The following is a 72,089-nucleotide window of genomic DNA, read 5'->3' as shown; positions in this document are numbered from 1 at the left end:
CTTGGTTGTGGTCTGCTTGCAAATGAAACCATCCTCACAGACCAGTGTAAGGCATTGCAAACTGCAATTGCAGAGATTTTTCCCAAGGGCTCGCCATCGTCTTTGTTTGTCACTTGTCATGCAAAGCATTCTCGAGAATTCGGGGCAACTACGGGAATCTGAAGAATTCCAGACCGTATTGGGTAGAATTGTTCACAACTCTGTCAAAGTAGATGAATTTGAAATAGCTTGGGAGGATATGATCCAGCGTTTTGGAATTAAGGATCACAATTGGCTTCAAACTTTATATGAAGATTGAGAGCGATGGGCTCCAGTTTACTCGAAAGAGGCAGTTTTCGCAGGAATGTTTGCTTCCCAACCAGGTGCGTTGACGAACCTATTTTTTGATGGGTATGTTCATAAAGAAACCTCTTTGAAAGAATTTTTTGACATTTATGAATTAGTTCTGCAAAAAAAGTATCAGAAGGAATCTCTAGATGATTTTGAGTCAAAAGAGTCGATCCCCATGTTAAAAACAAGATGCCCATTTGAATCACAGCTCTCAAAAGTGTATACAAAATAATTGTTCTTAAAGTTCCAAGAGGAAGTGGATATGATGGCTTCTTGTTTAAGCGTAACACAAATTCATGCCAATGGGCCGATCATCACGTACATGGTCAAAGAAAGGGAGGAAGATGGTAATCTAAGAGGGATAAAAAATTTCAAAGTTATGTATGATAAAGAGGGATTAGAAGTTTGCTGCAATTGTAGTTGCTTCAATTTCGAAGGTTATCTATGCCAGCATGCATTGTGTGTTCTTACTTACAATGGTGTCGAGGAAATCCCAGTACAGCACATTCTGCCACGATAGAGAACAGCAATGCTAGGTATCATGAAAAGTCTTTCATGAAAATGATCATGAAAGATTTGTGACCTTTGAGTTACACTTAGAATAAAGCACTACACAGTAATCAATCTATTATAAGGGTCACAAATCTTTCATGATCATTTTCATGAAAAAATTTTCATGATCCCTAACATTTCTCCGATGGAGAAAGGATGTGGAGCGCTTGTATGTACTTGATCTTCGATCCAATAGCATCAATATAAGTAATCCGGTTCAGTGGTATGATCACTTGTGTAAAAAAGCAGTACAAGTTGTTGAGGAAGGGATGAGATCTCAAGATCATTACATGGCTGCTTGGCAAGCATTCAAGGAGTCCTTGAATAAGGTTCGTCTAGTGGCAGATAAGCATGTGTAATTATAAGTTTCAGGTTCAAAATCTTTGTTCCTATGCCTTCAATTTTGTTCATATGTCTAGTGGCAGATAAGCAGAGTGACTGCTCAGCCTAAGGCAATGACATCAATTTTGGTTTTATGTATTTGTTTATTTTTGTTTAATTTCTATCCAGCCCTCATGGGGTTTTCTTACAATAATTCTATAGAACGAACCAACTACAAAACCTGTTAGAGAAAATATAGCTAGAGTAATATGAGTAAAGCGATCTTCAGGACTCTCCATCTAACGTGTATGGCATTTAATGACTAAAATATATATATATTTTTTTCAGTCAATTGTTTTTAACCAAAATAAATAATTAGTTTAGATTGAAAACAAATTAATAATTTAGAGTTTAAATTAATAAAATTTAATTTAGAATTTATAAAAAAATTTGGTTCACACATGATGGAATCTGAAAGATGTTACTAGTTTTTTTTTTTTTTTTTTGCAAAGAAAACGAGTATCAACTTGGGATATAGATTTTTTTTTTTTTTGGTTAAAAATAGAATGTTAGTATGTTAGGTTACAACTTAAAGAGGCCGTTACTGATTCATTAACTCGAACTCCAGACCTTCTACTCATTGTACCTTAAGGCACGATTATATGTCACTCGATCACAAGAATCTCGGTTAGAATATAGATTCATTAGGAATTTTTTATCATAAAATATTCAATGGGGAAGTTGAGAAGTTGATGAGAAATATGAGTAATTCTTACAAGAAACAAAACATTAATTAAATTAAATCCCAAACTAACACTAAATTTCTAATTATTTATTCTAAATCCATGATATATACATTATATATATATATACACACATATGCACATCATATATATATACATAAACAAAGCAAATCCATCCCAAACTAACACTAATTTTTTAATTATTTATTATAAATCCACGATATACACACTGTATATACATATGCATATCAAATATATAAACAGAGCAAATCCTGCTGATGCATTTCTTTTGTTTTGGTAAGAGATGGAATGAATTCCAAAGTCTTGCATTGAAATATCTTTGAGAACCGCAATTGTGGTTAGAAATTGAGTTTGAAACTGAAAAGGCAATAGTGACGGTGGTCAAGAAGGAAAGAAGGGTGGGCGGGGGTAGTTGGAGGCTGACGGCGGTGGTTGGAGAAGGAAGAATGGACTACAGCAGAGCCTGGAGAGGGAGATAGGTTGGCTGGAGGATGTGGAGAGAGCTTAGGTGTTAAGGTCATGGTTAGGATTTGGGTTGGTTAAGATGGAGATAGTTGGAGAAGGTGTGGGTAAAAATGTCTTTTTAATTTTCATTTTAGTTTAATTTTTTCTTTAAACACAAGCCCACTCTCAATTTTGGCCTTTTTAGTGCACATTTCGTCAATTTGGATACAAAACATAATCGTTGTATTTTAGTCTAAAATTGTATGGAAAATTTATGTCTATATTTAATCTATAAATACGTAAATTGCTCCAAACTTAATTCATAAGAGGATAAATTGAATTTTACCTTTTTACTTTATATCAGTGTTTGTATCCTAGATGGCAACAATTGATTGGGCCACATGGGATGGAATGAGAAAAAAGAAAGAAGAATTACACGCAGGTGGAAGAAAGAAAAAAAAAAAAAAAAAATCACCAACACATGGAGATGCAAGTGACACTTGCACCCCATATGCTTGTAATTTTTTTCTATCTTCTCTCTCTATATATAATTCCTCCGAGAAAGAACCAACTCGAGGGAGTTGGAGATAGAGCAGCCATCGAGATATTTAAAGGGAAACTATATGTAGGGAGGAGAAAAGAAAAAAATTACCAATACATGGGAGATGCAAGTGTATTTGTCGTGGGGTGGAAATGAAAGGCTATGAGGTGCAAGTGTCACTTGAACCTGCCATATGTTATTTTTTTTTTCTTCTCCAACCTACATGTAATTCTCCCATGTTTAAATGTCTATAAAAAGAATATTTTTATAATTTGTATGTAATATATAACATTTAAAAATTAAAGTTTGTTTTTATAATAGTAAAAAAAAAAAAGAACTCTTAAGTATATTTTATATTTTTAATAATTGTAAAAATACTTTATATTTTTAAAGTTTTTAAAAATAAACGCAATATAATTGTTTAGTTTTCAGTGAACTTTTTTTTTAATCTTTTCAAAAAATTTTAGATTTCAGATCCAACTTGACTAGACGAACCAAAAAATTCAAAAAAAAAAAATTTCAAAAAAAGACAAAAATAAGCAAAAAATAGTAGACCTTTTTTTTTTTTTAATACTTTTTGGGTTTTTCAAATTTTTTCATTTTTTTTTCACAATCTATCAAAAAAATTACTTTACACAAAAAGGACAGGAAAATAAAAAAAAATGACAAAATTTAATAAAAAAATCACTAAAAATAAAAAAAAAATTCAAAAAAAAATCACACCTTAAAAAATATAAATCAGTGAGAAATTTTATAAATATTAATAATTAAAATTATAAATTTTTTCATATATATATATATATATTTTTCCTGACTTTTTCTCGGGTGTAATTACCCCTAAAAAAGGGATTAATATTAAGAGTTTGGCAAGTGTTTGGGCTTGGTAGACCCGTTTTAATATATTTGAATCAAATTTATATTACAAAAAATAGATAATTATTCTTAAAATTATATTTATTGTTCATTTTTTAAAAATAAATATGATTCAAACAATAGTTGCCAATATTCAATTATTTTTATTTTTTTACATAAATATTTAAATAAACGAGTCTTAAAAAGTTGACAGTTTAAATCACCAAAATCGATCTCAAAATAAATTTACAAAATTCAAATACATTTTCAAATTGAAATGACAATTTGTATTTTTAAATTGAAATAATAATTTAAAAAAAGTCACCTAAATATCATAAGGGGCGGAGAGAGAAAGTCGACGGATATGAAGAAAGTCGGCAAAGAGAAAGAGTCAATGCTAGAGAGTTTCCCACGTTCTCAATTACCATGAGCACACGAGTCGGGGGGGGGGGGGGGGATTGGAAATTCTAATGCCAAAGTTAGAGAGATGAAATAAAGTAGTGATCGGAGGGAGAAAGATTTAATATTATAAATAGACGGAAAATGCACTGATGTAATGTATATTGTATATAATTTTATCATAAAATTGTATAAATTTTTATAAATTTATTTAAGTGATCTCATAAAAATATGTAAATTAAATATAAATTTACATAAATTCTTATGAATTTACGTAAATTTGTATTCAACTTATTTATTTTTATGAGATCATTTATGTAAATTTATAAAAATATATATAATTTTATGGTTGAATTACATACGGTGTGCATTGCACACTAGATAATTTTCCGAAGGAAAAGTAGACAAGTGAGCAGAGAGAAAATTCCAAAACTAAGTGAAAGAGATGTTTATATCTCAATTATGTGTATCTAAAAAATAAAAAATATATATTTGAAATATTAAAAAAATTCAATAAAAATAAAAAACACAAAAAATAAAAATAAAAAACTCAATTTTTTTGTGTAAGTTAAATAAAAAAAGATGATTGTTATTTCTCTTAAAATGACATGAACAAAATATCTGTATTATTTTAATATTTTATATGTATAAAGGTTAAGGGACAAATATGTTATTTTAATCTGAAAGGGTAAGTATAATTTTTCAAATGCAAATAGAGATCTGTATTAAATAGAAACCTCAGCAAATGTCAGTGTAATTTATCCAAAATAATATTAAAAAAAGAAATATATATATATATATATATATATATAATTGGTGTTACAACTCCTGATTTTACCTGTCTCAATTCCACTCTAATAACGTGGCTCATCCTTACGTGAAGTGAACATATTCTTACTCGTTGTCTCTCTTATTTTTAACCTCTCTGATTTTACATAATTGTGATAGAACTGAGGGAGCAAAATTGAGGATAAATCATTAGGTCCTATAAAGTACACAAGTGAGAGGAGAGAGAAAAAGTATTAAGGAGATGAAGTAAAATAGGACAAATTACGGCGGTAGTCTTTGTAGTTTAACTATTTTATCATTTTGGTCATTGTTGTTTTAATTTGATTAATTTTGCTCCTGAATTTTACAGATTGTGTCATATTAGTTCAATAAATAATGGCGGTTAATTTTGATGGACGAAAAATCAAATGATATGTTAATTTGCTCATTGTAGTTTACAAGATGTGTCAATTTAGTCCCTATTGTTTTGACATTCCTATAAACTATAGCGACCAAATTGACACATCCTGTAAATTAGAAGGACCAAATTGACACATCATTTGATTTTTTATCTATCAAACTTAACTGCCATTATTTATTGGACTAATATGACACAATCTGTAAAATTCAAGGGCAAAATTGATCAAATTGAAACGACGGGGACCAAAATGATAAAATGAGTAAATTATAGAGACCATTTGTATAATTTACCTTATAATAAATTATAGGGATCAAATTGAGCAGAGCTTCTCATATTCAGAGACTTTTTGAGGGAGAATTAATTGAGTTGTATTTTATCTTAAAAAAAAAAAAAAAGACCCCACAAAGAGGAGTTTCACTTGGATATGTCTCTTTCCCCCCAAAAAAAGACCCCAAAAATATCTTTATTTTTCTCACTTGGATATGTCTCTTTCTTTTGCCTTGATGACTTTCTTTCATCTCTCTCACTTACGTATTGTAATATATTTAAATGGGATAAAAACTACAAAGAGGGTTCAACCAACAAAATAGGAGAGTTCAAATACATATAATTGACTTGAACACATTAGCAAAATAATTCTATAAATAGTGGTGAGGACTCGAAATCCACACATGAGAAGTGAGAAAGTTCCTACGAGTAGAGGCAACAACAACTCCGATCGCCGACGGCTTGAACACCACACCGTTGGCTGAGATCTCGGTATCCTCTCCACTGTTGTCATCTGCTACTACTTCTGAGGATGAAGAAAGTGTTCTTCCCTCCAACAACGCAACGTCCGACCCCAATTCTTCTCCACCGCCACTGGCCATAGAGAACTCAGGAGGAGGAGGAGGAGGAGAAAGAGGCAACTTCAACATTGATGAAGCAGCTCAACCTCCTGAACCAAACATAAACATAAGAGTTCTGATAGGCTCCATGGTGGCACAAGCCACTTCAATAGCAGTAGCAGCAGCAGCATCAATTAATAAATATGGGTCCATTTGGAGATACTGTGAAGAAGGTTATAGTGAATATGGTTGTCAAACCATCTGTGAGCAACATAGGATCTGAAATAATCGATCACTTGTTTGTGCAACGCCAGAATTTCAATCGCAGAGTTGCCATTATGCTCTTCTTCTTTATGTTGCTCCTGCTTCTTCAATGTAAGATCATACATTAATCCCTTTTATTTTATTTTTTTTTCTGTATGGTATTTCCAATCCCTTTTTGTACGGGAAAGAAATAAACCTTCTCATATAATCCTGTTGATCAAGTCCACGCTCCTCCAAACGTCGTTGCTTTACTCCTTGAAAACACAAACGTGAGTTAGCCGGTGGGTGTGTGCCGGATACCTCTCCAATGCCTAAGTCAGCAAAATAGACAAATAGACAAAAAGCTCTGCGTATTTGGAAATCAAAGTTGTGTTACCTCTCCATAGGTGATGTTATGAGCTTTTATAGGTTCCGTGTGGCACAATCCTAGTATGACTCTTACTCCTCCATGTAGAATCCTTCTAGGAATCACATTCTTGAAAAATAATGCTTATCCCTCAACACCCCTCTCACTGCTTAAACCAAGTGAGATGGTTCTACCACGGTTGGATGTCCATACGACCGAGATAACATGGCCACGCTAAAGCCGCAGACTAGACCGAGCTCCAAATAGCTCAGTTCTTCCTTTTACTGCGCGTGTACCTCAGCTGACATTCCAACTGGGTTGTCCGAAACCGTACTATCCACAATGAGCTTGGACCGAGCTAACTAGTAGCAAGGTTCTAAGGAAAGCTCAACATACTTCGGCCCAACATAGTATGACCGAGCTAACTGCAATATGCCACGACCGAGCTAACTCTGCGTGTGGTGACCGAGCTACCTGTAAAGCTCTCATGGACCGAGCTTAACTCCGAAGCTCTCTCTGGACTGGGCTATCTCCAAGCCCTTTTTACTATGCCCACAACGGCACATTACCCAGCTCAGCCTAATTTACCTATAAATTATCCTCTCAATTGCACCTTAATTCCATCTGCGCAGCATGATAGGGATTACCCGTTTATCAGCCGAGCTAAAAAACTTGAGCCTTCCAACCGGGCTAAATAATAAAAAAACTTTAGCCTTCCAATCGGGCTAAAAAAACTTTTAGCCTTCCAACCGAGCTAAATTCATACTGAGCTCTGTCTGTCCGGTCAAAACGTCTCTTCAGTCGCTGTAACTGAATCGATTCTTATCCGATGGACACATGGCGAACTGTTATTGGCCCAATGCAGCTGTCAGCCGTCTTTGTACTCCGTAATTTTTGAACAGTCCCGCCTTTTTCCTTCCTTTTCACAAAACAAAACCTTTTGTTTTGAAACCCTTCATTTGCACTATTCATCCTCTCTCTCTCTCTTGCTTGAGCTTCTGCAACCCCATTTCTATACTGCACAAGCTCGTGTTCTTGTTGCCGTTGCTCTCATCTTCAGCCTCTTCAACTTGAACGGGTAAGTGGTTCGAATCCTCTTCGTTTTCGTTGTTTGCGGACTTGTTTTGCAACACATAACATGTTTTATTTGTATGTTTTTTCAAAGCATACTCCACTTTTGCTACAATATTTTTGGGAAAAACCATGTAGTAGAACCTCTGGTACTCCATGAATAACCTGAGAAACACTGATTTTGATCCAACATCATACTCCAACCGCACTAGGAAGTTATTTGTATTAGGTGCTATCCTAGCCATACCCAATAACTGAACTGAAACTTCACGTCACATTTGTAGTTTCCACAAGTTAGGGACCCTCCGCTTCTTTTAACCGGGCTATCGAACCGCACTGAGTTTACGCAATACCATGGTAGAAAACCTCAATCGCTGCCCAGGCTAAAACTTTGGGCTAAACCAACTCCCTTAGTTCAGACCGAGCTAAGATTGCTCCCCAATAGCTCTAACCACCGACCGAGCTAAAACTTGGGGCTGAACCAGCTCCTTTAGTTCAAACCGCACTAAGGGTGCTGCCCCAAAAACTTAACCGGGCTAAAAAGCCCCTTGCACAAACCAAGCTAAAAACTGATAGCGTTTTACGTAGCCGAGCTAGGACTTTAATTATCTTGCCCATGTTTTTTGTAGCACGGTCCAGCGATCTGTGCTTAACACCTTTATTTTTCACTTTGCAGACTTAGGTTGCCCAGGCACTCCTTTGAGCGCTCAACCGAGCTACTCAGCATCATACTTCGACCGAGCTAATATTGCTTAACTTATTTATAACTTAAACCACAAATGGGATAATATAGATTCTTAGTCAACTCACCAGGTGCCATGGTCGAATTCTGAGAGGATTATAACATCCCTGATGATGTCCATCTCATCTTAGCCAACCTGGACATCATACCATGGGGAAAACATGGCTTCGTTCCCTTTACCCTTCTGTCCATAGTAGAAACCGAACTAAGATTCCCTGTACAGCCTCTTCTCTGTGAATTCCTTAGGCAGACCAACCTTTGCCCAACCCAACTTTCCACCAATTCTTACCGTATAATAAATGGTATTGCCGAGCTAAACCGCCGGGCTGGCCTTAATCTCTGTTTAGCCGAGCTCTTCCATCAATATTCTATAGGCTCCACCGAAGATGGATGGGTCTATTATTTAAGAATAAGACGCCGGCGTGAAAAGATAATAAAGGATACCCCGGATAAAGACGTAAACGATGATGACTTCCTCTGGGTATCTGGAAATTTTGAGGACCAACAGGCCCAGATCCCTGGTGACAGAATAAATTGGAACAAGGATGTAGCCGGTAGAGTTACCTCGGCTTCATACTATGCCTTTCTTTACTTCGGTTTTCTCATCTTAAACCGCATTAACTGTTGTTTTCTTTTATGCAGATTTGAACTTCCTCAAGTCCCAATACACCTACCCAAACTTGAATATACTTCGCGCCGCCCTGCGATATCCAAACCGAAGTTGGACCGAGCTATTGGACTTTCAGCCGACCTACCGATATAGTGGCAAACAGAAGGCCAAGGTAACTGACTTCTTATTGGAAGCCTCTCCTGAACCGGACCCAAACTTGCCCCAAATCAAATTGATCCCTCTAACCGCTGAGCAAGAGATGGCCAAGAAACGAGCTGTGAGGGCCTTCCTGACCGAAACAAACCAGCTCGAGGTACCACCAGCCGGTCAGACTCAGGAGACCGTGATGGCACTTCCATTCCATCAACCCTCATCATCCTGTCCCAATAAGCGTGCTCGGACTTCCACAACCGAGCCACGCCTTGTTGATAAAGAAGAACCCATCCTTCCGCCAAGCCTTCCACCAAACCCTCAGCAGGAGCGTTCCGCCTTGTTGATGAAGAAGGCCCTTCGCTCGTCCACAAAATCCATGGTGCTGGTAAGTAGCTCACTTGCTTATCTTTCAAATTCTTATAACTTTCTGCTCGGTCGTACTTAAAAAGTTTCTTTCCATCCTTTTGTAGGCCATACAGAAGAACCATATTGCTCACAAGCGAGTGTTAGAACTTCGGAAAACAACAAGGCAGGCTATGGCCGAAGTAACTGAAAAAACCGCTGAGCTAGAAGAGGCCAGGAAGCAGCTAGCCGAGCTACGAACCGAGAATGGTCGTCTGACCGGTCTTGTTAGCTCGACTGAGGCGGACAAACAAAAGGCTGCAGCCGTGATAAAAGACAAATATTTACACGAGTTGGCCAAGCTTGAAGGGAAAAAGAATGTCGAAATAACCAAGCTTGAGAAGAAGCTGGAGGATGCGGAGAACCTCGGTTTCAAAGAGGGCGAAGCTTTGTACATCAAACAGTGCGAGGCTACGAAGGATCTATTCTTCAAATACGGGTGGAGGGGGGGTGTGGCGTAGCTCGGTCATGGACCTGAGACCGAGGTCTTCAATCCTCTTCCATATTTCATACCGAGCTCACTGGCGGAGTATGCTGCTACAGTCCAACAACAATTTCTGGAAGAGGAGGATGAGGATGAGGCTCCAGAAGACAACACTTAGCCCAGTAGCCAGTCTACCTCCCCCACTCTAGAGGTCTCCATCCCACCTTTGCCTGCTGATACGGTGCCTTCAACCGAGCCTAACCAAGGGGTGCTTGCCACAACCGAGCTACCCCTGGGTGAAGACCGGATTGTGCTTGATGTTGACTTAGATGATCTTTTTTCTTGATTCTGTACTTTTCTTCTTTTTTGCTTTTGGACAAAGAGTTGTAACCGGGCTGAGGCCCCTCTTATGTACTTGGTTTGAATTTTCAATGAAAGCTTCTTTTGTTTTTCAACTGTTATTTCGGTTTATTCTTATGTTTGCCTTTACTTTTCAAAAGTATTCTGAATGTAGTATGACATTTTCCAGCCGAGGTAAATATCTCGGTTTTAGCTTTGCAATCTGACTAGCAATACCTGCCAACCTCTTTAGCCTTGATCCTTATCTTGGCTAAAGAACAATAAATGTTGATTTTTCCAGCCAACCTCTTCAGCCTAGATTCTTATCTCGGCTGAAGAACAATAAGTGTTGGTTTTTTCAGCCAACCTCTTCAGCTTAGATCCTTATCTCGGCTGAAGAATAATAAGTGTTGGTTTTTTCAGCCAAGTTCTAAGTTGGTTATTCCTGCCAACCTAGAGTAAAGTGTTTGGTTATTCCAACCAAACGTCCTGCAGCCTAGATCCTTATCTTGGGCTTAGGAGGGGTGTTGATTTTTCCAGCCAACCTCTAAGTTAGTTTTTTCTGCCAACCTAGAGTAAAGTGTTTGGTTATTCCGACCAAATGTCCTGCAGCCTGGATCTTTATCCTGGGCTTAGGAGGGGTGTTGGTTTTTCCTGCCAACCTAGAGTAAAGTGTTTGGTTTATTCCGACCAAACGTCCTATAGCCTGGATCCTTATCTTGGGCTTAGGAGGGGTGTTTGGTTTTTCCGGCCAACTATGCTTTCAATGCCCCTAGCTCCCTAAAGCAAAATCTTTTACAAAGTGAAACAACTATGCTGAAAAGAAGCTACTTGTTTTATTGAGAAAGAAAAAAGAAAATTACAAATACTTAGGGAATGGCTTTGCTGTCCTTATCTTCCAAGTGGTATGCCCATTTTCCTGCTAATCCGACCACTTTGTAAGGTCCTTCCCAATTGGGCTCCAACTTGCCATCTCCGAGTACCACGATGTTTCCCATTACTTTGCGTAGTACCCAATCTCCAATCTTGAATTGCCTTGGGTGCACTGTCTTGTTATACTTTCTGGACAACTCTTGCTGGTATGAAGCAATGTGAACCAGTGCCCTTTCTCTTCGTTCTTCTACAAGGTCGAGCTCTAATGCTATGGCTTCTCTATTTAAGTCTGGATCAAAATTTTCGCTTCTGATGGTGGGGAGGCCAACTTCCAGTGGTATTACTGCTTCCATGCCATAGGCCAAGGAAAATGGTGTTTCGCCAGTTGACCGCCGTGGTGTGGTGCGGTAAGCCCATAAAACATGGGGGAGCTCCTCTGCCCACTTGCCTTTTGCTTTTTCTAACCTTTTTAGTCCATCCAAGACGACTTTGTTTGATGCTTCCGCCTGGCCATTCGCTTGGGGGTATGCTGGTGTAGAATTGTAGAACTCTATCTTGTACTCTTCACAAAAGCCTCTGAAAATTTTGCCGTCGAATTGAGTGCCGTTGTCATATATCAAAGCTTTCGGTATGCCAAACCGAGTGATGATATTTTGCCAGATGAACTTTTTTACATCTTTCTCTTTTATTGATGCTAGTGCTTCTGCCTCCACCCACTTTGTGAAGTAGTTTGTTGCTGCGAGAAAGAACTTTCTGTTGCCGGGTGCTGTTGGAAGTGGTCCGACTATGTCCAAGCCCCACATTACAAAGGGCCATGGACTAGTTAAAGGTAGGAGCTCTCTGGCTGGTTAATGTATTTGGTGTGTGAACTTCTGGCATTTCTCGCACTTCTTGACATACTTCTCTGAATCTGCTTACATGTATGGCCACTAATATCCTTGCGAAATGGCTCTGTAAGCTAATGATCTTCCTCCTTGGTGGCTTCCGCATACACCTTTGTGTATCTCGAACAAGAACGCTTCAACTTTGCTGGGATGGACACACTTTAGATAAGGTCCTGTAAAGGATTTCTTGTATAAGGCCATTGTTGGGGAGAGCCAAAATTGCTGCGACTTTGCTCTTATTTTGTTGGCCTCTTTCTTCTCTTCCGGTAGGACGCCGTCTTTTAAGAATGCTATGATGGGATCCATCCATGAAGGGCCTAGTTCGGCGCAACATACTTCTTCTACTTCAGGTTCTTCAATGCTTGGTCTTGGTAAGTAGTCAATCAGTAACGGATGTGGGACGGATGTATCTGCCATTGAAACAAAGCCTGCTAGTTCGTCCGCTCTACTGTTTTCTTCCTTTCCAATCTGTTCTATTCGCACTACTTCAAATTTTTTGATCTCTTTTCTGACTAATACTTGGTACTTAGCCATCCTGTCGTCCTTTGCCTCGTAGTCACCTAAAATTTGGTTTACCACCAGCTGTGAGTCACTGTAAACCATTAGCCCGATGGCCTTTATGTAGGATGCTGATTTTAGTCCTGCTAAAAATGCTTCATATTTTGCCTCGTTGTTTGATGTTGGGAAGCCAAGGTTGACTGCTTGTTCCACTACTAGGCCATCTGGTGAGATGAGGGCTATGCCGAGTCCTGCTTCGTGCCTGTTGGATGCTCCATCCACAAAGAGCTTCCACATCTCTCCTACGAATAACTTCCAGCAGGTAGAGGGATCGGATGATGCCTTGGGGTCCTGAGTGTTGCTGGTGTTTTTTGCAAAGTCCATACTTGCCTTTTGCCCCTCGCTATCTGATTGTACCAAGTCTTTATTTGTTGGTGAGTCTTGGCTTGGCATAGCATGGTTTGCTTCTTCCTCCCTTACTTTACTCTGGTCTGCCTTAAGGTCTGGTTGGGTATCCTGCACCAGGGGTTGCGTTATTCTGGCGTCAACTTCCAACCCTAGTTCGAATGTATCAGTCAGGTCAACTGGGCAGATATGATGACTTCCTGGGGTGAATTCTGCGACAAAGTCTGCCAAGACTTGGGTTTTTATCACGGTTCGGGGTTGGAACTTGATGTCGAACTATCCTAACTCGACTGCCCACTTCAAGACTCGTCCAGAAAAGTTCGCCCTCTCAAACAAAGCTTTTAATGGAAAAGCTGTGATGACGATTATTGTGTGGGCATGAAAGTAGTGCGACAATTTTCTTGAGGCCATCATCAAGGCTAAGGCCAATTTTTCCAATGGTAAGTACCTGGTTTCTGCGCCCAGCAATGTCTTGCTGACATAAAAGATGGGCAGATGTTGGATTCCTTCCTCTCGGACCAACACTGCGCTAATTGCGTGCTGTGAGACTGCCAAGTATAAAAATAGTTCTTCTCCAGGTATTGGGGTCACTAGCAGCAGTGGAGAAGACATGTATTCTTTCAAACTTTCTAGGGCACAGCCGCATTCTTCATCCCACTGAAACTTGGCCTTTAATGCTTGAAAGAATGGTCGACATCTGTCTGATGACCGACTTATGAACCGGTTTAGCGCGGCTGCCATACCGGTGAGATACTATACTTCTTTTACTAAGTTAGGCCTCTCTAGATCCTGGATTGCTTTGATTTGAGAAGGGTCTGCCTCTATGCCACGGTTGGTTACCAGGAAGCCTAGGAATTTGCCAGATCCTACGCCGAACGCACACTTAGATGCATTAAGGCGTAACTTGTGTTTCTTCAGGATCTGAAACATCTCACCTAGGTCCTTGAGATGGTCACTCTTGGCCTTGCTCTTGACCACCATGTCGTCGATGTAAGCCTCCATTGTTCTACCTAACAATGGTTCAAACATCTTGGTGACCATCCGTTGGAATGTTGCCCCTGCGTTCTTTAGGCCAAAGGGCATGACCTTGTAGCAGTACAGTCCTCTTGGCGTTGTAAAGGATGTGACCTCCTGGTCTGGTTCATACATAGCGATCTGATGGTAGCCTCTGTACGCATCGAGGAAACTAAGACGGTTGTGTCTTGCCGTCAGACCTACCAGTTGGTCTATCCGTGGAAGAGGAAAGCTATCTTTTGGGCACGCCTTGTTGACCGTTTTGTAGTCCACACAGACACGCCATTTTCCATTCTTCTTAGGCACTACCACTGTATTGGAGATCCATCTAGGGTAGTGCCCCTCTCTGATAACTCCTGCTTCTAGCAGGTTTTCTACTTTCTCTGCCATTATCTCGACATGGTGGAGTGCCGATCTGCGAGTGCGCTATATGATTGGTCTGGCAGTTGGGTGGACATTCAATTGGTGACAGATGAAGCTTGGGTCAATGCCAGGCATGTCATACGGCGTTCAGGCAAACACTTCAATGTTAGAGGTTAAAAACTCCATGGCCTCTATTCTTTCAATGCTGGACATAGATGAGCCAAGCAAAAAGAACTTATCCGAGTTCTTTTCATCTATTCTTACCTGTACCAAGTCTTCCACTGCCTTCTGTTTAGCGACTTTGCCAACATCCGCAAACAATTCATTATTTTCGGGCTCTTCTACCATCTGAACAAACCCCTTGGCAGCTCGACTGCCATTTACTGTGACAAAGCATTGTTTGGACATAATTTGGTCTCCATAGACCTCTTCAATTACTCCGGCTTCGTTGGGGAACCGCATGACTTGATGGTATGTTGACGCTACCGCTCTTATGGCGTGCAGCCATGTCCTTCCCAAGATTATGTTATAAGTGGAGGGCATTTTTAATACCCAGAATTCCACTTGTTTAGTCATGCTTCCAGCTCTAACTGGGAGGATTATCTTGCCGACTGGCCATTCTGGCATTGAGTTGAACCCGATTATGGGAGATACGGCGGGTGCCAAGTCTTTGTCCTTCAATTTCAACTGTTTGAAAGTTTCGTAGTACATTATCTCACATGAGCTTCCTTGGTCAATCAAAATTCGCCTGACGTCGTAATCCTTGATGCGGAGAGTGACGACCAGTGCATCGTTGTGAGGGCAATATATCATTTCCAAGTCCTTGTCTGAAAAAGACATGATGTTCGTGGCCTCTGTTTTCCCCTTTTTAATGGTAGGCTATGCACTTAATACCTCCCTTAAGTGCTCAGCCTTCTTTATCATGCCCCTGAGCTCACATACTCGCTCAGGCTCGAATACTCCATGTATTACGTTTATCACGCCTTGAGGTGGGGTGTCGTTCGGTGTTCTGTCTGGGTGGTCGTGGTTTTGGGGGACTGGCTGCGTCCCTTCTTCTATATACCAGTCCAGGTGATCAGCTACCACTAATTCCTTCAGATGTTGTCTCAACGATGTGCAGTTTTCAGTGCGGTGTCCTTTTTCCTTATGGAAGGTGCACCGAGATCTTTCATCGTAGTCCTTCTGTGCTTCTCCCAATTTAGTTGGCCATTTGACGAAAGGTTCATTGCCTATCTCACTGAGAATCCGGTAGATTGATTTCTTGAATACCGTGGTAATGGCAGTGCGGACTCTCAACCATTTTTTATCTCGGTCCTCTTCGTTGTCTCGCCTGCCTTGTCCATTCTTGTTTTGACGTTCTACCGTATTGACCTTCACTGTAGTCTTCTTGTCCGGTGTTGCTGTTGCACCAGATTTTGCCTTGGCACGGGCGCCATCTTCCTCCACCTGAATATGTTGGTGCACCCTCTCCATCAAGGCTTCCATTGTGAGGGGCGGAGTCATAGTAATCGAATCGCTTAATCTATTTCCGACTGGAAGTCCTCTTTTGTATTGTGCGATGCGCGAGATTGGTAGGGCAGTCCCCTATCTGGTTGAACGTCTCCTAGTAGCGACTATTGTAGGATCTCAATGTTTCTTTGTCGCCCATGTCAATGGAGAGTAGCTGATCAATTTCCACTGGCGTCTTGGTGTTCACTCTAAATCTTGTTACGAACGCCTCCGCTAATTGCGCCCAGGAGACTATGCTGCCTTTTGGTAGCCTTTCGAACCAGGTTAAACCTAGGTCTCCAAGGCTGGATTTGAACAGGATACACATCAAAGCTTCGTTCCGCCGGTATACTGCCATGACCTGGCGAAAGTGGCGTAGGTGCATGTAAGGGTCTGTCTTCCCTTCGTACGTGGTAAATTTAGGCTGGATGAAGCCTGAGGGTAATGGTGTGTTCTCAATCGCCGGAATGAACGGCGAGCTATCTAGTTTTGCCAATGCTTTATCTGTTGGTTTGTAGGCAAGGTGCGGTATTGGCATTCCAATCTCGACGCTTCCATGCGTCCGAGGAGCCAACCGCTGAAGGGCTGAAACTCTGTGCGGGTCGCGTGCCCTAACATCCTCCTTCTGTCGTGCCTTTTCTTCAAGCACTGTCTGTAAGTCGGACAATCTAGGCAACTCCGTTTTCCTGGATGATGTCTTGTGTGTATGTGAGGGCAGATAAGTACTTCCCTCAGTGTAAGATCTCAATGATTTCGTTCTCTCAGACCTGGAGTAACTAGTTCTGGAAGTCCTTGATTGAGTGTCGCCTGTCCTGAGGCTTTTACTCTCTGCTTGCGATGGCATCGTATGTCTACTACGATCTTCTGAGTGACGAGGAGGCGTATTGCCTTTGCGCCCCTCTCTTGTCGCCACCCATTTTCCCTTGATCTGGCGCTTCATGGCCTCCATGTCTGCCGCCATCTTCCTTATTAGTTCATCTTGCTCTTTTACGCGATCCTCCAGAGCTTGAGGGTCGATTCTTTGCCTTTGCCTTTCAGGACTTTGTGAGCGAGAGCGACGGGGGCTGTTGTTCCGCCTCCCCCTTGCATCCCTCCGGGGATTCTGTCGCTGGGGCTCTAAGTCCGCCATGGGAGGGATAGAGGGCAATCCTTCGCACCTCCCACCCCCCTCTGGGGTTTGTCCGTTGATGGCGGACTACAACAAATCTTCGTTGTGCGCCATTCAATTAGCGAGGGAAACTTGATCAAGAGGTTTTGTTCTTTGTCTGATATTCCCATAGACGACGCCAATTGTATGGGAAAGAAATAAACCTTCTCGTATAATCCTGTTGATCAAATCCACGCTCCTCCAAACATCGTCGCTTTACTCACTGAAAACACAAACGTGAGCTAGCCGGCGAGTGTGTGCCGGATACCTCTCCGATGCCTAAGTCAGCAAAATAGACAAATAGGCAAAAAGCTCTGCGTATTCGGGAATCAAAGTTGTGTTACCTCTCCATAGGTGATGTTATGAGCCTTTATAGGTTCCGTGTGGCACAATCCTAGTAGGACTCTTACTCCTCCATGTAGAATCCTCCTAGGAATCACATTCTTGAAAGATAATGCTTATCCCTCAACACCCCCCTCACTGCTTAAACCAAGTGAGATGGTTCTACCACGGTTGGATGTCCATACGACCGAGATAACATGGCCACACTAAAGCCGCAAACTAGACTGAGCTCCAAATAGCTCGGTTCTTTCTTTCACTGCGCATGTACCTCGGCTGACATTCCAATTGGGTTGTCCGAAACCGTGCTATCCACAATGAGCTTGGACTGAGCTAACCAGTAGCAAGGTTCTAAGGAAAGCTCAACATACTTCGCCCCAACATAGTATGACCGAGCTAACTGCAATATGCCACGACCGAGCTAACTCTGCGTGTGGTGACCGAGCTACCTGTAAAGCTCTCATGGACCGAGCTTAACTCCGAAGCTCTCTCTGGACCGGACTATCTCCAAGACCTTTTTACTGTGGCCCACAACGGCCCATTACCCAGCTCGACCTATTTTACCTATAAATTACCCTCTCACTTTATATATATATATATATATATTTTTTATTCACGATAATTAATATTCTAACTTTCATGCTATTTCAGGATTCTTATCAGCACCTTGAATGACTCTATTGGTTGTGATGGTAGGTATGTCATTCTGTTGGATGTAATTGTATTTGGTAGTGTAAAATTATGCAATGGTATTGAATCAAATACACCTACAGTATTTTAATTTAATTTTTATTAATTTAAATGGTAAGATGTATCGCTTTATGTTTAGACAATTAAACAAATGTGAATATAAATAGTGTGGAACAGTATTGTAAAATCATCAAATAACTTCTCATATTGATTAATGGTTATTTGATACTACTCATCTTATATGACATCGATTATGTCATTTCTTAAAAAATAGCAATAAATTGAAGAATCTCACTATTCAAAAAAAAAAAAAATTGAAAATCTTTGAAAGACAATCCTTAAATTCAAGCTAATGATGTGATAAGAAATTACATTTTAAATAAAAAAATAAATTTTAGACAACATATTTACTTTGCTCCTGTAACACTAAATAATAATTTCCCCTCTGGTATGTTCAAATTTTGGGTATTTTGTATTGGTCTGGGCTCCCCTCTAGTCCGTGATCGAATTAGAGGGTACTATTGGACCCTTGAGGGCTCACTACGAGTCCTGTTTCAATAATCCGAATCGTTCAATGTGTAGAACTCGTTCGAGTACTATATGCTTGTAAAAAATCACATTGATCGGATATCGATAACTATCTCATCAGAATAGATTTTTGTTAACCGTTTATTTTTTTACTGTCCATTTGTTTTTATACAAAACTAATTTGATCACATAGCTATCTATATCCGATTAATGTGATTTTGTACAGACATATAGTACTCAACGAGTTCAACACATTGAACGGTTCAGATTATCGAAACGGGGCCGATGGCCCCACATGCCCAATTGTACCCTCTAGTCCGATCATGGACCAGAAAGAAACCAGCTCCTTTTGTATTTTGAAATTACTAGTGGTAAAGACGTGTTATGTACGGGATGCGAAAAAATTAATAACATATTTTTATATAAAATAATATAGACAGGTTCGTATGCAAATTATTAAAACAAAAAATATTGAAATATACAATTTAAGTTTCATAATTTTACCACAATTTATGTATCAATTTTTAATTTGTCGAAAATTTAATCATGTAACTTTCAACCCTCTCACTAGAGTTGCAAATTAAGGTGAGTTCAACCCAAACAACTCGAGTCAAGCATGAAAATTTTCAAAGATTGGGCAACATAATTTTTAATTCGATAAAAATCTATATAGAAATTTAAAAAGTCAAAATAAATTTGAGTAGACTTGAGCAGAGATATCAAAAAACCTAAGAAACTGAAACAAAATTGTATATATAAATATATAAAATTATTTGCTAATTTATTTTTTAAATAATAAATAAAAAAATAAAAAATATTAATATTAATGAACAAACACAAAAATAATATGCTTAAGTTTTTCTAATAGAATATTTTTTTGAAAATGTTTAAAAAATAAACTTTTTAGAATGGAATCATCGAATAAGTTGATATTAAAAAAATTAATTTTTATAACGGCATAAATAATTTAGATATGATTTTTTAATTTAAAATTTACAATGAAATATTTAAATATAATAAAAATAATTTTTTTACAAATAAAAGTATCTAAATAAAAAAAAAAGAAAAAGAAAAGAAAGGGTAAGAAGAAAATTTAGAATAGTATTCTCATTTGATTTGAAAAAATTCAAGACGAACAATAAATTATCACTTATAACTATCATTTTTTTAATAAAAAAAGAAATTTCACGAACCATCACTTTTAATAGAAAATTAGCGTTTCTTTTTCTTCTTCTTTTTATTTTTTATTTTTTTTATCATAGGAAAAGTTACTTTTTAGCAATTTGGGCCAAAAATATTTTCATTTTCATTTTTTTAATTTTAATTTGTTTAATTGACAATTGAGATTTAAAAAAATAAAAATAAATAACAAGATCCACCATGTTTGGCAAGTCCTAAAAAAGTCATTTACTTTCTCAATATTTTTGTCTTTTGTTAAAAAAATTAAAAATTTTGTATTTAAAAAATTTATTATTCAAGTCCTTGTAATTAAAAAGGATATAAAGAATCTTATAAAATTTAAAACCAGAAAATAAAAAAAATAAAAATAAAAATAAAAATTTTAATAGCAATTAATGATTTGTAAATTATAAAAACTGCACTTACAGTAAAACATAAATACGTTATGTTATTATTGTTTTGCAATTATAACTTGTATTATGTTAGAGTTTAACCAATGATATATCAAATCATGTGTGTGAATTAACTTTTGGGAAAATCGGTCTAGGGTCCCTCTCCCACTTTTCGTAATAGAAGAGATCCACAAAATTATTTTTTGATGTCTAAGGTCCCTAAACATATATTAGAGAAATTTCAGTCCTTTATACTATCTTCATCATCTGACCCACCGCCACCCCAACAACCTGACTTTGAGTCCTCATCTCCCAACACTTCCCAAAGCTTTATCCAGTGGAGATTCCCACTCCCAAACTCACCCATCTCACACCACTCTCACCCACCACCACCACCATCGCCGCCGGAATCTGACCCATCACCACCCCAAACCCACCGCCATTCTTACCCACAACCACCGCCTCCAGAACTCTTCCACCTCGCCGAGCTCCAACTCACGTCAGACTCTGATTCTGACGGACTCAACGCCCTCCACATGCTTGAACGCTGGCTCGTTCCGAATCCTCCCACAGCTGCCGCGACCGTGGACAGAGGCGATGAGGTGGCCTGTCCATGTCATGCTCGACACCCACTATTTCCATGTCATCGAATATCTCTAGAAATAGATTAATCAGAGCAATGTTGTTGCAGAAGATCAGATGTGCTTTTGACCATTACTGTTGATGATGGATTGTTGAGTTCAACCAGAGAATTTCTCTGGTTTCAACCCAGAGAAAATTCAGTTCAAAACCCAAAGAATTTCTCTGGTTTCAACTCAGAGAAAATTCAGTTTTCTTTTACCTAAAGACTGTAAATTTGATCTTGAAGTTTCAGTTCTGTGCATGAATGTAAAATAAATGGTATTTTTCTTTAGGTAGTAACTCTATGGCACAGACCAACCGAAATCCTCCTATTCTCAACATCTTAGATGATAATGCAAATGAAAGCTTTCAACAACATTTGGTGGAGGATCAAACCCACGGCAGAGAAATTTGAAATTTCTCTGGAGTCCATGAAAGGCTAAGGAAATTTCTCTGGCAGTGTCCATGAAAGGCTAAGGAGGCCAGAGAAATTCAAAATTTTTTTGGACCAATTTTCTCTGGATTAATGTTGAGGGACCTTAGATATCATGAAAATATTTGATGTCCTTTATACTATAAAATCATAATATCAGGGACCTTAAAAAAAAATACCCCTTAACTTTTACTCCTTTCTCCTATTTGTAGAACTCGTAAAAAATGGTTAACATAAAAAATAAATGGATGAATTACACTAACAGTCCCTATAGTTTTGGGCTCGTGTACTTGGTCCTTGATTTTTCAATTATGACACATTTGACCTTAAATTTTGAATCTTGTTTCAAATAAGGACAATTGAAAATATCGTTGCTCAATTTCAACGACAAAGTCGTCAATTTGATAAATTATAAAGTAATTTGACAAAAATAAATGTCAAAAAGACATTTTTGAATTTTAAAAAATTATTTCTACCCACCAAAGATAAAATTATGTAAAATTGATAATCTTTTAGACATTTATTTATTTATTTATTTATTTATTTTACCAAATTAATTTTTAGGGCCATTTACATACAAGTCCCATTTTGTGAACTTATAATTCATTAAGTCCTAGATAAAATTATTTGCTCATTCAAGTCCCATTAATTTTTAATAGACCAATTTACCCTTCCAACAAACTCCAAGCAAGCTGTCTTCCCTCTCCCTTCCGCCTTCAAGTCCTCTATCGACATCCTCGACGAAGCTCTATTGTTGGAAATCCAGCTCCACCACCGGAACCACCGCCTCCTTCCCTTACTCAGACCATCGTCGTCTTTGCTGAATGGTGGTAAGCTCATGCCTCGGTTGTGCTCGTCTTCTGCGACGTTGTATTACAGCATTGGCAATGGGTACAATTCCAGATCCATGACTCTGAGTCGGCCGAAAAGAGGCGAAGGAGGGTTCGGCGGCCGCTCGCCTGTTGGTTTTGGATCGATGGATGAGCTTCTTCTTGGAGACCCACTCGATGCTTTGAGATCATCCGGCGGCGATAGCATTACGGTCGTAATGCTAGATTTGAGTCAATTGGTTTAGATCTGCACTGCACTATTTGATTTTATTGGAATTAGGGCTCTGTATTACAAGTCCATTGATTGTGAGGTGTCAGTTTTCACTAACTTCACAGATACCACTGCCATTAAAGAGAGAGAGATCAAAGGTTTTTTTGAAATTGAGAACCTTCTCAATTTATAATATTCTCAATTTTAATTATGAAAAAAATTGAGAAATTTCTCAAAATTGATAATTATAAATTTCTTAGTTTTGATAATATTCTCAATTCATACTACAAAAAAATTGAGAAATTTCTTAGTTTTGATAATTATAAATTGAAAACATTCTCAGTTTTAAAATTGAGAACATTCTCAGTTTTGGGATTAAAGGGCAAAACGTCTTTTTACTTGTAAATGGGACTTATTGGTTCAAAAACTTTTTTATAGGACCTAAGCTACCACCAAATATGTAGATAGGATTTTTAGATAATTAATCCTAATTTTTATTATATGTTTGAATGATAATCATGTAATGAGTGGTTGTTAAGCTTTTAATGTACAATTGATATATATTTAATATATAAAATATTTTTAATTTTGGATTTTTTGATTTAATGGATTGGTTTAATAATGATATCAAAGTTATCACTATATTTGAGTTTTGGAAAAATATAAACTAATTTAATGAAAATAAAAACAACCATCTATTACATGATTATCATCCAAACACATAATAAAAATTAATTTGGTAAAAATAAGTACATAAATAAATGTCTAAAAGATTTATCAATTTTACATAATTTTATATTTAGTGGATAGAAATATTTTTTTTTAAATTGAAAAATATTTTTTTAACATTTATTTTTGTCAAATTAGTTTATAATTTATCAAATTGACGACTTTGTCCTTAAAATTGAGTAATGTTATCTTTAATTCAAAGTTAAATGTGTCACAATTGAAAAGTTACGGATCAAAGTGATACAAGGTCTAAATTATAGGGATCGTTAGTGTAATTGTGGAATGAAATATAAAAAACAACAAAGAAAGTAGTCATTTTCTTGGGTCACCCTTCAAAGTAATTTTTACCTTCCTAAACATAGCAGTAAAATCTCTCCTCCAATAGATTAATTACAATCAAGTTAACCATTGAAAATAAAAATTAAAACATGAGTTTTGGTTTAACTAATCTAGTATTCAGCCCACCTTAAAGCCATTCTTTTGGTCCGACACCACCTTGGTCAATTTTTTTCTTAATTTTTAATTAATATATATATTTTTAAATGTTCCACATTAAAAAATTAAGAAACTAATACATGATGTAATTAAATATAAATTATGTAACTTTGCTTTGGGGTACTTACGTGTAGGTCCTAATAAGTAGACTTATTATCTAATAGGTCCTATGGAAAAAATTTGTCATAAAAAAAGTCACTAATTGTAAGCTTTAACGACAATTTATAAAAATTATGACAAAAAAAGTCACTAATTGTCAATTTTTAGCGACTTATATAAAAAATTGTCACAAAAAAATTATTTTTAACGACAATTTTACCAAGACTTATTTTCAATAGGACTTGATGGGAATTAAGTCCAATTATTAGGACCTATTGATAGTTTACCCTTTTGCTTTCTACCATTCCTCTAAGAGAACTGTCACTTACTATTTTATTGGTTAAGGTAAATATGTTTGTCACGTTGGAGCATTTACTGATATAATTTATCTAAATAATAATTTGTATAATTTATATAAAAATATATAAAAAAAATTTCTTTATTCATTACAAATTATACAAAATCTACACTTTAAATAGTACTGTTATAAATTTTTAAAAGTTACTCATAAATTTAATTTTTTTTTCACTATTTGAAGTAATATTTAATTTATTTCAAAATTCTACATATATTTAAATAGTATTTACAATAAGAGTCATATAAATTATTTAAATTTATATGTTAAATATTTAAACAATCACTACAAGAAAAAGCATTTTTGGTGACTAAATTTTTAGTCGCCAAAAGTCCGTTTTTAGTCGCCGAAAGTCGAGTTTTTACTTTCAGCGACTAATTTTTTTAGTCACCCCTTTTGTCGCGCATATATGGTCGCTGGAGGTATTGGCGACTAAAATTTTTTTAGTCGGCAAAAAATAGGTCTTTAGCGACCAACTTTTTAGTCGCCAATAGTGATTTACACTTTTTAAAATCACACATTTGGCGACTAATCTTTTAGTCGCCAATTGTCCATGAATCGCCGACTAAACGGTTTAGTCGCCCAAAATAAATACTTTTGGCGACTAAAATTTTTGTCGCCAAAGGTCCTTCCGTGAAAAAAAAAAAAAAAAAAAAACCAATTTCTTTGCTTTTTCTGAGATTCGAACCCGCCAACCTCTCCCACATTCAAACCGCTAACACCTTTAGCAACACACTCCCTCCACTATGCCACTTCAACATTACATGAATATATATGCAATATATATTATTTATATAGCATATTGACCGGTATTAATGCAAAACTATATATATAAATATAATTATTTTTATTCAATATAATTTATGTAAAAAATAAATTATTTATTAAAAAAAATTTAGGTCACTTTTGGCGACTAAATCCATTATTTAGTCGCCAATTCTATTATTTTGGGCTAATAATTAATTTTTTGTCGCTAAAAAAATAAGTTCAAATTAAAAATAAGCAGTTTTGGCGACTAAATCTGTTTTTAGTCGCCAAAAACGTCCCCTTTTGGCTACTAAACTGAATTTTAGTCGCCAATTGACTATTTTTAGCTACTATTTTTTTTTTGTAGCCAAAAAGCTTCATTTTCAGCGACCAATCTGTTTTTAGTCGACAAAACACCTATAATCGGCGACGAAAATGTTTTTTAGTCGCCAAAACCATCACTTTTGGCTACTAAATTATTTTAGTTGCTAAAAACCGTCACTTTTGGCTACTAAACAACCTTTAGTCGCTAAAACTCCTACATTCGGCGACTAAACTGCCTTTTAGTCGCTAAAACCCCTGTATTCGGCAACTAAACTCTTTTAGTCGGCAAAAGTGTTCAATTTTGGCGACTAATTCCATTTTAGTCGCCAATTCTACTACTTTCAGCGACGAAAAATGAAGTTTTAGTCGCCAAAAACGCTTTTTCTTGTAGTGAATTAAAGGTCATACGACAACTATTTTGACCATATGACGCATCTTATTTAAATCTTAAAGAATTTATTTAATAATGTTATATATGTTATGTAGCACTTCGAAATAATAACAACCCATAACATGACCTTTTATGGAAAGTATAACTTGCGATAATTTAACATCTCATTAGAACTCATTAATCGTACAAAAGGTGACATATGCATGTATACATTTATAAGTCTTAAATCCTGAATCTATAGCATATATCAATAGTAAATGAATCTAAACAAAAGGATGTACAGATAAGTTTATGCTCCAATGGCTACATCTTTTCAAGTCAATTGGGTACAACAAAAGTGAGTTAAACTCAATACAAATAAAGCCCAAGGCTTGTATAAAATAATTACACAAAAGAAATGAAAAGGAGCTCTCGGCTCTAAGTCCTCCCAAGCTATGTCCTTAGCGGAAGCATATTATTAGCACCTGAAAGTTGTTTTCCACATAGGGTGAGCTAAAGCACAATAAAGATACTTTAACACAATATATAAACCTTAACGAAATTATAAGGTGAATGCATATGCATGTCATTTGCCAAACATTATACTTTTTCCATCTCAAAACAATGTATGCCAATATTATATATCAATTCATGAAAAATATCATTTTATATCAGAAAGCCGGGCAGTTGTAATACCCTCAAAATATTACCCAATAGAAAGCAGAAATAACACAAACCAACATGCAATCTTATCTCGATGGACCAACTCCTTCAATTAATATTTCATTTCATGGAAAGAGTTAACAAAAAAAGTGTTCACATGCGATATACATTCACCCTCTTAAGAGATGAATCCACAGCATGTGCAACAATAAAAAAAAGAAAAGAAAAAACAAAGAAAGAGATAAATAGTAAAGTAAGTGCCCAGAGGCTATACATTCCAAGGCTTAAGCCTGGTTACACAAAAGGTTATCAACCAACACATAAAGCCCTTGGCTTGCATTTACATCACACACACACACGCACACACACACACAAAGGAGAGCCTCTTTCCCTCAGCACACTCCACGCCTTCAACTAGGCGGAGCCATAGCATCATTTCATGCACAATTCCACTAGGGGTGAGCACAAAGCCAGTAGAGATATCTTCACAAAGTATATACGTTTAAAAGCAATCTCACACAATTATATAAATGTAGTGCTATTCCATATTCAATTATCAAAGTTTTGAATCTCTTTTGAAATCCATGCAATAGTCATTTCAAACCAAGACATTATCAAACAATGGGATAGTAAATACGACTCAAGTAATTCTCCAAGGCTAGTGTTTGCAAGTAGGCATATTAGGCACTACCAAATCCTACCTTACCAGCTACTAACCGAAACGCTTAGGCACCCACACGTGAGTGTTTCTGGTTTTACACCAAGGACACTCAGGCCAACTTAATTTCCTATCTACACCCCCTAACCAGACTTACCAAACGTATTTACTTCAAATATTTTCATCAATAACAATCGTCTTTCTCAAAATCAAGAATTTATATCAAAGTTAAGTATTGCAGGTGAACAAAATTAAATAATGCAAATGAGTGATTGAGAATAGACCACACATAATTATCTCCTTTATACAACAATGCCAACATCTTTCGCATTTGTTCAAGTATAATTTCCACGATTCGAAACCTTCCAAAATAAAAGAAAAAAATAGAAATCCATGTGACATGAGATTCCCACATATTCACAATCAATATCCATCATTAAATTTCCAATGTGCCAAAATGCACATCCCATATTTTCATGATTGTTCAATCAAAATCTTCTTTTTCTTTCATACATGCCTCAATAGTATAATGTCCCAGAAAGTTTTCTCCATACATTCAAGAGATTTATCATCAATTTCATAAATATCACATCAACATCACCTTTGCCAAAATTTCCCCAAAATCTAGGGTTTTATCAAAAATGGGTTTTTTTTTCATTTATTTTCAAAACACTATAAGAAAACATTCTCGAAATAATTCAGAGCCCAACCAAAATAATTTATCTTGGACCAAGTCGTGAGAAAGAATACATTTCTCCAATATTATTCTAGGTTCAACTTCCAAAATCAATCTACACTAGAAAGCTTAATTAAAAATGACAAGACGTGCTAAAAAACATATATATAACTCAAGGAACATCCATACCTTAAGAGCTTTAGGAGAAAGGATGAAAAGTTTTGAAACCAACAGTGTAAAAATCCAATCTCCACTGTACACCATGTAGCCCTCGACGAGCTCTCTAAAATTAAAGAAGGCACCTAGGTTGAAATCTCAATAAATAGTGAAGGATCAAGGAATAAATGAAGTGGGTTGGAGGGTTTCTAGATAGAGATGAGAGAAAAGAAAATGAAAGTTAATGTAGAGAGAGTGTGTATAAAATGAAAAGTGATGGGAAAGTGGGTAATGTAGCAATCCCGATTTTAACCCGGTCAACTTATGGGGGTCGAGCGAAAATGCATTCGAAATTGCTTACGGGAAAGTGTATTTCACGCTCGAGCGGACCATGTTATATCAGTCTGTAAGGGGAGATTTCATATCACTTTTTCAGTTCTCTCTCTCTATAAAACTCTCCAAAGTTTCCAAATCTAGAGCTTCTCTCTCTAGAAGTATCTTCTGTCTTTGATTCCTCCAAATCCGTTGGGAGTTAGACCAAAGTTCTTCATCAAAGTTGTGTAACTTCTCGAGGGCTTCGTTGTGTGCGGTGGAGATCGAGTTTCGACGCCGTAAGTTTTGGGGTTTCATCTCATTTCTTCTTCAAAACTTGAGATAGGGATTTTCTTAGAGTTATAAATATATTTTTGCAGGATCTATATGATTTTCGAAATCATCTTTCGATATCTTTGAAAACTGATTATTGATTCAAGAAGTTGAGCGATTTTGAAAGTGGGTTCTTCTCTTGTTCTTTTAAAATGATCTTATGGGTTTTGATCTTCGTTGATTGAAGAAAAGATGATTTTGGAAAGTTTTCTTTCAAAAGATTTGAGTTGTATAGTTTTGGTGAGAAAACCTAGAATTTGAGAATTTTTTTTAAGAGACTGAAAATCCATAAATGATATTGTTATATTTATTTTGTGTGTCAAAATAGATGGATGTTTGGAAAATTTCTTATTTATATTTATAGAAATGATGAATTTTAGGGAATATGAGAATTATTGTTTATTTTGGAAATTATTGTTCAAAACGTTAAGATAGTCTTGAAATAACTAATTGTTGAGGATATTTGAGAAAAGGGAATTGTGTTATTTCTTGGATGATGAATTGGAATAAAAGTATTTATATTCATCTTGTGTTATTGGCATATCAATTCATTTGATTATATTAAACTTTGAAAGTTGATTTGAAAACTTGCATTGAGAAAAGACTGTTGAGAAACAAGTTTTCATGGAATGGTTTTGGGGTGAATACATTGCTAAGTCTTGATAGGTGGTGTAGATGATATTGAATAAGTTCGCCTGAGAGTCTGGGGTAAAAGATCGAAAACCCGCGCGGATAGGTGTCGAGCCTTCCGGTTAATATTGGTAAAAATGACAAATTGGTAGCACTTGTATAGTCTCCTTGCATACACCGACCTAGGGATTACCAGAGTCGTATTTACCACCCTTGAAATAAATTGTTAAGTTTTAAACAATTGAAATTGCATGACATCATTGAGCATGATGGTTTTCAAAAGATGAAAATGTAATTTATCTTCAAAAAGGGCATAACATGGCATGTGCATTCCATCTCTTGAGACTTGTATAAAATGTATATACTTTGTTAAGGATTTCCTACTGGGCTTTATGCTCACCCTACGGGATTTTTGTGTAGGAAAAGATGTGGTGATGCCGCCTAACTAAAGGCAAGGAAATGTGTGTTGATAGTACTAGACTCTCATTTTGCTGTAACTCTGTGTGTAAGCCAAGGGCTGTATGTGTGTGGGTTTGAATAATCGTTTTGTGTGACCAGGCTCAAGCCTTGGAAACTTGTAAACTCTTGGGGGTATTTATTTGTTTATTTACTTGTTGTTGGATTAATGTATTGTTGCATGAAGAACTATTGTATCATGTAATGTAAGTTTGGAGATTTATATTCGGTTTTCCTTGAAAGAGCCATAATTATTGTATTATCATTTGGGCTAGAAAATTGGGGCGTTACAACTTGGTATCAGAGCTACCGGGTTTGAATACTTGGAGCTCGTGGGAAGTGGTTGTTTAACTACAATGGGTTCATTTAGCATGCTTAAGAAGTGTTATGCATTTTGTGACTATGTGATAACATGCTTATGTGACTAAATGGGTATGAGACTGGACTTTTGCGATGTTGTTTGTGTCTGTTAAATTTCTTGAGGTCTTATTAGAAGGGTACTTGATCAATACTCATTCTACTAAGAATTCTTGATTTTTCGTGAGACGAATCTCATCATAAGAATATAATCCGTATGTGTTTACATGACTAAGTGCTTATGTGGAGTGAAATTGAATTGTGTATATAGTAGAGAAATATATAGAATTGTTGTAGTCGAACGTGTGAGTCAAGTTACGAGCACATATGAGTTAATGTGCTAAATTATTTCCCTTGTGTCCTTTATTAGGATGTCAAGAAGAGGTCAAGTCCGTGGTGGTAGAGACGGGAGGCGTAGTAGGGCTTGCCGAGGTGTGCATGAGGTACCGGTCCATAGGGTTCCAGTGCAAGATGAAGGATTCGGCCAAGCTAATATGGCTGAGCAAGCAGGCTAAGCTAATGTGGTCGAGCAGGTGGGACAAGCGGGTCAAACCACAATGGGGGTCCTAGCTCGAGAAATGGCAGGGGCTTTAAGAGAGTCTATGAACTTGTCAAGGGTGGAGAATCAAGCCTGAGAGAACACCGCAGAGTCAAGGGCGAGTTTCCTTACTAGAGAGTTCTTGCGGGCCAAACCGGATGAGTTCCATGGTGGCCCCGAGCCCAAGAAAGTGAATGAGTGGCTCGAACAAACTGTGAAGACATTTGAGATGCTTCATATCGAGGATAGTGAACTAAGAGTGACTCTAGCGAGCTACTACCTTAAGGGAGACGCGGGTCAATGGTGGAAATATGCCAAGGGTAGAGTGGAGCCGACATGGGAAGCCTTTGCGGTTGCTTTCCAAGATAAGTACATACCTTCGACTGCTAGGGAGAGATTGAGGCAAGAGTTTAAAGACCTCAAACAACTCGACATACCCGTGGCCGAGTTTGAGGCAGTTTTCTCTAGTTTGTCCAGATTTGCACCAGAGTTGGTGGCAACGGAAGAGTGCCGTTGCATTGAATTTGAAAAGAAATTGAAAACAAAAATTATGTTCAAGCTTGTCGAAAATATGATTCAGGAATATGACAGTCTTGTGGAGACGGCAACACATGTAGAAATTTCCATACAAGCCGAGGAGGAGAGGCTTCGGAGTTCAAGGTCTAGGGGCCAAGAGTCTCAAGGAGACTGTAGGCAGAATAAGAAAAGTAGTAACACCTATCCATCCCAGTCCTAACCACAGCAGTCTAGATCCATTTTTCCTTTGCCTAGTGCGGGTCCGAAAAAAATTGCATCGAGTAGCTTCTCGTGTTTCAAGTGTGGCCAATCGGGTCACAAATCCTTCCCGTGTCCACAGAAGGGAGGAGGGCAGTTAATGTTACCACCACCTAATCGATCTCAAAGTCAGTCTCAATCTCAGAATAAAGGTCAAGGGTTTAATTGTTATCAGTGTGGTCAGCCGGGACATATGAAGAGAACTTGCCCATAGTTGGAAGACACATCTAGAGTATCAAGGTTGAGGCAGACTCAGAGCCGCCAGTAGGCTCAATCAGGGAGCCGCTTTGCGAGTTAATCAGGGAGCCGCTTCGGCTCAATCAGTATAACAGGCCTATGCTCCGAGAGGGGAGCAAGTTAATCAGGGGCCATAGGGGCGCGTATATGCTGTTACTGTGCTAGAACAGTTGCCAGAATCCTCAGTTGTGAGAGTTATTTTTGTGGTATGTAATTCTTTGGCCAATGTATTGATAGACATGTGTCCGTCTCATTCATTTATATCTACTGCATTTGCTTCAGCATTGGGGCTAGAGGTAGCACGGTTAATGCCTCCACTCAGAGTAAAGTCACATGTTAGGGGTACAGTTGATTTAGACCGGGGTTGTTGTGATTGTGAAATAGAAGTTGCCGAGCGTCGACTTCCGTTTGCTTTTGTGTTGCTAGATATGTCTAGTTTTGATGTCATTTTAGGGATGGACTGGTTGTGTTCTTATCAAGCTATGATTGAACGTTACCATCAGAAAGTTACGGTGTGTACTTCGGGTGGTGATCGTTTCTATTTTCTGGAGAACCAAGTTGATAGAGCCTTGTTGCCAGTTGTTGACCCTCGTAGTAGGAGCAAGCTTAGTGGCCTTCTTGCAACTCTCTTAGATAGTGAGAATGACGGGGCTCGTGTTGGGTTACCAAGGGTAGTTTATGAATACCCGTATGTCTTTCCAAAAGATCTTACTGAGATCGAGTCCTCCATTGAATTAGTGCCTAGCACAGCACCGATTTCCATGTCACCGTATAGATTTGCACGCGCTGAATTGCATGAGTTGAAGATTCAACTCCAAGAAATTTTAGACAAGGGCTTCATTCGCCCTAGTACATCCGCTTGGGGAGCGCCGGCTCTCTTTGCGAAGAAGAAGGATGGGTCATTACGGTTGTGTATTGATTACCGCAAGTTGAATAGAGTTACAGTTAAGAACAAGTATCCTCTACCCAAAATAGATGATTTGTTTGACCAACTTAGAGGGTCTCGTTGCTTCTCAAAAATAGATTTGAGGTCGGAGTACCATCAGTTGAGAGTCCGGGAGGAGGACATTCAGAAGACGACCTTTTGTACTCGTTATGGCCACTATGAATTCTTTTTAATGCCTTTTGGGTTGACCAATGCGCTGGCTTACTTTATGGATTTGATGAATAGAATTTTTCGAGAATACTTGGACCGTTTTGTGGTTGTCTTTGTGGACGACATCTTAATTTATTCAACCTCTGAAGAGGAACACAAGACTCACTTGAGGGTAGTGCTGAGTTTATTTAGTGAGCACCAATTGTATGACAAATTTGAAAAATGTGAGTTTTGTTTAACAGAGATGAAGTTTTTGGGACATGTAATGTCTAGAGAGGGAGTGACTGTGGACTCCTCAAAGATAGATGCCGTATAGGATTGGGAACCACCCAAGAATGTTTTTGAAATCCAGAGTTTCTTAGGATTAGCAGGATATTATCGACGTTTTGTAAGGGACTTCTCTAGACTAGCTTCACCTTTGACTAGCTGCACCAAGAGCTTAAGACTAGATTGACTACCGCACCGGTTTTGATAATTCCGAAAAGGGGTTTGAATTACACTGTCTATTGTGATGCGTCTAGGGATGGACTTGGTTGTGTCTTGATGCAAGAGGGAAAAGTTGTGGCCTACGGTTCACGACAATTGAAAAATCATGAGAAAAATTACCCCACACATGATCTAGAATTAGTAGCGGTGATTTTTGCTTTGAAATTTTGGAGGCATTACTTGTACAGTGAGAAGTTTGAAGTCTTCTCCGATCATAAGAGTCTAAAGTATTTGTTTTCTCAAAAAAACTTGAATTTACGACAACGGAGGTGGATGGAATTTATGGAGGATTATGACTTTGAGTTACACTATCATCTAGGGAAGGCTAATGTGGTGGCCGATTATAGACACCCATTTTTGACCGTCTTCAAGACTTGGACGTCATCGTTTGAACACTCGATGATCATCTATGCTCGTGTTCGTTTTGAGTTCCTGGAGGTCTCGGTTGCACGCCTTGCCTAGATCTCTCAACTTCTCTATTTTGTGCTTGGTTGTGCACCATGGAGTTGTGTTTTTGCTTTTGAGGGAAGATGGTGGCTTGTTGGCCATTTTCTCAACCCATCGGCCAAGGCATGAAGCCATCGGCCAAAAGTGTTGGCCGATCGGCACAATATTTGGTCGGTCGGCCACCTTTGTTGGTCAATCGGCCATATCTTCCGGCCAAACCCTTTCCATCTGCTTTGTGCAGATATTTTATACCAGTTGTCACAGCTGGCATCCACAATTCCCCCCTCCATACACGTGTATCGAGGGATTTGCCTCTTGCTTAGCTTCTCCAAGAAGCTTTGCAAATTGGATTTCTATAAGAAGGGAGCTCCTCCTCCCTTCTCAGGGGTTCAGCAAAATAGATATAGAGTTCATAGATCCCTCTCTCTCTATCTATCTATCTATCTCTCTCTCTCTCTATATATATATATATATTTGTGTGTGTATTGGTGATCAAAAGTGTGTTTTGTCCATATTTTTGCAGTAAGGCACCTAGTGATATACCATCCTTGAGTTGCTGAGGTGCTAAGGAATTGCTTTTGGAGTTCTTGGGCTGTTTTTGATCCAAGAAGATTGTTGGAGTTGTGTTCTTAAAGTTGTTCTTCAAGGGTGAGTCAACTTGCTTTTGATACCCCATTTTCGCTTAAACTTTTAGACTTACTTGCATATTGTTTTAAGCTTAGCTCTAAACTACAAAAAGTTCTGATTTTATATGCTTGTTTTAGTTGCTTAAGGTCACTTTTTGGTTGGGGGTTGTCTACATCCCTCTTAGGCCTTGTTTGGCCCCATTTTGTGCATTTCTTCTTGAGCTTTGGTATCATCTCATTTTGACCTTCTCACCACTGAAATCCAGAGGATTTTCAGTGGTGGAGAAGTGGTTTTGAGGTCTTGAATAGGAGAGGGACACCCCCCCTCTCCTTATGCCTCATATGCTTCTGTTAATGGCTCATAATGTTAACATGTTTACTTAGCATGACTTGGTTTTATTTTAGCACTTTTTAGTGACTTTTAGGACCTACCTTAACTTTATTCCATGTTGGTTTGATAGCATCTTGCATGTTTCACATACTTGTAGAGTTATCTTGCATGTTTGCATAACATGCATCTTGTGTTTGGACCATCATGCTTGCATATTTTGGCTCAACTCAAAGGAGCTTTTAGTCAAGTTTTACCATGTTTAAGCTCTGCTTGGTGTTGTTTGGATCACGTGTGCAATGCTTTGTATAGCCACCATGCATTTTAGCTTGTAAGCTTTGTGCCTTGAGTTCATTAGCATGTGTTACTTGAAGTATTTTTATGATTTGGCATCATGTGAAATGTGATTTCAGTCCATGTTTCATGGTCACACACTTGCATTTATCACCTATTCCATGCTTTGGATAGTTTGCGTTTTATGCCTTAAGAATAGGTCATTGTGCATGCCACCATGCTTAGGCCTTTGGGATGCCATCTCAGTGGGTATTTGGGTTTATTTTGACATATAATAGATCTGATTTTCCTTGGTTAAGTCATGCCATGTTTGGTTGTAATTGGTGTAGTGCAATTTCCCTTTTTGGCCTTGTATGCGTCTTGTTTTGTGCTCACCTTTCTAGCATGTTTTGGCCACTTCCCATGCATGTTCTAGCCTTGTTTTGGCCTGCCTTGGGACTGTTTTGGGTTACCTTGGTCCTTTGGGGCTTGGTTGATATGGCCATGGTTCAAGTCCCTTGGCTAGCTTCGAACTTTAAGTCCATTAGCATGCCTTGCTTGTGTTATGTGTTTGATTTGGCATCACTCTTAACATGATTTCAGAGCTTATGATGTCACCATACTATCATGATTATCACCCCTCGCTCATGTTTGGGTGTTGTGACCTTACGCCTTAACTCTTGGACCATTGCATGTGCATGCTCATTGTGCATTTCATTCTATCACTTCATCATTTTGGCCACTGTTTTGGTATGGCTGAGGCCTATCCATTTTCAGTATAAGTCCATGGATCATGTGGTTTGTGTATTGTTGTATGCCTATCGCATTGTACGTTGTTGCATAGTTATTGTTGGTATCATTGTTGCATGCCTATCACATTGTATGTTTGCATATCTAGGATGCATAGTAGTATTACATACTTATTGCATACCATGTTGTTTACATGATAGGTTGCATTGCATTGTATTTGTCATGCTCATGTTACATCGCCTTGCATTTCCATGTTGCATTGTACTTGGTTGCATGCATTGCATTGTGTTTGGTTTGGGGTGTCAAACCAAACACGAGGAGCGAGGAACGTTCGTACTTGAAGTGACGAAACGTGCCTCAATCCTTAGTCGCCGACGCTTTTGATCCAACATGATAGAGTGTGAGGCCTTTATGTGTTTTGTGCATTCATTCCATATTGATTTGCACACTTGGCTTCTTTGGCCATCATGCATTGAAATGCATGATTGATGATCTGAGGGTCGAGGACTATACTCCCTTGAGCCCATGACATGATAGGGAGGGTGGTCGTGCTTACACTGTCTTGTAAATGTATCGACATGCTCTGTTTGTCCTCTGCTGCAGCAAAACAGTATTCTACAGGAATAGATGGCCGGTCGGCTATCTTCAGTGCCGGTCGGCTACAAATTTATGGCCGAGAGCCCCATTATTGGTCGATGACCAGTTCCCCTTGGCCGATGACCAGTTCCCCTTGGCCGATGGCCTCTCACAACACCCAAAAGATGATTTAGAAGCATCCTTGAGACTTGTGTAGTTTTTAGAGGTGCAGAGCAGTGTAAACAGAGGCAACATGAGCATGGCAATAGATTTCCGAGCGGAGCCGAGCATGCATGCATTTGTCCCTCTTCTTGAGGCCTCTTTACTGCTTTAGTAGCTTAATTAATTTGTTTAATTAGTTAAGTGTTGTGTAATAATTAATTAGCTAGTCAGTTAGCTAGTTAGTCAATTTGTATTATTTATTCGGACCCTCTGTCGAGAGGGCGAATTTTGTAATAAGTGTGTGTGAGTGTGTGAATGTCTTCCAACCCCACGTCTTTCTCCCTTTTACTTACCTTCTTTTGATGGTTAGTTCTAGGTCATGTTTCAATTAGCATACTTATGCTCACATGTTTGTATCCATTCATCTGTTTTGCATGCACCGGGCTCGACGCATCATACAAACTGCATTGTATTTCAATTCCAAGTTGAATACATGTTATCAAGTTGCATCTCATATGCCATTTTAGAATAGCCAAGCCTATTTCTAGTTTCATTTTGCATATGTTGCATTAAGCATTCTTAACATAGCTAGGATCATGCATTGATTACTAACTAGTTGTTGTTTTGGCTCGGAGTACTAGGTAAGCCTTTATGCTTTAGCATCTTGCATGAGTGTGAGTGTTGCCATGATAGCATGCTTGTCATGAGGCTAATTCCTTATTTGCTATAACTGCCTGACTGCCTGTGGGTGAAGGTTGGAGTACTTGAATTGGAACAATTCATCAAATGTGAGTTTTAATCCCACTTGAGAGTGGCAAAATCATGTTTTCTTAAGCCCACCTGAGGGTGGCAAATCCACGTCTTAGCCTACTTGCGAGTAGCACCTTCAAACCATTTTCAAAAAAACAAACATGAGATGTTTTGTTCCAACTTCGGCGATCTAGTCTATACTTGTGTGTTGTGCACATCACATAGTAATTCTAGGCTAATAACCGGAATAAGAACACATGTGTTTTCAAAAACAAAATATCATGCTTAGTACAGGCCGATCTTTGATCGGGCGAGTAGGGGTGCTCATAGATGACCTTCCCCAATCGTACCCAAGTTCCCGAGCCGAGGCAACTTTGGTGATGACGGACACGTGGTCTTAGGCACGAGTCAGGGTTTCCTAAATTTTTCAAAATAAAATATTTAGGTGGCGACTCTGTATCTGGAAAAGCAGTCTATGTTTGGCACTTCTTTACAAAAATCATTTTTCCAAAACGATTTGTCGGATTTGGACTCTTTGGTGATTTATCGGTCTTGCATTGCACTTTGCGAGACTAGATTTAGAACCGTGACATTTGAGTCCGAACTGTAGCATGAGGCCCTCAGGGCGCGTCTACACCGATGCTTTGAGTCGAAAATCTGTGAGTAGTTTGGCAAGTGTGGTCATTCGGGAATGGGATATGCTAGATGTTATGGCAAGTTTGATTTGCACTTGGGTGAGTCCGGAGAGAGTGCTATCTTGTTTACTTTGAATGCTAAACCTACCTTGGTTAGTAAGGTCATAGAGGCACAACGAGAAAACTGTGATGTGGAATCAATCCGTGTTAAGATTTCCAATGGAAAGGAAGAGAAAGGTTTGAACGTTCACTCAGATCTGAATGTACATTACCTAGACCGTTTGTTTGTACCAGAATCTTGTAGAGAGGAGGTACTACGAGAGTTCCATCACTCACGCCTTGCGGTACACCCGGGAGGCACTAAAATGTATCATGATCTTAGTTGTTAGTTTTGGTGGAGGAGTATGAAACGGGATATCGCTTTATTTGTATTGAAGTGCCTTACTTGTCAACAAGTGATGGCCGAACACCAAAGACTAGCGGGTTTTACCGATAGCTGAGTGGAAATGAGAGCGTGTTACCATGGATTTTGTAGATGGGCTTCCTAGAACACAACGAGGCAATGACGCCGTTTGGGTGATTGTTGATAGGTTGACTAAGTCTACCCATTTCATTCCGATATGCACCAGCGACTCGGTTGAACGCTTGGCAGAGTTGTACATTAAAGAGATAGTTTGACTTCATGGAGTCCTTGTGACTATTGTGTCGAATAGGGATCCTCGTTTTATTTCCCGGTTATGGCAAAACATTCAAGAGGCGTTGGGAACTAAGTTGACTCTTAGCACCACTTATCATCCTCAAACCGATGGACAGTCGGAATGTACCATTCAGATTTTGGAGGACATGCTTAGAGCTTGTGTCCTTGATTTTAAAAGGCCTTGGGAAAGGCACTTACCATTGATTGAGTTTGCTTACAACAACAGTTACCAAGCTAGTATTGGGATGGCACCATTTGAGGCCTTGTATGGCTGACCTTGTAGATCACCGGTTTGTTGGGCCAAAGTGGGTGAATGCACCGTTGCTGGGTCCGGAAATTGTTAGAGAGACAACCGAGAAAGTTGTTCTCATTCGGAAGAGGTTAGCTACGGCCCAAAGCCGACAAAAGAGTTATGCCGATAAGAGGAGACGACCTTTATCTTTTGAAGTTGGTGACCATGTGTTTCTAAAAATCTCACTAAGGCAGGGTTTAATGAGATTTGGTAAGAGTAGCAAATTATCTCCAAGGTTCATTGGGCCTTTTGAGATCTTAGAGCGAATTGGGGAAGTGGCATACCGGTTAGCTTCACAGCCACAACTTTCGGGAGTTCACAACGTGTTTCATATAGCTATGCTTAGGAAGTATGAACCCGACCCTTCTCATGTGCTTGATTGGGTTGACTTGGAGGTAGATGAGGATGCCTCTTACGAAGAACGACCGCTTCAAATATTAGGTACCCGGGAGCAAGTGCTATGGCGAAAAACTATACCGTTGGTAAAGGTGTTGTGGAGACACCATGGGGTTAAAGAAGTGAAGTGGGAACGGAAGGCGGAAGTCCGCTCTAAGTATCCGAATTTGTTTGAAAATGCTTAAATTGTTTTTCCTTGTAATATTCCCTAGTGTTTGAGGGAAATGTATTAAAATTGTTTACCATATGTTGTTATGTTAAGCATGAAGTAATTACGGATTGTCATTTCTTTACTTCATGTTTAGGTTGATGTGAATGGTTGCTGTTCATGAGATAACCATGGTGGAAAAAAAAAAAGGTTAAGAGTTAATATTGTGATTTTAAAATGAAATAGTGTGGTTTTGATCGCTAGAAACCCCCTTTGTTTGGGTAGTTTGATTTGAAATTTCAGGGACGAAATTCTGTAAGGGGGGAGTTGTAGTGGTCCCGATTTTGACCCAGTCAACTTATAGGGGTTGAGCAAAAATGCATTCGAAATTGCTTACGGGAAAGTGTAATTCACGCTCGAGCGAACCATGTTATATCAGTCCGTAAGGGGAGATTTCATATCACTTTTTCAATTTTCTCTCTCTCTAAAACTATCCAAAATTTCCAAATCTAGAGCTTCTCTCTCTAGAAGTCATCTTCTCTCTTTGATTCCTTCAAATCCGTTGGGAGTTAGACCGAAGTTCTTCATCAAAGTTATGTAACTTCTCGAGGGCTTCGTTGTGTGCGGTGGAGATCGAGTTTCGACGCTGTAAATTTTGGGATTTCATCTCATTTCTTCTTCAAAACTTGAGGTAGGGATTTTCTTAGAGTTATATATATATTTTTGCAAGATCAATATGATTTTTGAAATCATCTTTCGATATCTTTGAAAACTGATTGTTGATTCAAGAAGTTGAGCGATTTTGAAAATGAGTTTGTCTCTTGTTCTTTTAAAATGATCTTATGGGTTTTGATCTTTGTTGATTGAAGAAAAGATGATTTTGGAAAGTTTTCTTTCAAAAGATTTGAGTTGTATAGTTTTGGTGAGAAAACCTAGAATTTGAGAATTTTTTTTAAGAGACTGAAAATCCATGAATGATATTGTTATATTTATTTTGTGTGTCAAAATAAATGGATGTTTGGAAAATTTCTTATTTATATTTATATAAATGATGAATTTTAGGGAATATGAGAATTATTGTTTATTTTGGAAATTATTGTTCAAAACGTTGAAATAGTCATGAAATAACTAATTGTTGAGGATACTTGAGAAGAGAGAATTGTGTTATTCCTTAATGATGAATTGGAATAAAAGTATATATATTCATCTTGTGTTATTCGCATATCAATTCATTTGATTACATTAAACTTTGAAAGTTGATTTGAAAACCTGCATTGAGAAAAGAATGTTGAGAAATAAGTTTTCATGAAATGGTTTCGGGGTAAATACGTTGGTAAGTCTTGATAGGTGGTGTAGATGATATTGAATAAGTTTGCCTGAGAGTCTGGGGTGAAAGACTGAAAACCCGCACGGATAGGTGTCGGGCCTTCTAGTTAATATCAGTAAAAATGACAAATTGGTAGTACATGTATAGTCCACCTGTAGACACCGACCTAGGGATTACCAGAGTCGTATTTACTACCCTTGAAATAAATTGTTAACTTTTAAACAATTGAAATTCCATGACATCATTGAGCATGATGGTTTTCAAAAGATGAAAATGTGATTTATCTTCAAAAAGGGCATAGCATGACATGTGCATTCCATCTCTTGAGACTTGTATAAAATGTATATACTTTGTTAAGCATTTCCTACTGGGCTTTATGCTCACTCTACGGGATTTTGGTGCAAGAAAAGATGTGGTGATGCTGCCTAACTAAAGGCGAGAAAATGTGTGTTGAGAGTACGAGACTTTCATTTTGCTGTAACTCTGTGTGTAAGCCAAGGGTTGTATATGTGTGGGTTTGAATAATCGTTTTGTGTGACCAGGCTCAAGCTTTGGAAACTTGTAAACTCTTGGGGGTATTTACTTGTTGTTAGATTAATGTATTGTTGCATAAAGAACTATTGTATCATGTTGTAGACGCGCCCTTGGGCCTCATGCTACAGTTCGGACTCAAATGCCACGGTTCTTAATCTGATCTCACAATGTGCGATGTGAGATTGATAAATCACCAAAGAGTTCAAATTCGGCAAATCGTTTTGGAAAACTGATTTTTGTAAAGAAGTGCCAAACATGGACTACTTTACCAGATATAGAGTCACCACCTAAATATTTTATTTTGGGGGGAATTTAGGAAACCCTAACTCGTGCCTAAGGCCACGTGTTTGTCATCACCAAAGTTGCCTTGGCTCGGAAACTTGGGTACGATTGGGGAAGGTCATCTATGAGCACCCCCGCTCGCCCGATCAAAGATCGGCCTTTACTAAAATGATATTTTGTTTTTGAAAACACATGTGCTCTTATTCCGATTAATTAGCTAATCTTACTATGTGATGCGCGCAACAAACAAGTATAGGCTAGATCGCCTAATTTGGAACAAAGCATTGCATATTCGTTTGTTCGGAAAAAATGGTTTAAAGTTTGCTACTCACAAGTTGGCTAAATAGGGGATTTCAATGAACTGTCCTAACTCAAATAATCCAACCTTCACCCACAAGCATTCAGGCAATTGATCATATAAGCAATTAGCCTCATGACAAGGATGCTTTTCGTGGCAACATTAACACACATGTAGTATGCTCAAGTGTAAACACTCACAGTGTAATCCGAGCCAAAACAAGGAACTAGTTAGAAATCATGCATGATCCTAGTTTATGTGAAAATGGCTAATGCAACACATGCGAAAATGTGACTAAAATAGGCTCGACTATTCTAGAATGACATGTGAAAATGCAACTTGATACATGTATTCAAATAGGAATTGAAATACAATGCAGTTAGTATGATGAGCCGAGCCCAGTGCATGCAATACAGATGAATGGATGCACTCATGCAACCACAAGGTATGCTAAAAGAAACATGCCCTAAAACTAACCATCTGAAGCGGTTAAATAAAAGGGAGAAAGAGATGGGGGTTGGAAGACATGCATCACACACACGCACGCTTATTACAACAGTACGCCCTCTCGAAGGAGGGACCGAATAAAGAGCTAACTAGCTAATCTAAGCTAATTAAACTAATTATTACAGAACGAATTAATTAACTGAACCTAGTTAACTAATTATTACAAAACAATTTAATAGCTAACGCATTAACTAATTAAAGTACAAACCAAAGCGATAAGCTAGCTATCTAAGCATGGCAGCTAAGGAAAGCAATAAAATAGGAGCCTCGAAACAAGGAGGATGCATGCACGTCCGGTTGCGTCGTTCGGAAATCCAATGCGATGCTCCGATTCGACTCTGTTTGCAATCTGCTCTCAGGAACTTGCACCAAGCTCCAGAAAGATGAAACTCCACCTTGGGAATCTTGTGGGAGGGTGGCCGACCACTTTTGGTCTCCCCAAACACCTGCTGACCACTTTTGGTTGTTGAAAAGCCAAAAAAGTGGTCGGCCAGTGATGGGTCGTTGAACACACCAAAATTAAATACTAAACTATACCAAATTCTATTAGAATAATGGCAAGTCCAGGTATTGATCCACAGGGGCTATTGTGAAATTAAACTAATTTAATTGTCAAATTCTTAAATTAATTTTGATAAAAAGATTGGTTGTTTATAACCTAATTTAATAACAAATAAATTAAACTAAGGAATTAAATTATCAATAATAAATGAAATTGGGTTTACTAAATTGGGGTAAAAACTAGGGCAAAGAGTCCACCACTAGCCACGTAATTAGGGTTTCCAATTGAAATCAATTATGCTATAGTTCGAACGAAATAATGCTTTGCAACTACAAGTTCAAAGCATTTAACAAGAAAATCATCACATTCAATGTACGAGCACGAACCATCTCATGTAGTACGAACCGTTCACTCTAAACTAGGGTAGTGACACGACTCGTCCCTCGTAGTATGATTCATCTCGTACCTTGAATGTGAAAGAATATAAAACTCATGTATGGATAACATTCAACAATCACAGAAAGTCAAATATTCGAAGAGATAATGAAAAATATATATATATGAACTTCTAAATCACCATACAATTGTTCAAACCTTTACATAATTAAAAATCAAAAAGAAAACAAAATAATTATATGGCTAGGGTTTCATCAAAACCTTAGAAAAGGAGACTAGCCACTCATAGAGGAGTGGAAGGAGGTAGATGGAGAAGGAACCACCATGGGAGACATCCTTGAAGCTTTTGTTTCTCTTCTCTTTCCCAAACCCTAGCCTCTCTCTTTAGGTCAAAACAATTTCAGAACCCTAGAAAAGCTTTTTTCTTGCCTTTTTATCCTTCTAATCTCGTCCAAACAGGTTTAAAACGTCGGGTTGACTTTCCCAGAAAAAGTCAACGCACGTGCGAGAAAGTCAACTCTCTTCAAATTCTGTCTTTTTGCCCATTTTATGCTCCGACTATGTACAACCTAATTGACATTCAACACACATAAAGTATACGGTTTGACCAGCAAGTGAAGTTAAGAGATTCTAATTAGCAGCCTCAATGATGTACATTTTGGCCTTAATCACATCCCCCAACTTACTACTTGCTAGTCCTCAAGTAAGTAAAGTAAAATAAAATTAAACAAAATCTATCTATTTCCTCTTTCGTGGGAAAACGGTTGCATTTAGCATATGCAACAAGCCTTTAAACCACAAGGTTACCCCAAGTGGACGAGTAAAGTCTCGTGAGGGTTTCCAGAAATGATATCCACAAACATTAACATATTCATATATACTTAACAACAAATGACCACACTACTCCACCTAACAATCAACTTATGTGCCACTACAATGTGATATTGAGACATAATGAGTCATTAAAAACACAGTGGACAAGCATGAAGGAACCTATTGAGTTAAAACCACAATTCAGTTAATTCAAAAGTAAAGTTCCCTATACTTGTGCATGCTAGTCAACAAGTCATGAGTACCCTCGGTGTAAAGTGCAATCTCCATATTAGTTAACTGTCCACTATAATAGCCCGGTGTAACTCATAATAACAGCCAACATATACAGAAAAACTAACCTGTTGCAGCCTAGATTCTCAAATATTTATTTATTTATTTTTTAATGACTGTGCAATGTCCTGATCCATTAAGCTTTCTAATCAACCCATATAGCAAGTTTTGGGCCAATGACTCTCAAACCATATGGCTTTTAGGGCATTAGGTGTAGAGACACCCCTACGGGCTTAATAACTCGAGTTAAAAAGGCTACGAATCCGAACTAGTCATTCTTCTTATTTTCCTTAACTGTGCAATGTCCAAGTCCCTTAAGCTTTCTAATTAACCCATGTAGCAAGTTTTGGGCCAATGACTCCCAAACTAGACGGTTTTAGGGCATTAGGTGTAGAGACACCCCTACGGGCTTAATAACTCGAGTTAAAAAGGCTACGAACCCAAACTAGTCAAGTGGTTTTTTTTTTTTTTTTTTTTTAAGAATCTTGGCTTCTCATTTATTCTTTTCTGCAACTCTAGCTATTATCAATGATGTACACCAGGGATTGTAATAAAAAGATCACCGCTATGATAGTGTGTTCATGTGAATTAAGGCATACTCATGACAAGTGTACTAATATCACAAACACAGACAACTCTCCTCGTGCAAACATCGCATGCAAGTATCTACCCAATAAACCCTTTTCATACAAGTCTACTATGATCTCCAATTAACATATGCAAATATCATCACCCTACTAGCAAAAAGTCACATCAGGTGAAATAATGCAATCAAGTGAAACAGGTATAAGCATGAATTATGAGCCAAATAGAAATGCACAAAAGAAAATATAACCCTCATCCCATAACTTGAATATGACATTGTCCTCAATGGAAAAGTAAAGAGAAATGAGAGAATATTACCAGAATTGTAGGTGCACATCTAGGTAGGTAGAGAGTAACATATATACACTTCACACTGTTTTTTTTTTTTTAAGAAGAAGAAAAGAAAGAACTAAAAAGGAAAATAAAAATAAAAATAAAAGAGACAAAGCAATATACAGGTGGGTACTACGAGGAAGCCGGTGGTGGTGGTGGCGGGAAATGCTGGGCGAACAAGGCTTGCATTAAAGAGCGCATCTCAAAGGTGTCATCCTAAACCCATTGCTGGTGGGCGAGCAGCTGGTCGAAGGTCGCCTGAGAATAGTCACAATGCGCCTGAAAATCTGTGCGCAACTCCATGAGACTCTGGTGATGATCACGAAGAGTACTGTGGACCTGATCCACAGAGTGCTGAAGCTATAAGTACTCCTCGCGAGTCATGTAGAGCGGGTCCCCTTGGGGAGGCACGGGGGGAACAGGATGAGGTGGGTGGTCATGTACGGGGTCCTGGGCCTCATCAACTGGGGCACCAACCGGTTGCGGGATACGAGATATGCTATGTTGCCATTCTCGCTGGTCGAAAGTCGGATACCCTCTATCAATCTCCTTATCCTTAGCTATGGGGAGTTGGTTCAGCTGAAACACAAGTGTCAGCAGATTGGCAAATGGTAGTGGCCAAGTCAGGTTTTGCAATAGGATCAGGCCAAACTGCCTCTCGTAGAAATTTTCGCAAATGCATCCAGATGGTATGCGCAAGTGGGACCTGATAGCCATACTGATACCCGTGTAAGACCCGAACAAACTCTAACCGACGCTCAGCTCGATGCCCAAGTGGAAGGACATTCTTATGGACCACGGAATCAAGGAATAGCAAGCGGCTAGGCAGCTTGCTCCGCCGCAAGCATATGAAATTGAGGTCATCGTGGACCCCCGGGAAGTATTGCTGGATGAGGCTATGGATGGGCTGTTGATCCTCAACTTCCGGGAAGGGCTGATATTCCGGCTTGGCCAAAAACCCTAACACTGTGGCAATCATGGATGAGGTGATGTGGACAGCCTGACCATCAATGTTAGAGAGCAGTCCATCCTCGATGGATGACTCATATAGGTTATGGTAGAAGAGTCGTACCAGACGAGGATAAGTGGGCGCTGTCACAGTGCAAATGCCCAACTACTGCCGGAGTCGGAGCTGCTCAACGGCCCAAGTAGTGTCTGCGCCACCTTGAAAAAATTGCAGGTTGAACTGCGTGAGCTTGTGAAGAGGGCGTGAAGCCCACTCCGGCCGGGGCAAGTCACCCGGTGGTGGTGGCGAGGATGGTGGTGACGGTGACGGTGGTGGCGCCGAAGATGTGGAACCTCTGGCCTTCTTGGAGGCCCGAGCAACACGTCGACTCATATCCTACACATACCAAAAGCAAATAGACACAAACCCGTGGAACCAATCATGAGAATAAAATAAAATATGAAAGCACAAGTTTGCCCACTAATGTACCACATGCAATTCCCACTTCTTTTAAAATAATAAAAAAAATGAATTTAATTAAATGAATGAATTAAAATGACATTAAATTAAATTAACTAAACTATAAAATAAAATAAAATAAACTAAACTAAACTATAAAATAACTAAACTACAAAAGAGGCTAAAGTATAAAACAAAACAACCAAAACTAAACATTTTTTTTTATTATTATTTTTATTTTAATTGAAGAGAAGAAAATGAAATAAAATAATATGAAATAAAAATTCAGAAAACAAAATAAAATAAAAACTAAACTACTTAATAATTAAATGAACAATTACATCATAGAATAAATAATTAAAATGAAATCACCAACTAACCAAATAAAATTAAAAATAAAAATAAAACCAAAACAATCCACATACTAATTAAACAAATGAAACAATTTAAACTAAACAAATATAGCGAATAAAAAAAAAACTAAATTAGGATTATTGTTAGCACCATGATTTTATTTTTATTTTTTTAAGCTTGGACCGCACGTGCGGGGCTATCTTCTTCCGCAGATTGATGTTGATGCTGTTTTTTTTTTTTTTTAGTATGAACAATCTAATAAACATGCATTCTATAACTAAGGAAACACAAATAAAATTAAAAAAAAAATAACGTAAAAGAGAGAATGAACACTAAAAATAATAAAAAAGACTAAATCACTTATGAACAAATTTATTTATGTGTATATATATATATATATATATTTTTGGATGAACTATAGATCAACAATACACAAAAACAAAAATAAAAACTCTACAAATTAACTCCTACATCCACAAATCTACATAAAATTTTCGAAAATTACCTTGAAAAAGTGGAGAAAGAGAGAAAAAGAATGGAGGTTCGCCGGAAAAAATGGTGGTTCGCCGGAGATTCGTCGGACGGAGAGGGAAGTGATGCCGGCGGTGAGATGATTGTGGTGAGGAAGAAGAAAGAAGAAGAAAATGGAAAGAAGAAGAAGAAAGTGGGTTTGTGAATTTTTGTGAGTTGTGGGGTTGAGAGAGGAGAGTGAGATAGATAAGGTAGGGAGACAGAGTGAAATCTAAGAGTGAGAGGGATTGGGAGAGAGAGAGAGTTAGATAAGGTTTTTTTTTTTTTTTTTTTACGAAAATAGAAAATGTGAAATAAAATTAAATAAAAATAATAATAATAATAAAATACGAGTTTTTTTTTCTAAAAATATATATAAAAAAATTATTTATTTATATAAATAAAATAATTGTATATTTATTTATTTATTTGAAAATTATTTATGTATTTATTTAAAATTTATTTACTTATTTATTTGTTTGAAATCAGTAAATAAATAATAAAAAAATGAAATTAAAAATAAAATAAAATAAAAATAGAAAAAGACAAAACAAAAATTATATTTTATTTTATTTTATTTATTTTATTTTTTTTTATTTTTTTTTTTGAAAATTTTCCTGCACGGCCCATGCACCTGCTTTTAAAGAAGTGTGCGATCTCTCCAAATTCTCAATTTGCCGCACGTGCGGGGCCTAGACCGCACGTGAGGCGATTCTCCTCCTCGCAGATTTTTTTTTTTTTTTGAATTTCCGTCGTCCCGCACGTGCGGGGACCAAGCCGCATGTGCAGCGATTTCAACCCCCGCGCGAATTTTTTTTTTTTTTTGTTTAAATCGTCGTCTTGCACGTGTGGGCCCAAGCCGCATGTGCGGCGTGAGGGACGCACCACTGCCCGCACCTGCTTTTAAAGCAGGGGGCAACTTTGATTTCACCAATTTTACCGCACGTGTGGGGCCCAGGCCGCACGTGCGGCGATTTCATCCTTCTTTTTTTTATTTTTTATTTTAATTGAACAAGTATAACCATTTTTTTTCATTATTATTTATTTATATTTTTTTTAAATTGAACAAGTATAACACTTTTTTTTTTTTAACACAGAAAATAAACATTTCTACCTTCAATTGACATCCGGAATAAATATAGCACAAAAGAACATACGGAATGCCCACTAAATGTATAATCTTCACGCGAAAACCACGGGTACTACTTTTCTCCCTAACTGTGTTTGTAACTTTCCCTATTTTCCAACAGAGTGACAGACTAGGTTGATTCAGTATCTAGAATCGAGGCGCATAAAGCTACCTCAACCTATGGAGCTGCCATACAGAGTTCAAGCCGAGGTAGTTTTGAAGCAATCTCCACACCTCTGGGTATTTAAACCAGACTCTAATCTCTGAAATTCCAAACCTTTGTGTTCTAGGCTTTGCCATTCGAACTCTAGTTTCCACCGTCTCAGTTGGTCTCCTAGGAACACACTACAAACACGGTTAGGTGGCTATACCAAACCTTCAGATGTCGTTCGGGCACGGCTAACACCAAAAGAATTACACCTTTAGAGGATTTAAAGTCTCCTAGACGCAGATAAAGCGTGACGAGAACAAAGAAAAACAAAATAGAATAGAAGGGAAAGAAAAAAGAACAAGAAATTAATCTATCAATCGTAGTAAAATGGGTCCATCAAAGCAATGGACTCAATCATATCCCCATTCCCAATCCCCTTTATATATGGATTCAATCTTTGACCATTCACTTTGAAAGTGAGGCCAGTCTTTGGATCTCGCACCTCAACGGCGCCATGAATAAATGCCTCAACAACTACAAAAGGGCCATCCCATCTTGATCTTAGTTTACCCGGAAAGAGTCTCAATTTTGAGTTAAAAAGCCACACTTTTTGATCGGGTTCAAAGGATTTCCTATTAATGTGCTTGTCATGGAATTCTTTAGTCCGAGCTTCAAAAGCTCTCGAACTCTCATATGCATCATTCTGGATTTCCTCCAATTCATTGAGTTGCAATTTCCGGCTGAGCCCAGCCGCGGCTATATCAAAGTTAAACTTCTTTATGGCCCATAATGCTCAGTGCTTGAGTTCAACCGGGAGATGGCAAGCTTTTCCGAACATCGCTCTATCCCAATGGGTGTCTTATAAGTAGTACGGTAAGCCCATAATGCATCAATTAACCGTTGTGACCAATCTTTCCTATTCAGTCTCACCGTTTTCTCAATTATGTGCTTTACCTCCCTATTTGAGACTTCCACTTGACCACTAGTTTGAGGGTGGTGTAGCGCGCCCGCGAGGGACCCTGCTACAGTTCGGACTCAATTCGTGTCACGGTTCTTAATCTTGAACCAAAGAGTCCAAATCTGGCAAATCGTTTTGAGAAAACAGATTTTAGGAAAGAAGTGCCAAACATGGACTGCTTTGCCAGATACAGAGTCGCCACCTAAATATTTTTTATGGGGGAATTTAGTTAACCCTGACTCGGTGCCGAAGGCCACATGTCCGTCATCACCGGAGTTGTCTCGGCTCGGGAGCTAGGGTACGATCGGGGAAGGTCAGCTATGAGCACCCCCTCTCGCCCGATCCTAAGATCGGCCTCTACTAACCGTGATATCCGTTTTTGAAAACTTTATGTGTTCTTATTCCATTTTATTAACCTAGATTTACTATGTTATGCGCGCAGCAAACAAGTATAGACTAGATTGCCTAATTTGGGAAAAAGCATTGCATATCCGTTTGTCTTAAAAAAATGTTTTGGAATTTTGCTACTCGTAAGTAGGCTAAAATACGGATTTCAATGAGCTATTCCAACTCAGGCAACCCAACCTTCACCCACAGGCATTCAAACAGTTTATCACATAAGCATCTAGCCGCATAGCAAACATATTGTCATGGCAACACTCACACGCATGCGGTATGCTAAAGCATAAATACTTACATCGTACTCCGTGCCAAAACAATAAACTAGTTAGCAAACATGCGTGATCCTAGTTCATGTCAAGTTGACTAATGCAACACATGCAAGATGCAATTAGAGTAGGCTCGGCTAACCTAATCATGGCATGCGAAAATGCGATCAATTTGATGCACGTATTCAATTCAGAATTGGGGTACAACTGCGGTTAGCATGATGTACCGAGCCTAGTGCATGCAATACAAATGCATGAATGCACGCATGCATAGCATAAGGTATGCTAATTTCAAAAATTTCCTAATTTACCATCATAAGCAGGTAAATAAAAGGGAAGAAAGACGTGAGGTTGGAAGACATACACACACTCACGCACACTTATTACATAATTGCCCTCACTCGGAGGGGCCAAATGAATATTACAGTCCGAATAATAAACAAATAAATTATTACAGAACTTCTAATTTACTTAATAGGATGAATGCAAAAGGAAGGAAGGTGGCCACAGCCCCCTGCCTCAGGATGCGCATATGATGCATGCTTGAGACCCGGCTCGCCTGGAAAACCCGTGCCATACCCCTGCCACCTCTGTTTATACTGCCCTGTCTCTCCGAAAATTGCCAAAGCCCTAGGGCAGGTTCCTTGCATGCTGCAGAGTACCACCGGCTTGGGGAAATTCCCACCGGCAGTGTAGAATTTCCATCGGCTGTTTTTGGGTTTATCGGCCATTCATCAGTGGCCGGTCGGCACTGAATAATGCCGGTCGGCAGAAGCTTCCTGCAGAAGACAGATTTGACAGCAACAGAGAACAGACAGTATATGGCATGGGATTTCAGGCACATGTGAGCATGGTCATGCTTCCCATCATGCTTTGAACTCAAGGAAGCATGGCCCTCGATCCTCGAGCCATCAATGGTGCATGATAGCCCAAGGGATCAAGTTTGCCACTTGATGTAAAGATGCATGCAACACACAAATGAGAACCGAGGCCTTATCATGTTGAAGTCAAAGGCCCCGGTGACCGAGAGTTAAGGCGCGTTGGATCACTTATGGTATGAACGCCCCTTAACCCTCACACTTGGTTTGCCACCCCAAACCAAGTAATGCAATGCATGTTATGCTAACATGGCTCAAAATGCAACATGATATCAAGATGCAAAGTATGCCAGTGTCATGCAACTAGTATGGAAAGCATGCAATATTAGGCATACAAGATGCAAATGCAATGTAAATATGGACCCTTTAAGCCAAAGGGGCATCATGATACAACACCTAATGAAGCAAACATACAACAAACATGAAGCAAACATGCAATGGTGGCTTAAAATGGTAAAGGGGCAGACCTTAACCTAACTCAAAACAGTGGCCAAAAGTGCCTAGAAAGGTGGACCAATACTCATGCTAACAAGCAAACCAATGGTCCTAAGGTTAAGGCACAAAAAGGAAGCACTTCACTCCCACCAACATGACCACTCATGGCATGACTTGGACAAGCCAAAACAGAATTTTAACATGCAAGAATGGACTCCAAAAACCATTAATATGGTAGCTAAAGTGACTCCAAAGAGGTGTGTACATCAAGGCTCATATCTAGGCATAAAAGGGCACACCCTCAAGGCATAAAAGAGGTCACACATGCACGCATATAAACATGATTTATGGACTGAAATGGGGTCCTAAAGGATGCCAAATCATGAGGATGATCATGGTTATGCATGCTAGAGGTCAATATGCTCAAAGCTTACAAGCTAAAACATAAAAAGATGACACCAAACAAGGCAAGTATGACTGAAATGAAGGGCCAACAGACCTTAAACATGGTGAAATAATGCCAACATCTTCATGGAATCAAGCCAACACATGCAAGAATCATGGCCTAAACACAAGATACAATCCTAGGCCAAATGGAGGAATGTAAACCAAGTATATTAAGCATGCAAATGGGTACAAATCTGACCAAAAACAGAGATCACATATGACCTAAAACACCCAAAAAACTTCTGAAATGAGGCCAAAAATGATCAAGCATGCATGTTACCCTTTTAAGCCAAAATACAAGGAAACAAGACAATGAAGGGAGAGGGGTGTCCCTCCCCTATGCAAGACTTCAAACCACCTTCCTCACCACCGAAAATCCACTGGTTTTTAGTGGTGAGAAGACCAAAACACTTAAGCAAACAAAGCCTTACCAAAGAGGCAACAAAAAGGCCAAATAAGGCCTAAGAGGGTGAGTTTGAACTCAAATCATGAAAGACTCTTAATGAAAGTTCTTAAGCATGAAAATACAAGCCTTTTTTATGTTATGCACAAAAACTAAATCAGCAAGTATGATAGGTAAAAAGCTAGTGCAAGTTTGGGGAAACTAAAGTAAAATGCTCACCCTTGAAGCACACTTCAAGGACAGCCAAGGTAGCCTCCTTCTTTTGATCAAAAACAGCCCAAAAACTCAAGAATCAACCCTCAAAGTCCTCAATCTCGGAGCAAGGTGTAATAGTGTGTGTATTGGTGCAAAAGTAAGGTAAAATCACACTTTTAGGCCAAGAAACACACACAAAAGAGGAGAGAGAGGGAGATATAGAGATAGGGTGTATCTATATGTAGAAGCTCTGGTTTTGCCTTCAAAATCTCTAACCTAGAGCAAAGAGGAGGCTTGTCCTCTTATAGAACTCCCTCTTGCAAAGCTTATACAACAAGCTTGGTTAGAGGGCAATCCCTCCATACACGTGTATGGAGGGAAGAAGAGTTGGTGCCAGCTATCACAGCTGGCACAAAATATCTACATAAAGTAGATGAACAGTGGTCGGCTGCCCAAAAATGTCATTTTGACAAAAAAGAGTGCCGATCGGCAACAAAATGTGCCGACCGGCAGAAAAGATTGCCGATGGAAGCAAAAACCAGCCGGTAGCCTCTAGCCACTGCCGGTGGTATGTGGGGATGCCTCACAAGGCATTCCCTGCCCCTCCAAGGCAAAACACAAGTGTTTGGTGCAAGACCAGACACAAAACGGTCAAGTTCGGAAATCCTGAGGCAGGGCGCGTAGCCGAGACCTCCGGGAACTCCAAACGAACACAAACATGGATGATCACCGAGTGTTCAAGCGGTGACGTCCAAGTCTTGAGGACGGTCAAAAATGGGGTGTCTACAGGTGGTATGGAGTGCCAACTTTATGAGTGATAGAGTATTTCTTAACTACTGACTCAAAGAACCGATTACAAAAATGTGTACCCTGATCACTTATTATGGCTCTAGGAAACCCAAAACGACTAAAGATGTTTTCATGCAAAAATTTGATTACCACTCTATGATCGTTTGTTCGGGTAGCTATTGCCTCCACCCACTTAGACACGTAATCTACTGCCAAAAGAATGTACTCAAACCCGAATGACGACGAGAAAGGGCCCATAAAATCAATCCCCCAAACAACAAATATTTCCACCACAAAAATAGGGGACATTGGCATCATGTCACACCGAGACATCGAACCCATTTGTTGACAGTGCAAACAAGTTCTACAAAATTGATGGGCATCTTTAAAAATTGTGGGCCAATAAAACCCACTCTGTAAAATCTTGGCGGCCATTTTCTGCCCACTAAAATGACCGCCACATGCAGAAGAATGACAAAATGTAAGAATGCTATGCACCTCACTCTCCGGCACACACCGTCGGATCACTTGGTCGGAGCAATATTTAAACAACTCCGGATCCTCCCAAAAGTAATACCTGACCTGCAAAAAGAATCAGTCTTTGTCTTGCTTAGACCAATTCTGCGGAATTAGGCCAATGGCCAAGTAATTCACAATATGTGCAAACCACGGGGGGCTCGCTTGTGACAGCTCAAAGAGTTGTTCGTCCGGAAACGAATCATGCAAAATAAGAAGGTCACTATTATACTCAACAAGGATTCGGGTGAGATAATCCGCCACCACATTCTCAGATCCCTTTTTATCTCGGATCTCTAGGTCAAATTCCTGGAGCAACAAAATCCATCTAATCAACCTAGGTTTGGTCTCTTTCTTAGATAGTAAATACCGCAAAGCGGCATGATCAGTGAAGACTATGACCTTGGAACCTAGGAGATAAGACTGGAATTTGTCTAAGGCAAAGACCACAGCTAGCAACTCTTTCTCAGTGGTAGTGTAATTCAATTGAGCATCCGAGAGAGTGCGACCATAGTATATAGCAAATGGTGCCTTATTGACCCTTTGGCCCAATACAGCCCTGACTGCATAATCGGAGGCATCACACATGATTTCAAAGGGAAGTGACCAATCTGGTGATTTCATGATTGGGGCGGTGGTCAAGGCCATTCTTAGTATTTCGAATGCCTTTAAGCATGCCTCATCAAAGACAAAAGGCGCGTCCTTAACCAGTAAACTACACAAAGGACGTGATATCTTACTAAAGTCTTTGATGAACCTACGATAAAAACCTGCATGCCCTAAGAAAGACCTAATTTGACGCACGGAATTGGGTGAAGAAAGGCCTGCAATGAGGTCAACCTTAGCCTTGTCAACCTCTATACCTCGAGGGGACACAATGTGTCCCAACACTATACCCTCACGAACCATAAAATGGCTCTTTTCCCAACTCAAAATTAGGTTTGCCTCAGTACATCGTTCTAACACTCTAGTCCAGTTCCTAAGGCATTCCTCAAAAGACGGTCCAAACACCAAAAAGTCATCCATAAAAACCTCTAAAAATTTCTCCACCATATCAGAGAAAATGACCATCATACACCGTTGAAATGTCGCCAGTGCATTACATAGCCCGAAGGGCATGCGCCTGTAAGCAAAAGTGCCCAAAGGGCATGTGAATGTGGTCTTTTCCTAGTCAGCGGGGTACACCGGGACTTGATTATACCCCGAGTAGCCATCAAGAAAACAATAGAAACCTTGCCCCGCTAACTGCTCTAGGATTTGGTCAATGAAAGGTAAGGGAAAATGATCATTCCTAGTCGAGGAATTTAGTCTCCTATAATCAATGCACACTCGCCACCCAGTAGTGGTTCGTGTGGAGACTAACTCTCCTATCTCATTCTCAACAACGGTGATGCCCGATTTCTTGGGCACCACTTGTGTGGGACTCACCCACTTGCTATTTGAGATGGCGTATATGATACCCGCATCCAACAATTTCAATACCTCCTTTTTCACCACCTTTTTCATGTTAGGATTCAGTCTCCGTTGCATTTCGCGAGGAGGTTTTGTGTCCTCCTCTAGGTATATATAATGCATGCATATGGAGGGATCTATCCCTTTCAAATCAGCCACTGACCACCCTATAGCACTCTGATGTGCCACGAGAACACTCATTAACTGACTCTCCTGCTCCGCAGTCAAGTTAGATGCAATGATAACTGGTAAAGTCTCGTGGGGCCCTAAAAATGCATACTTCAGTGTGGCCGGAAGTGGCTTCAACTCAAGTGTAGGTGGTGTGACCAAAGATGGTGTGGCAAGCTCTCTCGACAGAGGAGGAAGTGACTCAAACCGGGCTTTCCACGGAGGAAAATCCGGTGTAGAAGAAGAATTAAGCAAGACATTCACCTCCTCAACTGACCCAGCAATATCAAAATTTTCAAATCCAAAATGAGCTAGACAAGTCTCTAAAGGGTCCTCTACAAGAATGGAGGCCAAAGCCTCCTCCACAATCTCATCCACAACATCCACTAATAAGCACTCCTCTCTCTCATGAGGTTGTTGTGATGCTTGGAAAACATTAAGTTTCACTTGCATATTACCAAATGAAAATTCCATAACCCCGGTCCGACAATTAATGCAAGCATTGGCCGTAGCCAAGAAAGGTCAACCTAAGATCACCGGGATTTGTTTCCTAGAACTGGCTACCGGTTCCATATCTAAAACCAAGAAGTCAATAGGGAAGTAGAACCTATCAACCTTAACTAGCACATCCTCAATAATGCCTTATAGCACTTTGAGGGACCGATCAGCCAACTGAAGAGTAATAGTAGTGGGCTTCAACTCGCCAAGCCCAAATTCCTCGTACACAGAGTACGGCAACAAATTAACACTAGCCCCTAAATCCAATAAGGCCCTATAAATGAAATGGTCCCCTATAATGCATGCAATGGTTGGGGCACCAGGGTCCTTAAGCTTAAGAGGTGTGTCATTCAACAAGATGGAGCTTACTTGCTCCGTGAGTAGGACCTTTTGGGACACATGTGTCCTAGATTATGCTTTTGCGTACAAAGGTCCTTCAGAAATTTGACATATGATGGTACTTGCTTAACCGCCTCCAACAGGGGGAGGTTGATTTTTACCTATTTAAAGACCTCCATCATTGCCTCCATAGATGCCGCTTTCTTATTAAAAGGGGAAGGTGTATCAAGGCATTGGGGAAAAGGTTCCTTAGGCACATATGGTGCCTTGGGCTCAAGTGAAGTACTAGGGACAAAGTCATCCCTTTTAAGTGTTTCCCACTCCCCCTTGCTCTCACTAGGTGAACCACCGCGATCACCCTTCCTAACTCTAGTTGCATCAGACGTAACTAACTGAGGCTCTAACTCCCTACCACTTCTCAAAGCAACCACCGCCTGCACTTGCTCATGTTGCTTTCCATTCCCACCTGAACTCTCTACCCCGTATTGTCCCTTAGGGTTGGCCACAGTTTGACTTGGTCATTTTCCCTCCACTCTCCGATTCATGTTGTTAGCCATTTGACCCAATTGGGTCTCTAGCTTGGCAATAGAGTGAGTGTGGGAGTGAACTACCGGTGCTAACCCCTTAAGTTCTGAGATAACTTCCAACACCTGAGTCTCAAAGGCAGAGTTGCCCTGAGGAACAGACGGGGGTTGTGGTTGTGGTTGCCGGTATGGTTGTGGGGGTCTATAAGGTTGCGGTGGTCGGTAAGATGATTGGTTGGCAAAATTATTGAAATTCTGCCTTGGTGGTGGAGGATTGTAAGAAGTGCCTTGTGAAAGGGGTCTCCATAAGAAATTAGGGTGATTTCTCCATCCCGGATTGTATGTGTTTGAGTATGAATCATTACCCGGGTTGGAGAATCCTTGAGCCACATTCACATGCTCTTGGACTAACTCTAGAAATTGTGATGCCGAAGGGCACTTACTCAAGTCATGAGCAGGGCTCGCACAAATAACACATGCCTCGTGAAATTGAGGCTGATCTTGCTGGGTAGGGGCATGTCCTGTAGCTAATAATTGGTCCATCTTGCGGGAAAGTGCCTCTACTTGTCGGGCTAACTCTAGGTTTTGCCCAACCTCATAAATGCCCCCTCTTTTCGGGGCTCCAACTACTGGTTGCCGGACTTGCTGGGTTACGGAGGCATGGTGAAGGGAATTATCACTTAAGTTCTCAAACAATTGCCATGCCTCGGCATCATTTTTAGACATAAATGTCCCACCACAGGACAAATCCACCATTTGGCGGTGCGGCTCAATTAAGCCACAATAAAATGTTTTAACAAGTTGCCAATCAGGCACTTGGTGGTGGAGACACTGTTGGAGAAGGTCTCTAAGTCTTTCCCACGTCTCATGGAATTGCTCGCCATCCATTTGAGCAAAGTTTGTGATGGCTTGCCTAAGTTGGTTGGTTTTATCTATGGGAAAGTACTTCTCCAAGAACCGTTGTTGTAATTGGTCCCAAGTTGTGATTGAATTAGCAGGTAAAGAATTTAGCCAGTGTTTGGCTTTATCCTTTAACGAGAATGGAAACAATCGCAACATTAAGGCCTCATTTGTGAAATTCTGGATCCTCACTGTCGAGCAAATTTCCAGAAATTCATTCAAATGCTTATAAGGATCATCATGAGTTAGTCCATGGAATGATGGGAGCATTTGTATGGTGCTGGACTTAATCTCATAATGAGCAGCAGTGGTGTTGGGTAATTGGATGCATGATGGTGATGTATATGCAGTGGGTGTAAATTAATCCTTAAGTGTCCGGTTGGGCACATTCGGGACATCAGGATTTGCCATCTCTAATGGCTCAATGTATGAATATGAATATTCAAGCCTAGGAATATAGGCAGAGGCCCTAAGTCTCTTAAGGGTCCTTTCTAGTTCAAGGTCCAAACTCCACAATTCAGGGTGACAAGAACGGCGCCCGTGCATACACTACCCATACACACACAAAAAGTTCGACTCTGTGCACTAAGTTACTAAAGCCGAATGCTAAAAGAGAAATACTTATAGCGGTTTAACGAAAACGCTTTACTCGTCTTGCGGGTGCTTGACGTGTAGACGTTGTCTCCAACCTCTATTTGAGCTTTGACTTCCGTTTAGCACTTTGGTGCTTTGCTTGTGAGTGTTTGGTTCTGTTTACTCACTTTAGCACTGCGGCTTTTTTTTCTTTTTAAAGCTCGGCTGCGCTCTGCTTGCACTTCAATGATAGCTCCAATTTCAAACGCTCTGCACACTTAGCAACACAAAAGCATAAAATCCTAAACTAAAAATTAAAGTAAGAATGTAACTTTAAATTAACTAATTTCGCCAGAAGTCCCCGGCAACGGCGTCAAAATTTGATGGGTTGTTGAACACACCAAAATTAAATACTAAACTATACCAAATTCTATTAGAATAATGGCAAGTCCAGGTATCGATCCACAAGGACTATTGTGAAATTAAACTAATTTAATTGTCAAATTCCTAAATTAATTTTGATAAAAAGATTGGTTGTTTATAACCTAATTTAATAACGAATAAATTAAACTAAGGAATTAAATTATCAATAATAAATGAAATGGGGTTTACTGAATTGGGGGAAAAACTAGGGCAAAGAGTCCACCACTAGCCACGTAATTAGGGTTTCCAATTGAAATCAATTATGCTATGGTTCGAACGAGAAAATGTTTTGCAACTATAAGTTCAAAGCATTTAACAAGAAAATCATCACATTCAATGTACGAACACGAACCATCTCAAGTAGTACGAACCGTTCACTCTAAACTAGGGTAGTGACACGACTCGTCCCTCGTAGTATGATTCGTCTCATACCTTGAATGTGAAAGAATATAAAACTCATGTATGGATAACATTCAACAATCACAGAAAGTCAAATATTCGAAGAGATAATGAAAAATATATATATGAACTTCTAAATCACCATAAAATTGTTCAAACATTTACGTAATTAAAAATCAAAAAGAAAACAAAATAATTACATGGCTAGTGTTTCATCAAAACCCTAGAAAAGGAGACTAGCCACTCATAGAGAAGTGGAAGGAGGTAGATGGAGAAGGAACCACCATGGGAGACATCCTTGAAGCTTTTGTTTCTCTTCTCTTTCCCAAACCCTAGCCTCTCTCTTTAGGTCAAAACAATTTCAGAACCCTAGAAAAGCCTTTTTCTTGCCTTTTTATCATTCTAATCTCGTCCAAACAGGTTTAAAACATTGGGTTGACTTTCCCAGAAAACGTCAACGCACGTGCGGAAAAAGTCAACGCACGTGCGGGAAAGTCAACTCTCTTCAAATTCTGTCTTTTTGCCCATTTTATGCTCCGATTATGTACAACCCGATTGACATTCAACACACATAAAGTATACGGTTTGACCAGCAAGTGAAGTTAAGAGATTCTAATTAGCAGCCTCAATGATGTACATTTCGGCCTTAATCAGCCAGCTACTTTTTCTGGCTGGCCGGCCAGTTGTTGCTGCTGAACTGCACTTTTCTGCAACAGAGAGCAAGAAAGGGCGTGGCAATGTATTTGCAGCATATGTGTGCACAACCACCCTTCCTATCATGTGATGAACTCAAAGGAGTGTGGTTCTCGACCCTCGGGCCACCAATCGCGTATTTCAATGCGTGATGGCCGAGAGGAGAGGCGAAGTTACACAATTCAATATGGAAATGAATGCACAAGTAAACACATAAGGCCTAAAACTCTATCATGATTGATCGAGAGTGTCGGCGATCGGGAATTAAGACACGTTTCATCACTTTAAGTATGAAGCATCCCTCTTTTCCCATGTTTGCACTAACACCTATGCCAAACACAAATTCAAGCAACATGGCAAACATGTAATGCGACTACATGACATAAACAATGCTATGGACAATATGGCATACTTAATGCAATATGATCATGGCATGCTCGATGCAAACAACAACATAACATGCACAACACATTATAACATGGCATACACAATGCAACAATGGACTTAAATCAAGATGGATAGGACTCAGCCATGCCCAAATCAGTGGCCATTGGGATGAAACGAAGGCACAAAATACAAAGCATGCATGCACAATGCATTGGCAAATACAAGAGGCCCACGAGCATAACTTTCAAGAGTGCTCAAAGAGTGATGAATGCATAAGTGTAGCAACACTATGTGCACTAAAATGAAGTAAGAAATGATGCCAAATCATTCAAACAAGACAAGCAAAGCATGCAAGAGTCCTAAGGCATGGAAGCTAGCAAAGAGCAACACATAGGAGGTATGCAATACATGGCACAAGTACATGAACTAAGCATGGACAGAGTTGAAATAGGTCTTAGCAAAGACCAAAACATACTGAGATGATGGCTCAAATACCTAGGCATGCAAGCATACAAGCTAGGCTATAAGCTAGGCAACAATGCACAACACTTAAAGACATTCAAAGCATGAATGAAGTGGGAAAATAAGCATGCTATGAGCTCTGAAATGTGATGTTAAGGGATGCCAAATCATGTACACAACACAAATGAAGCATGCAATGCTGCTCAAAGCTTGAGGCATGCAAGAGCATTTACACTACAACTATACAAAACATGAAGCATGTGGCTAAGGCAACCCAAAACAGTCCTAGGACATGTTAGAATGAGTCTAAAACATGCATGGAAAGGAGCCAAAACATGCTAGCATAAGGCATGATGCATACAAGGCAAATAAGGTGGATTACACTACACCTATTAGGACCAAGCATGAGATGATTCAACAAATAGAAATCAGAGTAATATCATAGCAAAATAACCCCAAATATCCACTGAAATGATGGCCCGCAAGCTAAGGCATGAATGGATACACAATGGCTCATGTTAAGACATAAAGGACTAACCCTCCAACACATTGATTAAGTGATAAATGTGACTATATGGACATGAAACATGAACTGAAATCACATTATGAATGATGCCAAATCACTGAAATAGGCCAAGTAGAGCATGCTAGTGGACTCAATACATAAAGCTTACAAGCAAGGTTGAACCAAAGCTATGCAAAGCAAGTCATGGATGACCAAGACAACCAAAATCAGAGCTAAAGCATGTTAAAACATGGACAAAAGCTTCAGGAAGTTAAGCCAAAAGAATGCTAAAATGACATGTCACAACATGATACATGTTAGGCTATTTCATGGAAATGTACTACAAGTGCATGGCGCATACAAAGGCTAACCAAACCAAACCTAAACAGAGGTATGACATGGTAAAACAAGTCCAAGAACATGCTGAAATGGACACAACATAGGCTAGAATGACATGCTACTTCACGGAGCATACAAAGCTAGTGTGTGTGATTTACACTACAAGTGTATAAGGCATGCAAGAGCCAACCAAACCAACCTAAAATAGATCTGAGGCACATTAAAATAACACCAAAAACCTACTGAGATGGCCCCAAAACAAGCTAGAAACACATGCTCAAATATGAGGCATACAAGACTAGTTTGTGTGATTTACACTACAAGTGTATTAACCATGCATGGAGTGACCAAACCAAGCCAAAATAGTGGCATGCCTCAGTAAAACTACCACAAATACAAGCTAAGATATGGTCAACATACACTTAACAAAGGTGCTCAAACATGAGGTATATTAAGCAAATAAACAAGACACAAAGGAGAGGGGGTGACCCTCTCCTATCTAGGACCTCAAAACACCATCCCCAACACTAAAATCCCTCTGGATTTCAGTGGTGAGAGGGCCAAAACAAGGCGGTCCCGAAGCTCACAAAAAAGGCTAAAAAATGAGGCCAAACAAGGCCTAAGAGGGGATTAACAACCCCAAACACCAAAGTGATCTTAAACAAAGATAAAAAGCATGCAAAAATAGAACTTTTATCAGTTATAAGTTAAGCTTAAAACAGCATGCAAGATAAGCTAAAAGCTTAAGCAAGAAAGGGAGATTTAAAGGTCAAAAGCTCACCCTTGAAGACCCTACTTACAACTGCAACTCCAGCAATCTTCTTGAGCTTAAATGAGTCCAAGAACACCAAAAACAACCTCTTGAAGCCTCAGCAACCCAAGCAAGGTGTTTAAGTGTGTGTTTGTGCACAAAACTAAGACAAATCTACACCTTTGAACACAAGAATGAAGCAAACAAGGCAATATAGATACAACACTATATCTATCCTCTTCCCTCAGATTTTCTGAACCTTGAGGAATGAGGTGGAGCCTTCCTCTTATAGAAGAGGAAAGGTAAAGCTTCTAGGAGAAGCTAAGCAACAGGCCAATCCCTCCATACGCGTGTATGGAGGATGGCTCTAATGTCCTCTAGCTGTGCTAGCTGGAGGAAAATATCTCCAAAAAGGTGCCAAAAAACAGCCGACCACTGCTACTTAAAGTGGTCGGCCGACCACTTCAAGTAGTCTCCAAGGACAAAAACTGGTCGGCCACATATGGGAGAAGTCCAGGCACCAAAAACAAGCAAGTGGAGTGGTGGTCGACCAGAAAAGATGCCCCAAAGACCAAGAAAGCCAGTTGTCCGACCAGAAAACTGGCTGGCAGAGAAAGAAGTGGTCGGCCAGAAGAAATACTGGTCTCCCACCCTTGTGCCACCTTCCAAACAAGGAAACTAAGGTTTGTACCAAAAACAAACCAAAATAGATGCAAGACGAGAGATCGAGAGGCAAAGCACACGGCCGAAAGTCCCGAAAATTGGCTGACCAGCACCAAAAGTGGTATGCAACCACAAAAGTGGTCTCCCGGACCACAGTGTCCCTCTAGGAAGAGGCAACAAGGTGTGGTTCAAAAACCACGCCAAATGGAGAATGTTAAGCGGTCCCGAGACAAGGCGTGCGGCCAAAGGCTCTAAAAGTCGAAAACTAGTCTCCAAACGGGAAAAGTGGGCTACGACCACAAAGAGATGGTCTACAAGACCTCTCCCTCCCTCCGGGAAGAGAAAACAAGATTCGGTCCACAAACTGAGCCAACGTACGAAGAGTTTGGAGGCCCAGAGGCAAGGCTCTTAGCCAAAACTCCGAAACCTCTAAACGAGCACAACATGCAGCATCACCGAGCGCTCAATCGATGACGTCTAAGTCTTAAGGTCGGTCAAAAATGGGGTGTCTACACATGTAATGTAAGTTTGGAGATTTATATTCGATTTTCCTTGAAAGAGCCATGATTGTTGTATTATCATTTGAGCTAGAAAATTAGGGCGTTACAGGTAAGGCTCAACTTTTGATGTGATTTTTTTCAATTTTTGGAGCTGACAATCGACAGACCGCTCGAGCAACCAATTGTGCGCTCGAGCGAACAGTTTAATTTTTGAACGACCACTCAAGCGATGAAACTTGCGCTCGAGCTAAAAACTCCCACTCTCAAAATCTCTATACCCTTTTGTAAAAGACTTCTTGAGTGATCAATTCTTCACTTGAGGAAAACATTCATGCTCCCAGAAATTTAGTGTGTAAACCAAAGTACTGGGAGGACGGATTCACTGCTCGAGCGACTAAAGGACAGCTTAAGCGGTCCCACCCAGAAAGTGAGACCAGGAACTACCAAAACAACAGTCAACCTTCTCAGTTCTTTTCCAACACCCAAAAGTGCAAGATGACATCTCGGAATTCACAAGAATGTACTTAACGTAACAATCACGAAGGCAAATGAATGACAACACCACTTCAAAGAGTTAAACAATGAAGAAGACACACACAAGAGACAAATGTTACCAATAATGTACTCAATAGCTTTAAAGGAGTCGGGACATCACAACAGTGGATACAAAACACTGAGAATCTCTAAGTACGTATCTGTTAGTAGGCTATACAAGCACTACCAAAACCATTTTACTAGTACTAACTGGAAGGATCGGTACCTAACCGCGATGGTTTCTGGACTTTCACCAAGGACACACATGCCAACATAATAATCACAACCACACCCTCTAATCAGATTCACTAAGGGATACACAAATTTTTCTCAAAACAATATATTTTCAATGTGTAAGTATGAAACAATGCTCAATGCAAAATGTATGAGTAATTAGTTTCAATTCATCTTATCCTCATATAATTTTTACAAGAATCAAAGCTATCCTCCATCGATAGCCCAAAACAGATATTTCTACTCAACAGATAATTTTTCAACAACATATACAATCTCATAATTTTAAAAATACGAGCGATAATACATATCCAACTCCACTCTCATCATCAACAGATACATTCCTCTTATCTTTTTAAAACCTAACATCATTTCCTTTTCTTTCGTAAATCAAATATCACTGATTTTTAAACAAAACCTCTTTTACTTTCAAAATCATATTTAAGTAAGGGAATTCTAACATTCCAACACAACCTAACATTTTATACACTCCCACAATCTTTCTCAAGAATTTATTTGAAAAATCCCTCTTTTAAATTTCAAAATCAAACCCCAAGTTGAATCCAAAATTCCCAAATCACTAAACATTTTCAAAAAGCAAATAACTAAGTTAAGAATCATACCAAAGGTTGAACAAATCCTGACCTCAAGATTAGAAGAAGAAGAAAAGAGCAAGTATTAAAGTTTGGCAAAGCCAAAAATAAAATCTGTTCTGATTAGATCGACCTCCTCGACGAGCTCCATGTTTTACTCCAAAGCATAATGGTAGTGAAATCAATGGACTGGGGTGTATAAGTGTGTTTTAAGCAAGAACTAGAGAGACAACTGGAAGAAATTTGGTTTTAGGAGGTTTTAGAGAGAGAGAGGGAATGAAAAGTAACAAAAAATCCCGTTCCCCTATCTAATTTACACATAGACCGCTCGAGCATCAGATACAATAAGTGACACTACTTGAGCGACCAAAAACACAACTCGAGCGCACAATGACCCCCTCCTAGAAGTTTAGACCTACAAAAGACCGCTCAAACAAAGAAAAGAATAAAAGATCGAGTTTTACAAGTCACCCATTCCTAGAAGTTTTACAGGTCTGCAAAAATAATAAAAGATCTTAAAGACCGCTCGAGTGACCAAATCATCGCTCGAACAAACCCAAAGTGAAATAGACAGCAACTCTTTTGAAAAACTAACTCTCAACCTGTTTCAAACACAACCAACAACTCAACTCAACTATCAACAAGATGATAAAGGGCATGAATAACACTTAGATATACGGAATCCTGGATCTAAGAGTATGAAAAGGATCGGGTCTAACCCAGAAGCATTATATGTTACATTATAATGAACATGTAATTAAATGTCACATATGGCATTGATAATACAAATTGTCTGGAACAGACCAAATCCACTTTATTTTAGGCCAATTTTTTTTGGTTTAGGCCACTAAAACAATTCTCATAGTCTGAATTATAGGCCTCTATTTTAAATTTTTAATTGTAATAATTTATTTAAATATTTTATAATTTTAAAAAAATCAATCCAATAAATGAATAAAACAAATATAATTATATATAAAATAGTGTAATTGAGTTAGCTCACAAACTTAAATTTTTTGCTCACTTTTAAATTTGAACTATTTTAGTGGTTAAGGTGTAATTTATGGATACAAATTCAAGTTTAGGCCTGATTTTTTTTTTTTTTTTTTTTTTTTTTTTTTTTTTTTTTTTTTTTTTTTTTGAGTTAGACCAAATTGTTTGGACTGATTGTTCGACTTACAGTGAGCATTAGAGAATAAAGTATGTTTATGATTTACTTTATGGATATTTCCGTAATCTACTTAAATTATATATATATATATATATATTAATAAATTCTGTATAATTCACACTTTAAATAATATTTTTTATAGATTTTTAAAGTAAGTAATGTTATGGGACGACATTTTACTATCAAGTTTTGGTAACCATGTAATGTGACACATAACATGACACTAACCACATCATGGAACCAAATATGGTCATTATAACATTACTAAAATTTTATTTTTGATTTTTTTAAATATTCCAAATTTCAAATTAAACCACCAAAATTTTATTTTAAATTTTTTTATTTAAATTGAAATGAGATGTGGCATAAATATGAAAAAGATTCTATTTTAGACTTACTATTTAGCAGTTTTATAACAAATATATTTCTTAACTTGAAAAAACAAAAAGCAGTTTGACAAAAACAAAAAACCACAAAATTTGAATGAAAAAAAATAAAATTTGGCACAATCAATAATCATGATTAGTATGTATTATATGGGTCCACGTTTACCATTATAGTAAACAAACTAATTCAAAAATCTGCACACACACACCAAAAAAAAAAAAATGAATTGAGGGTTTTAAGTTTATTGACCCAATAGCGTTTTTGCTTATATTATGTAATATAAATATCACGCTAGGCTGCCTTTTTGTTGGTTATTAAAAGCATCTCCAATTGTTCATTATATTTTAGTAAAAATTTGATAAAAAGTTTGATATGATATGATACACTCTAATCGTTTTCATAAATTTTGCTAGTCGTCTGGCATATAATAAATTTTGATCAAAATCTAGTCGTCCACCAAGTTGTCCCCTAGGTTATCCACCCGGTCGTCTACCAACGGTCATGTTATGCAAAAGACAACCCAAGAGGGGGAGGGTGAATTGGGTTTCTACAAATTAAAATTAATACTTACCCAATAAACACTAAACAATTAGTAGATTTAACATATAATCATCACAATAATATCATATGAATATCACAATTAAAGAATTTAAAGCGATGAGAGAAGAGAATGCAAACAAGATTTATAGTGATTCGACTTCTACCGAGCCTATGTTCACTCCTCAAGCTTCACTTGAGATTTTTCACTATGTTTATAGCTTCACAAACGTGCTAGCAACCTCGTGTATATTATAACGATTCTGGTTTAGACCCGACCTATTTTATTGATTTTTAATCCATGAATCCATGTACTTAACTGTTGTTCATCTCATTTACATCTTATTGCTTGCTGAGTTTGGCTATTGAGAGTTTTGGTTGCATTTGAAATAGGTTGGGAAGTCAGTTTTTCAATGAGTTGTTGCCTAGATTTTTGTTTGTTCGCTCGAGTTGTCTATCTTAGTGTGATATATGTGCTCGAGCGATACTTCTTGCACTCGAGTGGTCTTTTGCAGTCTGCAAAACTACTGGGAGGGGGTCATTGTGCGCTTGAATGGTGGTTTTGGTTACTCAAGCAGTATCACTTTTTGTGTTTGTTTGCTCGAGCGGTGTTTTGGTTGCTCGAGCAGTCTGTGCATATATCAGTCCGAGAGAGGGCCATTTTGAGTCACTTTTTCATTTCTTTTTCTCTTTAAACATTTCAAAACTCTAGATCCACGCACTCTCTCTCTAAGTTCTTCTCTTCTAGCTATGAATACTTTCAATCCCTTGGTTTCCTCACCCTAGTCCTTTGGAGAAAAATGCTGAGCCCGTTGAGGGTTTCGTTTTAATCGGTGAAGTTATTATTTTCGGCTCCGTCAAGTTTTACCCTTTGTTTCCTTTTTGTCTTCTACTTTGAGGTAGAGATTTTGTTGACCTTTAATATGGTTTTTAACTTAATTATTTGCTCTTTGAAAGGTTTAATGATTTGAGAATTTTTGGGAAAACCTAGGGTTTAAGTTTGAAATCAAAAGAAGAGTTTTCTAAATGGATTCTTGAGATATGTTAAAATGATTGACTAGGTGTGTTTGCGGTTTGGTTGTGGCCGGGGAACCTCCAATCTGTCATTCGTCCACCGGATTGGCAAATTAGAAAAAATCAATTCGCATCCGTCTGCCGCATTGACAGATGCGGATTGAGCGGATTGGCGAATGAATGCAAATCGGTTTGGTAGTTTAAACTTTTACCAATTTTGAATATAATACAACAATTTGTCAACATTTTTTTTTTTTGAATAACAATCCAACTCAACATAACCAAAAGATTTTCAAGTAAATTGTCAAATACATATAAGAAAACTATACATTATCAAAACTATTTCATTATTTTTTTAATCAAAAATTATTTAATTTGATTTTTTTTAAAATGACAAAATTAAGCCTTATATTTTCCATACAAAAATATCAAATATCAACACTTGCTTGCGATTTGATAAAAGGATTTCCAAATTGAAAATAAATTAATAACACAACAGAATATCTAAACTCTTTTTCAATTAAAAACACAAATAGAATATCTAAAAAAATTGAAAACACAAAGTTTTACAAATTACTAAGGGTGCTCGCGGTTTGGCGGTCCGGTTGCGACCAAAGGAACCTCAAATATGCCATCCGTCCAAAACTAGGTTGATTGGAAAAAAAAAAAATCAATCCGCAACCGTCCACTCGTCATCACGCATCCATCCAAAATACGACGGATCGGTTCGGTTCAATTGGTTTGGGCGGATCGGAATATCCGCTGCTCCCCCTAATCTTTTCTTAAAATTGTTGTAAGAAAAGTGGGTTTTGTTCTAAATTTTGGATATTTGGATTTGTGAAAAGAAATGAAAAATGATGTTGGGTTTCATGAGATTGGAACAAGGATTATGTTGATGATGATTGTGGAGTTGGCTATGTAATATCACTCTCATTGTAAGAGGATGAAATTATATCTTTTGATTGAAAACTATTTGTTCTATAGAAATATCTATTTGAGCTATCGGTGGAGAATAGTCTTGGTGAATTCTGGTTAGAAGGTGTGGTTGCGGTTATGATGTTAGCCTGTGTGTCCTTGGTGAAAGTCCAAAAACCCGCTAGGTTAGGTGCCGATTCTTCCGTTTAGTACCTGTAAAATGGCTTTGATAGTGCTTGTATAGTCTACTAGTAGACATGTACCTAGAGATTTCCAGTGTTTTGTATCCACTGCCCTGTTTTCTATTATACAAGGATTATTTTCATGAATTGAATTATAATTTGGCATTGTATTGTTTTGAGATGGAAAACAAGGTATGTTTGACAAATGACATACATATGTATTCACCTTATAATTTTGTTAAGATTAATATACTGTGTTAGAGGATATCTACTAGGTTTTAACTCACCCCATGTGGAAAATAACTTTTAGGTGCTGATGATATGCCTTCACTAAGGACGTAGCTTGGGAGGACTTAGAGCTAAAGGCTTCATTTTTTTTGCTTATTGATGTAATTATTTTTGTTTAAGCCTCGGGCTTTACCTGTATTGAATTTTGTTGTACCCAAGTATCGACTTGAAAAGTTGTGGCCATTAGGATATTTAATTATTTGGTTTACTTTTATTTTAAATTCATGTATCCATATCATATGGGAAATTCTATTTCCACACACGTACTTACCTCAATGTACATTATTTCTCAGCGCACACACTTATGAATTTTATTAAATATTATTTATCTCATTCCACACACCACATATTCCAATTATAACCCTTAACTCAAATATTGTACACATATTTTCCACCCAAACACACACCCACACAACCACCGAAAATCGACAGTTAGCTTCCAGTGAATCAAACCATGGATCTCTTTATATCTCTTACAAAGACGGATATGCTTCACCAGGCATAGCACCACTTTCTGAGTTTCCAACAAAGAGCAATGTGACAATGCAAACTGCACAGCTTCCACCATTATTACCCGTCCACCACTTATTTCTGAAATGGACCTAACATATTTTTTGAAAGAGGCAGCAAACAATTCGATTTGAAATTTGTTTTTCGAAAAAAAATAATAATTTCGATAGTTGATTGTCTTCCTCTCTATTATTTTTCATTGGATTCGTAGCCGAAACAAATTAAATTGATTCTAAAGAGAGAGAGAAAGGAAGAAAACAAAAGGGTTTGTTTGTTATTGTTGGTGGTAGAAAGAGAGGGAAGAGAATAGATGAGATGTGTTAGTTAGGGTTTTGATATCCATTATGGTCATTTTATTTTAGGGTATAATTGTCATTAAAATAAAATTTCATTAAGTGTGTACACTGAGGTAAGTAGGTGTGTGGAAATAGAATTTCCCATATCATATGCTATAGATTTAGAATTTAGGATTTATAAATATATATTGAATATGTCATCTTTTGTGTTGATCCAAGAAACGAATGGAATAGAAGATATGATGTCATTTGATCATTTATGAGTAAGGTTATGAGTTGGATTATTGTTATTTATTTTGGGGCGTTACATACATGGAGCAATCCTCCACAAATTTTCTAACTTCACAGGGGTGCTAGTAATCTCATACACATGGAGCAATCCTCCATAGATTTTCTAGCTTTATAAGAGAGCTAGTAATCTCTTACAAGATTTGTGATGTGTTTTTACTCTCAAAGAAAGCTACAATGAATAACTTCTCACAGGTAGATACAAAATAATGAAGCTCTCAGATTTTCTATAAAACCTCTCAAAGGCAAATAAGCTTAAGGCTAAGGCTCAGTGTATATTTTTTTAAGATGAGTGATGTATTAAGGATGAGGAACTCTTCAGATTAAACCAGAGAAGATGGAATATGAGATTGATGGAGCATGAAATAATATTTTTGGTTTGTTGTTCACTTCTTTGTATTTGCTCTTCATATCAGAGCTCTATATATATATATCAGAATTCATAGCTCTATTGTATGCTTGTTTTCTTTCCGTTAGAGTGATGATAGGTGAAATGATATATAAATCAATGTCGGCCTTTGTCTATAGCCCATGTGAGTTTTGTCCATTGGAATATGGGAGTGAATCAGATAACCGTTAGAAAGTTGAATTTGAAAAATTGCCGTTGTACAAGCGTTACAGAACTGATTCATACAAACTGGTCATCCATCCGGAAATACACATTTGCTCTTGATGGTCGTCCACCCAGATGTCTCACTGGATGACCGTCCGGATGTCCACTACAGTTAGAACAAAACTAGGCAAACTTTCCTTTAATCGGTTGACCCCTGGTCAACCAACCGGTCGACCACCCAGTGGTGATTTTGACCTCATTCTTTGCTGCTCTCTGTTGCTGTTGCTTTCTGTTGCCTTGTCCTATACCTATTTAATCTTCATTTTGACTTATAAATAACATAATTAACACAAAGTGAACATAGATTTTGTAGAGATCTCAATTTTGACCCGGTCAACTTCGGGGGTTGAGCTGCCCGGTCAGCTCACCGAAAGCAAAAATACAAAATGTATTCGAAATTGCTTACGGGAAAGTGTATTTCATGCTCGAGCGACCTTGTTATATCAGTCCGTAAATTAGGGTTTCAGATCACTTTTTGCAACCCCTTCTCTCTCTAAAACTCTCCAAATTTCCAAATCTAGAGTTTCTCTTTCTAGAAGTCATCTTCTCTCTTTGATTTCTCCAAATCTATTGGGATTTAGGCCTAAGTTCTTCACCAAAGTTGGTTATCACCTCAAGGGCTTCATTGTGTGCGGTGGAGATCGAGTTTCGACTCTGTAGATTTTGGGGTTTCATCTCAGATTCTCTTCAAAACTTGAGGTAGGGATTTTCTACACTCTAATATGGTTTTCAGCTTAGTTATTTGCTATTGTGTATAAATGATGAGATTTGGTTGAGATTTCGACAAATCTAAGATTTGGGTGTTATGTAGAAAAAAGGGATTTTTGATGAATATGAGGTAAATGAGTGTGAGGCTTGAATATAGGATCATGTTGTACCAAAGTAGTTGTTTTTGGTATTTGGGTTGATATTTGGTAAAAGGGGAAATTTTTGTCCTAATTTGATTAAATCATTAATTTGCATAAATAATCGGGATTAACATTGAAAATGTGAAATTGAAAGGTTGTGAATATAAATAGTGATATTGGATATGTATTATCTCACCTATGGAAGTTTTGAATAAACTGTTTATTTGATATTGAACATTTCTTTAGAAATAATTGCATTGGGCTATTGGTGGAGGATAGCTATGATTGTTGTAGAAATTACACGAGGATTAGGCAATTTAATGCTAATCCATAGTTGGTGTCATTAAATATGACCATGTTA

The 72,089-nt window shown here is 38.5% G+C and overlaps 1 long non-coding RNA gene and 1 pseudogene across 1 annotated transcript; one reads left to right on the top strand and one right to left on the bottom strand.

Moving 5' to 3' along the window:
* LOC145824007 (protein FAR1-RELATED SEQUENCE 8 pseudogene) overlaps positions 1 to 1,241 on the top strand; it is a 2,263-nt pseudogene extending 1,022 nt beyond the window's left edge.
* Positions 1,242 to 44,801: 43,560 nt separating this feature from the next.
* Positions 44,802 to 47,320, bottom strand: LOC145789457 (uncharacterized). The gene is made up of 2 exons (XR_014327432.1): positions 47,169 to 47,320; positions 44,802 to 46,246 (listed from the first exon to the last, which is right to left on the bottom strand). It is a non-coding gene; the product is annotated as an uncharacterized LOC145789457 (long non-coding RNA).
* Between the last annotated feature and the right edge of the window lie 24,769 nt (positions 47,321 to 72,089).

This window comes from Camellia sinensis, chromosome 4 (assembly GCF_055761805.1).
Source record: "Camellia sinensis isolate YWXY chromosome 4, ASM5576180v1, whole genome shotgun sequence".
NCBI lineage: Eukaryota > Viridiplantae > Streptophyta > Magnoliopsida > Ericales > Theaceae > Camellia > Camellia sinensis.
The sequence above is the reverse complement of the archived record's forward strand: the minus strand, read 5'-3'. Positions and strand labels throughout refer to the sequence as shown.